Source organism: Lagenorhynchus albirostris, chromosome 5 (genome assembly GCF_949774975.1).
Source record: "Lagenorhynchus albirostris chromosome 5, mLagAlb1.1, whole genome shotgun sequence".
Taxonomy (NCBI): domain Eukaryota; kingdom Metazoa; phylum Chordata; class Mammalia; order Artiodactyla; family Delphinidae; genus Lagenorhynchus; species Lagenorhynchus albirostris.
In genome coordinates this window covers 65,147,773-65,218,603 of record NC_083099.1, presented here as the reverse complement: position 1 = coordinate 65,218,603, position 70,831 = coordinate 65,147,773, and the positions used below count along the sequence as shown (strand labels likewise).

General features: G+C 42.7%; 3 protein-coding genes and 4 non-coding genes across 12 annotated transcripts in view; 1 reads left to right on the top strand and 6 right to left on the bottom strand.

Moving 5' to 3' along the window:
* Positions 1-10,205, bottom strand: part of ADIPOQ (adiponectin, C1Q and collagen domain containing) — an 11,683-nt gene extending 1,478 nt beyond the window's left edge. The window contains exons 1-3 of one of the 3 annotated variants that reach the window (XM_060149265.1): positions 10,096-10,205; positions 1,850-2,065; positions 1-943 (exon numbers count right to left, since the gene is read on the bottom strand). The exon at positions 1-943 is cut by the window's left edge and continues 1,478 nt beyond it. In XM_060149265.1, the coding sequence (XP_060005248.1) occupies positions 423-943; positions 1,850-2,065; positions 10,096-10,180 (822 nt within the window). In that variant the 5' untranslated portion in view covers positions 10,181-10,205 and the 3' untranslated portion in view covers positions 1-422. Of the gene's footprint in view, positions 944-1,849; positions 2,084-10,095 lie in introns of all 3 variants that reach the window. The other 2 variants (XM_060149266.1, XM_060149267.1) reach the window with 2 other exon arrangements.
* A 26,465-nt stretch (positions 10,206-36,670) lies between these two features.
* On the top strand, positions 36,671-50,126 carry RFC4 (replication factor C subunit 4). Its single transcript, XM_060150254.1, has 11 exons — positions 36,671-36,950; positions 38,318-38,460; positions 40,197-40,275; positions 43,708-43,787; positions 45,680-45,799; positions 47,448-47,591; positions 47,880-48,000; positions 48,542-48,667; positions 49,619-49,699; positions 49,772-49,888; positions 49,970-50,126. Exons 2-11 carry the CDS (start codon positions 38,330-38,332, stop codon positions 50,063-50,065), a joined length of 1,095 nt encoding a protein of 364 aa, XP_060006237.1. The 5' UTR covers positions 36,671-36,950; positions 38,318-38,329; the 3' UTR covers positions 50,066-50,126.
* Positions 50,121-56,399, bottom strand: EIF4A2 (eukaryotic translation initiation factor 4A2). Of its 4 annotated transcripts, none has more exons than XR_009540711.1 (12): positions 56,300-56,358; positions 55,439-55,487; positions 55,222-55,354; positions 54,790-54,929; positions 53,881-54,049; positions 53,669-53,778; positions 53,275-53,418; positions 52,817-52,954; positions 52,482-52,571; positions 52,183-52,262; positions 51,621-51,731; positions 50,764-50,904 (listed from the first exon to the last, which is right to left on the bottom strand). XR_009540711.1 is itself a non-coding variant. In XM_060150253.1 (11 exons), exons 1-11 carry the CDS (start codon positions 56,326-56,328, stop codon positions 50,760-50,762), a joined length of 1,224 nt encoding a protein of 407 aa, XP_060006236.1. In that variant the 5' UTR covers positions 56,329-56,399; the 3' UTR covers positions 50,121-50,759. The 4 variants fall into 4 exon arrangements, 2 of the variants coding, with proteins under 2 accessions (XP_060006236.1, XP_060006235.1); XR_009540712.1 differs by having other exon boundaries at positions 51,625-51,731; XM_060150253.1 differs by lacking the exon at positions 51,621-51,731 and having other exon boundaries at positions 50,121-50,904; positions 55,439-55,484; positions 56,300-56,399.
* On the bottom strand, positions 52,316-52,455 carry LOC132521414 (small nucleolar RNA SNORA4). The gene has a single exon (XR_009540864.1). It is a non-coding gene; the product is annotated as a small nucleolar RNA SNORA4 (small nucleolar RNA).
* Positions 52,636-52,767, bottom strand: LOC132521478 (small nucleolar RNA SNORA63). Its single transcript, XR_009540915.1, has one exon. It is a non-coding gene; the product is annotated as a small nucleolar RNA SNORA63 (small nucleolar RNA).
* On the bottom strand, positions 53,046-53,224 carry LOC132521427 (small nucleolar RNA SNORA81). Its single transcript, XR_009540876.1, has one exon. It is a non-coding gene; the product is annotated as a small nucleolar RNA SNORA81 (small nucleolar RNA).
* On the bottom strand, positions 55,031-55,099 carry LOC132521432 (small nucleolar RNA SNORD2). Its single transcript, XR_009540880.1, has one exon. It is a non-coding gene; the product is annotated as a small nucleolar RNA SNORD2 (small nucleolar RNA).
* Positions 56,400-70,831: the final 14,432 nt, after the last annotated feature.

Here is a 70,831-nt window from a genome sequence, read left to right as displayed (position 1 = left end):
CACTTAACTCTCTCATCCTCAGGACCCCAAGTGTAAAAAGAGGAGAATAGTATCTTTCCTGTGTACTTCACAAGATTGGCATGAACATAAGGAAAAACAGTGGGCACAGAGTAGCACTGTCAAATATTTTCTTGTAGTTCGTTATCTTGTCACGTTTTGAAACTCCCCAGTAGATGTTACCATCCTTCTAGTATTACCACTACATGATAGATTTTTGAGGCCAAGGGATGTGTCTTCTTCAGGACTGTCTGGGAATACGGTATATGATTTTTTGAAAAGGTACTTGATGAATGAATGAATGAATAATGTTCAGAGTCCTCCAACTAGTTAATAAAGTCAGTCTCCTAACTACACTGAAGACCTGTGGACTGTTCTTTGACTCCAGGCTGCTTGGCCCAGTTGAGGCTCTGAGTTAGTGGTGCTCATTCAATGTCATGGTAGAGAAGGAAGCCTGTGAAGGTGGAGTCATGGACATTATCTGCATAGACCCCATTGTTCTCTCCATCCCCATACACCTGGAGCCAGACCTGGTCACCCTTCTCCAGATAGAGGAGCACAGAGCCAGAGGCCTGGTCCACGTTCTTGTCCTGGAACTGGTCATAGGTGAAGAGCACGGCCTTGTCCTTCTTGTAGAGGCTGACCTTCACATCCTTCAAGTAAACTGTGATGTGGTAGGAGAAGTAGTACAGCCCGGGAATGTTGCAGTAGAATTTGCCAGTGGTACCATCATAGTGGCTTTGCTGATTGTAGAAGATCTTGGTAAAGCGAATGGGAACGTTGGGAATGGTGACCCGGGTCTCCAGTCCCACACTGAATGCTGAGCGGTATACATAGGCACTTTCTCCAGGTTCTCCTTTTCTGCCTGGGATTCCTGGAAAGCCTCGGGGACCTTCAACCCCAGTCACTCCAGTTTCACCGGTGTCGCCCTTAGGACCAGCAAAACCTAGAGAACGAGAAGACCTTAGTGACCACAAAAACAGAACTCCCGTTTAGGTTGGTTCCAGCCTAAATCACTGTCCCTGTGGCCCCCTACCTACAAACTGCTTGACTGACAGAGCAAGGAACCAATGAGAGCTCCCAAAGGGGACAGCTGTCACTTCCCCCTCCACATCCCCTGCCCCACAGCAGGCTCCCATAAATTCATCTCCAACCTTATCTCCTATACATCTCCATCACTGATGCTCCACCCTGCCAACACTTTATGTGCCAGCTACACATCTGCTTTTCTCTGCCCTCCGTCTAGGCTGCCCTCCCTCCTTTATTCTGTCCACACATCCTTCAAGGCCTCGCTCAAGCCCCACCTCCTCCTGAAAGCTTTCATTGTTAACCCAGGTCTGCATTGAGGGCATTTTCTCTCTGTTCCACTGTTTAGGCACTTGTCCACATTCACGTCAGCACATTTGGAGTAGACTCTCTTGTAGTAACCTCTAACAGTCCTGTGCACCAGAGCAAGAGTTCTCCAAGAGAAGGACTGTGGCCCGCAGGAGGTACCAGGAAGTATGGTTGAATGCCACTAGATGGAACGGGAATTAAGGGAAAATTAAGGGAAACAGGAATATGAGCAGACTGGGAATAGGGATGGATGAGGGCGGGGATGGAAAGAGGATGCAGAAGGTGGTGTGGGTAGAGCAGAGTCAAGGGTACTTGGTTTTAAAGGTACCACGTGTGTTTACCTTTGAAAGGCCAATCCAAAATCCACTTCATGTTGCTTATGGGTCACATTAAAAAGCTTTGTTTCTTCCCTGTGTGTAGACCTTAAGTTAATAACTATTGCCCTCCTATAGTGCTAGAAGCCCTCTTCTACCCAGGAGAAGTCTGTAACAGAGGAGACTAAAGACCTTATTCTTACCTGGATCTCCTTTCTCACCCTTCTCGCCAGGGGTGCCATCTCTGCCATCACGGCCTGGAGTCCCGTTGTGGCCAGGATGCCCCGGGATGCCTGCCATCCAACCTGCGCAGGCCCCCTTGGGGATGGGAAGGACTTCAGGAGCTTCAATGTTTTCCTGGCCATGACTGGGCAGGGCTAGTAGCAGTAGAACAGCTCCCAGAAGCAGCATCCTGAGTCCTGGAACCCAGACCTGTGCTGTCAGACACAGAAGAGTGGACCCCACATGGCTCACCCAGTCAGGACCCAAGCAGGACTCTGGCCAGTTCCGCAGAGTCTGCCTCTGAGACCTGCTCTCTCAGTACTCACCTCTTCCAGGGAGACTCAGATTCTGACTCTTTCAGCCCACCTTGATTTCTCTCTGCCCTGAAATTTGCAGTATTTAGCATTATTCTTTGTGTGTGTGATCTCCTTTCTTCCACCATCGGTGATGGTGAGACAACACTCCTCCAATTCCTCATATCTGAGCACAGTACGAGGCACAGGGAAGGCTCCAAGAGTCAACTCGTCATGAGCCTATCCCTTGAATTGTCCAAGAATGATGATTCAGATCATCCCATTCAACTCTAACCAACTTCCCTCTCTCCGGCTCCTTCTTTTTCTTCTCTACTTCCCTTTTCCTCATTTTCTATGTCTGTTCCTCCTCCTTTCTTTCCCATTCTCTTTCTTCCTCTCCCCATTCCCTGGGCCACATGTTAGACCATTTGGTATATTATGTACGTGCACACACATGTGCTCACATATGCACATATACACATGTACACCCATACACACACATGCACAATGCACACGCGCACACACACACACACAGCCTTAGTCAGACAACCAGCGACACACTGTCGCATGAGAATATCCACTGACCGCTGCCTGGGCCACACTTAGCTGCACCTCGTCACCTGCCTGATCCCCACGCAGCCTTCAGGACACAGTGGGCTGTCCTCTCTTTTAGGAAGTCTTCCCGGTCCTCCTTCCCCAATCTGGTCTGCCGTTCCTCCTCTGTGCTCCCCCAGTGCCCTCGCTTATCTAGCATTGGCACATCTTGCACCATATACTATAATTCCTGACTTGCTTACCCATTTCAGCCATTAAACTACAAGCACCATGGGGCAAAGTCTAACCCACCACCAGCACAGAGTAGGGACTAAATAAATAGTTCTGTAGGAAAAAAAAAAAAAAAAAAGAGCAAGAGAGCCAGAGAGAAGGGAAGGAGGAAGGAAAAGAGAAAGAAAGGGGGAACGAGGGAAAGAGGATGGAGTACATTTAGAACATATATTCTGGGTACCCTAACAAAAAGCTCAAGGGACACAGATGGCCAAGGTGCCTCCAAACCATTAGAAGGAGTGAAAAGTCAGGTCTCTAGAGTTCTCTGGTTCCTCCTCCTCTTTTAAAAATAAATGTGCTCCCTGTCTCAGAACTGGCCCTCCATATCCCCTCCCAGAAGACAGTCCTTTACATGCACAGGGGCTCTGGTCCCCATCCATCCCTGCCTGTTATTAGGTGATCTTAGCCCCCCACCTCTGATTGCCAGGGTGTTAGTCTTCCCATCCCTCTCTCACCAGGGAGTGGAGAGAAAGCACCACAGAGGGGAACAGGGCATAGGATCCTGGATCACAGGCATCACTAAGACCCTCTGTGGAGTTTGAAAGGTAGCTAATCCCAAGAACTTGATTCTAAATAAAACATGGTCCATATGTATTTTTTTACCCTAAACACTCAATATTTTTCATCAGTTTGCTTGTCTCATAGATTTCACGAAGCCTCCAGAATTGAGTTTGGCTTCAGGAGGCGTTTCCTCTATGAAGGATGGAGAAAAGACCCTGATGAGAAATCTTACCCCAAAGACATGCATGGTGTCTGGAATCCCACCTCTATGGCCCATTGCCTGGGGCTCTATAATGCCCCCTCCATGTGACACAACCCACTCATCTTTCATATGTATATGTGAAACATCATATATATATGATAAGTTTATATATGTTATACATAAACTTATATATATATGTTTACTGTATATATATATATATATATGCTCATCTTTCATACACACACACGTGTGTATTCATTAAAAATAGTAAGAGAGGGAATTCCCTGGCAGTCCAGTGGTTAACGGACTCTGAGCTTCCACTGCAGGGGGCACGGGTTCAATCCCTGGTCGCGGAATCCCACAAGCCATGAGGCACAGCCAAGAAAGGAAAATAGTAAGATAAAAAAAAAAAAAAATAGTAAGATAAATACTTTGAAAACTACAGAAAACAAAACAACCCCCACTCCCAAGAATCCATCTGTTTATTTTTAAACATGGTGGAAATAATACTTTACATAGAAATTTTATTCCCCAATTTTTGCCTTGCAATTTTCTAATTTTTATAATCGTCATTTTAAATGTGTGTGTGCGCTAGTCCATCAAGTGGATATAGCCAAGATATATGTCAACGTTCCCATTTTACTGAACTTTGAACATATTTTCATTTTAAAACATTTTAAATCTGTAACAAACATCCTTAGGCACATAGTTTATCCTCAAATTATTGTTCTGCTATGACATATTCCCAGAAGTAAAATTTCTGGACCAAAAGGTATGAACATTTTTAAGGCTTATGATGGATATTCCCAAATTACAGTTTGTCATGCTGTTCCCCGGTAATACGTCAGTGTGTACATAGAGAGCCTATCTTAGCTACCCTCACCAGCTTTGGATATAACGATTACAAACATTTTTGTTGTTCTTAGTTTAGTGAGCATGATGATCATTAGTGAGTTGTACATTTTATTAAAGGCCTATTTCCTAATTTAATTTCCTCATTTTTGATATCTCTGTTAAGTGTTCTTTATCAGTTAATTTATTAGGGACACAATGTGCTTTTTGAATTAATTTGTGTGAGTTCTTTATGCCAACACTTTGTCATATGTGCTATGACTATTAACTCTAGTGTAAAGATTATTCTTTTGTCTTGCTTATCCTGAGTTTTAGGTGACAGAAGTTTTAGTTTTTATATAGCCAACTCTGTTGGGTTTTTTTTTTTTTTTTTGCTTCTGAGTGTTAAACGGTCCTTCTCCATACTAGAGTTTGGTGAGTACTTTATTTTCTTCTATTGTTTGGTGTATTTTAAATTTTACTCTTTAATCCATCTCTGATATTTTGTGTTGGTGTAAACTGTGATCTAAGATACTCAAATGATTTCTTCCTATTTGAAAACTGTTTAAAAGACATTTAATTAAATTAACCTTTTTTATCTCTGTTGGTCTGATGCATCAGTTATCAAATATCAAGTTCTAATATCATCTTAAGCAGGGTGAGAATTGAGAATGAGACCAGCAGACAGAGAGGAGGAGAGACAGGCAAGACAACTGAGACAGGTGCCGATAGGGATAGATGCTGCCCCCTGGTGGTCATGAGTCCCTAGTCAAGGTTTTCTTTTACCATTAACATGTACCTTTGTCCCCCTCTACTGGAATTGGAGGTCTCAAGGGGTGTTCTCAATAACAGCCGGAAATAAAATGAAAATGAGAGATCGTTTAAGCTTGGCTTTTCCCAAAATGAGAAGAAAGAGGGGAGTTAGACGAGAAGCCAAGGAGAAAAGACCAGCCAAGCCCCTTTTGTGTTTAAGGAGAATACTTGTTCTGAGGTTTTTAAGGCTTTATATGTCATCCAAACTTCCCACAATTTGTCATCTCCATCCTTTTCCTCTATGGGGTTAGCAGTAAAACTCCTAAGAAGACCACCGAGAGGCTCTGTGCTTGCTTCTTCCAGAAATGAGGAGGGCTATGCTCTTTTCCACAGGGAAACAGAAGGAGAGAATCCAGAATAAAGAACCAGGGAAGGCAGCTACAGAGGGCCCCAAAGAAGAAGGGTGACTGGGGGCTTCCTCCAAACCATTAGAAGGAGTGAAAAGTCAGGTCTCTAGAGTCCTCTGGCTCCTCCTCCTCTTTTAAAAATCAAGATTCTATTTTCCTAGGCTTCCTTGGTGGTGCAGTGGTAAAGAATCCACCTGCCAATGCAGGGGACACGGGTTCGAGCCCTGGTCCGGGAAGATACCACATGCCGCAGAGCAATTAAGCCCATGCACCACAACTACAGAGCCTGAGCTCTGGAGCCTGTGCTCCACAACAAGAGAAGCCACCACAACGAGAAGCCCGCGCACCACAACGAAGAGTAGCCCCCGCTGGCCCCAACTAGAGATAGCCCGTGTGCAGCAATGAAGACCCAACACAGCCAAAAATAAATAAAATAAAATAAAAAATAAATAAATTTGAAAAAAAAAAGATTCTATTTTCCCAGCCCAAGGGAAGGCATTCTGTGCTCAACACTACAGTGTTATGGACAGATCTCTCCATTCATAGGGGCAACCAATCTGGGTTCCATGACAGTAACATGGGGCGACAGTAATGGAAGGAGGGATTGGGGGCAGATGGGCACACAATCCTAGGATGTTTCTGATGCTAAGAAGCGATTCTGATTGAAGAAGAAGGTTGTCGTCTAACCAAGTTCTGGATGGAAAAATTAGCAATTGATAATAATTGAAGGTCAGTGCAGAGATGCCGAAATTTCAAACAATTTATTCCAAAATTATCTGTGCTCTCTGTTTAGATATAGCAATTTTTACATTTTGATTTTGAAAGACCTCTCTTTCTAAAGGGGAAAACATTATTAAATAAAACTGTAATCTAGAACTATATTCTAAGATTCAATCGTGCCTACAAAGAAATCATTTACATGGGTCATGAAGCTAATCCCAAGTACCACCTATAATTCCTTGTCTTTGTAGAATGCCTTTTGTAAAGTCCTCACCTCACTTAATATCCCACCTAATTCTCAGATTTTTGAGGGACAGGTTGAGGTAGAATACAGAGCACAGGTTCTATGACCTCAGTGGTTGGGTGAAAATAATTTGTTCTTCCTTGTAACATGTTTCAGTCATATGTCTGTTGGAGGATTAAAAGGCACAATCCACGTAAAATAATACTTCAAACAGTGCCAGGCATGTGTCAGCGCTCAATAAATGTCATCTATTGTATGAATGTACCCATTCTAGAGATGAGAAAAGTGGGTTTCAGGGTGGTTAAGTGACTCGTCCAAGATCCCAGAGCTAAATGTAGAGGAGCTGGAAATCAAATTCTGGTTTTCTGAAACCCAGCAATGGTCCCTGAGGCATATCCCAAGAAAGGAAAACAGCATCAAGGTCACACATCTGCCTTTTAATATTCCACTCCATAGGATGGGGGATAGAAGAGAAAATAATGTGAAGGAACCTCCAGACTATGATGCAGTGACCTGGCTTCTAGTCTGGGCTCCACCAGTGACTTACTGGGTGACTTACCCGTCCCCACCCACTTTCCAGACCTCATGCTCTTTGCAGGCAAAGGTGATTATTTCTTTTTTTTAACTTTTTTTTTTTTCTTGGCGGCACCATGTGCAGCTTGCGGGATCTTAGTTCCCCGACCAGGGATCGAACCCATCCATGCCCCCTTGCAGTGGAAGCTCAGAGTCCTAACCACTGGACCACTGGGGAATTCCCCAAAGGCGATTATTAATGAATTTATTCTTAGCTTATTTCATAATATTGTTGTGAGAACCAGTAGACTAAAATTATGAAGAAGTATTTTAAAAACTTATAAAGTGTTCCACACATATAAGTGAAGAGAAGCAAGCAAATATTTATGGACGACTCGCTGTGGATCCCCACTGTACACTCACCACCCCGTTAATCTCATTTAACCTCCACAGCTCCTGGGGGTTAGGACTCAGTTCCCACACGAGAAATCCGAGGACCAAAGAGGTTTAGTAATTTCTGCTCAAGGATCACAGGTAAAAGAGTGCAGAGGTGAAATTTGAAATCCAAAACCTGAGTTCTTTCTATCGTACTAACTTTCATGGTGCACTGTGTACAGGCATGGCTCTCCTTGCTTTCAAAATAATGCAAGGGGATGACCATGATGATCTCTGGATCCTAAAAGGCCATATTACAATCTCTCATTTTCATTTGTTAAGTGTATGAGAAATTCCACTTTGACCTGCTGGAATGCCAGTAACAACAGCAGAATCTTGTGAAATGCAAGGATGGGGTCTCCTCTGGGACAGGCAGGAGACAGAGTGGGATGGGGGAAAGAGGTCACCAGACCCGGTGCCAATTCCTCCAGCAGGAAAGGACATTAAAGCATAGATCACATAGTTCCAGAGAGCTGAAAGATACCCCAGAAATCATCTCACCCCTGCCCTGCTTTTACAAATGGGAGGCTAAGGGGGAGGAAAGGGATGCATTTATTGCATCCTCATAGAAACCAGCTCCCACACTAGGAACTTTTACACACTACTTATGCTATTTGTTATTTATTTTAATCTTTACAAGAACTCCATGAAGCAAAGAAAATAACCCCCACTGTAGAGATGGGGAAACTGAGAGATTAAGGAGAACATCCGTGAGAGATTCCCATCACATTACACTGCCTCGAAAAAGGCTTCTCAGGCTCACCTTCATAATCTGCTAAATGAGATCACGAGGAACATGAGAACACTTTGAAATTGGTAAGGGTTCTTTGCAGTATAAATTGCATAAGGCAGTTTCAGACTGTATTTTGTTTAATCCTTCTCATAGCCCTGCTTTTGACTCCACTCTCTAGAAGAATCTGAGACTCAAAGAGACCAAGATGCTGGCTTAAGATCATGCAACTCTTGGGTTGAATTCCATGAAATTGCCATTTTTAAAGGTCGAAAATGGTAGAATATTGGCAGTTTCACATGGTGCAACCTAATGATAAATGGCAGAACCAGGAATCAGCTAGGCTCTGCCTGGCTCCCAGGAGGATGACATGAAAGCTTTTATTCAGCATCCTTGTGCCCAACACACACACACACACACACACACACACACACACACACACACACACACATTTTGGCATCAGTCTCTCTCCACTTGAAGGAGTTCCTGACTGAAAGCTTCTAGTCTCCAAAGCTTCTACCTCCTGACCTCAGCAAAGTGTCTGGGGCCACAGGTCCCCAGCTTGACAAGGAGTAGGACGGAAGTCTGTCCCCACAGCCACCTTTGAAAGGACAAGAAGCAAGTCCTGTGGCCCTCTTTACAACTCCTCAGGAATGGAAGGAGGGAGGCAACAAGGACAGACAATTAAGCTGCAGGCTCCCTTTCCACTGCTCAGCTTCAGGAACAAAGCTGACACCCTCACGCTCCTTTGGACATACTCTGTCAGCGTCAAGGCCTCCCTGTTTCCAACCTTGTCAGGAGGAGGTGGCCTTACCCCCAACGGCAGGAGTCACCAGGAGTGAGGTAACTGCACCCCTCGTAAGGCTTGATCTGAAAACCAGAACCTCCCCAGACCAGGGACCTGCATCCTCAGAGAAGGGCTGGCCTGATCTCTAAAATCCCTCCCACTCAGGTCTCTGCATCAATGGCTGGAAACAACCAGGAGGCCGCACGTGCAGTGCTCACTGGGGCAAGCAGGATTGGGCTTGACCAAGACCAGGTAGATCCAGTTGTTTCTGTCAGAAGATGTCTGCTAAAACTAAGATTTTTCATAAGCTGCCAGTATATGCCAGGCCCCTTGCTCACTTTACCTCATTTGCACTTCTCAATCATCCTGTGAGATATCCCCACAGCGGGGTAGATATTCCCATATTTACAGATACCCCCAAATCTACACATACTGACCACGCCTCACCCATCTTTGTACATCACGGACACTACCCAGTGTCTGGCCCGTGGAATCTGCTCAATAAATATTGCTGAGTAGAATCCAGCGTTGGAGTTGGATTCCAAACTCAGGCTGAGATGGGAGCTCAGGCTTTCCCCAGGCTGCCTCTTCACGTGCTTCTTTCTCCGCCCTACCTGGTCAAGCTAAGTGATTTGTCCCCTTCTCCTCTTATCTAATTGGACTTTATCACTGGACCATCCCTCCAACTTCACTGACCCCAAACTTCTCTTTGGTTAGGCATCTAACCACAGAGTGAATTGGGCAAAATTCAGGATGGTCCCAGGCATTTTGACCAGAAGGAACAGTCCCTTTTCTCTTGGAGCCGTGGGAGAATCGAGGAAGAATCCCGAGGCCTGTCTGCATCCGTCAGTGCTACCCTGGCCAGGGTTTCGCCTGTATCCCTCCCTACCCTGCTAACAGGACAGTGTGGGCACACCCCAGTCAGGGGCTCCACGGCAGGGCAGCCACTTCCCCTCCAGCCTAGAACTTGAATCAGTTGTCCTTACCCTCAGGTGTGGAATCAGAGCCACAGACTTCGGTCAGGATGGAAGTGAGGAGGAGATGGCCCAGTCTCAGCAGCCTGGTACTCATGGGGGCAGGTGGTCCCCACCTCACAGTTGTCCTTTCCTATTGGCCAGCATGGTGAGGCCCAGAGACCAATCGGCAGGCATGCGCCCCTGGCAACTGCCTCAGGTCCACCCTGGGGAACCTGGTGCAACCAGCTTGGGCTTGGGAAGCCAAGTGGAGCTTCAGTCACCACAGTCTTGTCTCCAGACTTTGGCTCTTATTTTTGCCTCTTACAACGGCGACGGGGCCAAGGGTCAAGACCAGAAGCAGGAAAACAAGGTATTTCCTTATGTAAAATGAATTGCCCTGTGGTCCAGGAGACCTCCGTCTTCCCGGAGATTTGCCCTAATAAATCCGGGGCACCAATTACCACCATCACCTCCTGCTCACAATGCATGATAGGGAACTGCAGTATAACAAGGAATATAACACATCCTCTGTTCTCTGGCCTGAACCAGATCGGGGAAAGACTTTGCATGCCAATTTTGAGAACTGAGGTGAGGGGACGTTTCTGGGCTGGTGTAGGGCAGATTAAGACGATTAAAGGCCCTGAATCCCAAATGATTTTGAAGTCCCCACCTGTATGTGATTCAAATTCAGTATATCAGAAAACATATTAACTAGGAGAGAATACCATCTTTCAAGGATTTTGTGGTTTCAAAATTCTGGATAAGTTTTTGAAAACTAACTTTTCATGCGTGTGTGAGTCCCCATTTTGCCAGCACCTTAAACGTGTGCCTGTTCCACCTACTGGTGACCACTGCTCCGGGCTAGGAGTGGCCTGGAGCGGCTGTAACCCACAGAGGTGTTCCTAGAAGCCTTAGGCTAAAAGTGGCAATGCTCATCACCTTGGACTCTTTCTTGGCAAACCCACGTTTTGTTTTTGAAGGACAGGATCGGGGCCAGTTCCTGCTAGCCACAAATTCTGATGCGTTAAATCATGACCCCAGCAAGGGCTCAGGATCCCAGCAATAACTTCTGCAAGACATACAGAAACAGAATGTTCTCAGGCAGAGCCTGGGCAAGTATCTACCTGGCCCTAAATACCACCTCTCCTGGCCACAAAAAACCTAAAAGCCCACCAGCAAAGTAAAGTAAAAATCTGATCTAAGGTTTAACCTCTTACTAATATGCAAATATTTCTAGAGAAGTTACTTTAGGCCTTTGAGATTGGAGTCATGAGTCTCTTCCCAAGGGCCCACTGACTTAGGTAAGGGGCTTATGAAAATGAGGTTCTGGTTTACTAGATAGGTTGGACCGAGGAGAAAACACACAGAAACTACAGCAACCCTCAATTACTTCAGTATTTTATTTTTATTGTGGCATCTTTTATTGATTTGGGGTTTGTGTTACTATCTGTCTCTCCTTACTAGAATGTAAACTTCACGAGAGCAGGTGCCTTGCCTGTTCAATGTTTTATCCTCAAGCCCTTAGAATAAGATCTGGTATAAGGTGGGCAATGATAATTGCTGAATCAAAAATAAGGGAGTGATCATATTTAATCTTCCCCTTGGAGATAGCTCTGACTGTCTTCCAGTTTACAAATCAAGTATCTTCAGTTCAATGAGGTTAAGTGATTTGTCCAAGGCACAGATCCAAGATTTGAACCCAGTCTGTCTGGCTATCAAACCTGTTTGCTTTCTAGTACCTTACGTCTCTCACCCCTCCTGATGGACTATAATACCCTAAGATTCATGCGTGTACTTCATGCGTGTACTTCAAGCTATTCATGCGGGTAGCTTTGGGGTTGGCATGAAAAGTAGTTTCTTCCGATCTTATGGGAATACAGCTGGTTACAGCAGGCTTTAACTATTGCACAAGGTGGAATGACTTTAGCTCCAAAATCACACGAAGACTGTGCTGGTCTGGCTGTCTGCCAGTGACACTGCGAAAGCCTGTCATCTAGAGGCCATTCACCACAAAGTTCATCATGTGGAAAGAAGCAATTCTGTGGCATACGGTTTAGAGACTGCAACTGAAAAACATTCAGCCAGAGGTAACTTGAGGCTAGTTTTTTTTTTTCTCAGGATAGAACTGTTACTATCTAAAATAAAATAATCAAATAAACATCATCGTTTCCTCCAGGGTATCATGGCTACTGTTCAATCCCCTGTCAGCATGGGAACTGGGATATTGAAACAGCAGGTCACATGATTTCCTTCCCATAAATATGTTTAAGTATTGCCATATATTTCTGCTTTATTGTGATTTTTTAAAAAAAATCTTAATTGAAATAACTAAGTATAACCCGTGTGTTTTGAAAAATAATCTAGAAGATTAGAGCAAGACATAGAGGAAACACACCCGGCAGCCTTCCTTCCACTCCATCCTCAAATTCCTAGAAATGGCAAAAAAAAAGTTTTAATTCCTTTATCTCTTCCAAAGACTCGACTACAATTGCACTTTATCTAAGGCACCCTCAGATACAAATATAAGAATCTGTTTTGTCACTCATTCTTTGGACTAACAGCAATCCACTTCCACTGACAAGGAGGCCAGTTCAGATAAGCAACCCTAGATTCATATCTTTGAGAGCCCTATCGTTCGACCACTCCTCATACCAAAATACTGTATCAGTCAAAGAATTTCCCACAATCATTTTGGAAAGGCTGGAGAAACAAAGAGATGGAGATGGTGTTGCTCAGAGTTCAGGAAGTGGTTACTGCCCCTGGGCTCTAGCCTAAAAGCCTGCACTCACTGCCCTGAAAAGAAGCCTGGCTACTGACACTGCCAGGGGCACTGCCTGAAACACAATAGCTTCTCCCATCATCCCCCTTCAATCTTTTTTTTTTTTTTTTTTTTTTGCGGTATGCGGGCCTCTCACTGTTGTGGCCTCTCCCATTGCGGAGCACAGGCTCCAGACGCGCAAGCTCAGGGGCCATGGCTCACGGGCCTAGCCACTCTGCGGCATGTGGGATCCTCCTGGACCAGGGCACAAACCCATGTCCCCTGCATCGGCAGGTGGACTCTCAACCACTGCGCCACCAGGGAAGCCCCCCGCCCCTTCAATCTTGCACCATTGTCTCCCATTTGCAGAAGCTAATTGGAACTTATCCAGTAAGGGAGTCTAGGATATGTCATTTCAGACACCAGCTTCAGGAGTACAAAGGGGATTACAGAAAAGTGGATATAGGGCTAAGTATCGATAGACATGATCAGACATAGGCCACAACTTTAATAAATAGAAGAATTCACACCCAAGGAAGCAAAGCTAACAGAAAAAAGAGGGAGGGGGGAGCAAAACTTTAAAATAAGTATAATTATTATATTTAGAGAGATGACAGGAAAGAACATATGTGAAAATAATTAATGGATATCCTGCCACAGTAGGAGATGAAAATAATTTTCTCTTCTTTAAGTCATCAAGCTTGTGGTGATTTGTTATGGCAACCCTAGGAAACCAACATGGGGAATTAGAGCTAGGCAAATTCTTACACACAGCATCAAGGCAGGATCCATTAAAGAAAAAGCATGGTAAATAAGACCTCATCAAAATTAAAACTGTTGCTCTATGAAAGATCCTGTTTAGAGCTCCAGACTGGGAGAAAATATTTGCAAACCATACATCTGACAAAGGATTTGTATTTAGATTATATAACAAACTCTCAAAACTAAACAGTAAAACAAAGAACAAACAAACCCAAGTAGAAAGTGGGCAACAGACATGAAAGATATTTCATGAAATAGGATATATGGATGGCAAATAAACACATGAAAAAACGTTCAACATTATTAGCCGTTACAGAAATGCAAATTAAAACCACAATGAGGTATCACTACACATCTACTAGAATGGCTAAAATTAAAAACAGTAAGAAATACTAATAGAATAGTGGAAACACGTCATTATACATTTGTCAAAACCCATAGAATGTACAACACCAAGGGTGAACCCTAATATAAGCTATGGACTTTGGATGATATTTTTAAAGGTGGGGAAAATAGCACACAATTTTTTAAAAATCAAAAAAATAGTGAGAATACTAAATTTGGAAAAGACGAAAATGGATCACTCCTAATTTGCCAGTGGGAATGGAAAATGGTACAGCCACTCTGGAAAATAGTTTGGCAGTTCTTAAAAAATTAAGCAGCAGTCACACTCCTGAACATTTATCCCAAAGAAATGAAAACCATGTCCAAACAAAAACCTGAATATTCATGTACATATATACCTTTGCTCATTTGTGTGAGTAACTCTTAAGGGTAAATTTCTAGACATGGAATTGTAGGATCAAGGGGTATGCACATCTTAAATTTTGATAGTTGTAAATTGACTTTCAAAAATTCAACAATAATTTATAGTGCTCCAAAAATGGTATGAGAGTACCTGTTTCCCTATACCCTCACCAGTATTGGATACTGTCAAATATTTAAATATTTGGCTTTCTAATAGATTTTTTAAAGTTATCTCTTTGGTTATGTGTGAGGAGGATATCTTTTCAAATATTTATTGGTTGTTTGTATTTATGTTCCTGTGAATTGTGTGCTAATTTCTATTTGTCTATTTTTCCTACTTTGTCTTTTTTATTAATTTTTTAAAGTTCTTTGTATATCAAGGAAATTAATCCTTTTGAAATTTTATTTAGCTCTTGCCTTTTAAAAAACGTTTTATACAAAAATTTTTGCTTCCCATTTGGTTAGCCTAATTTTTTAACATTTTCATTTTGGCCTCTAGATTTTTCTGTGTTGCCTGAAAGATTCCTCCCATTTTAAAGGTATTCTTTAAAATATGTTTTCTTCTAGAATGTTCATGATTTTTTTTCCTTTTAATTCACTATTTGACCAATCTGTAATTATTTTGTCAAAAGGGCAAAGACCATATATAGAGTTAATCAAGGGCTGTTTATTCAAATCTTATTATTATAAGGGGGTCACTACCATCACTTTCATTCCAGTAGAGATTGGAAGGGGGTTGAAAGGAGAGTGAATTTTATAGGCTGAAAGAAGGAAGTCCTACGACAGTCTTTGGCGAGTGTTCTTTTAGGATGGGATTTTCTAATTCTAGCACGGTGGGATTTTTTGAAAGTGTGGGAAGCTTTCTGATTGGCTTTCAAGTACATTTGGCCGTCTTCAATTGGTCCACTATCTACCTGTATATAAATGGGGGCTTTCCAGGCTGGGTAGGGTCATATGGGTTATTCTGCTTCACCTGAAAGAAAATCTGGTCCCTGGCTTTGGAGTCTTACATTAGCAATTCATGTTTTAAAAAATAAGATAAAATCCTTTTTTTTTCTGTATTCTTACTGAACCCAGTACCCATTTTAATACACATTTATCTTTTAAATTCTAATTTTAAATGTCTTTCTCATATACTTTTCAAATGCATGGGGGGGGCAGTCTATTTCAGGATTCTCTACCCTGTTCATTGTGTGTGTTTATTCCTCATCAGGAGTAAGTATCCTCTTGGCCAACGAAAGCAGCATGATGCAAAGCTCTAAGATATAAGTATTAAAGTCATATCTGAAAGTTTATCCATTTATAAAGCTTGATACAAGAGTAAATATGTAATTGGGAGACTGTATTTAATAAAATTTTCCAACGTCATACTCTGACATGGAGCCTGGCATACAGGAGGTCTTCATATATGTTGGCTGAGTCCAGAAATGCTAGTGTGGCAATGAGGACTCTGGACCAGGAGTTGGAAGACCTGGATTCCAGTCTCTGCTTCACTGCAGGCTGGTTGGGTGACCATGCTACACTTTAATGGCCTGGTAGCTGGGAAATGGCCTCCAATGTCGGGGACTATAATTCCCATCACTCCTTAAAGCTAGGAGTTACCATATGACAAAGTTTTCACCTATAAAATATGAGAGACTCAGCTATTCCAGGCTGAGTCTTAAAATATTACACATGTGATCTTTCAATTTCTTCCCTGTGAACAAGAGTGCAGATATGCCTGTGACCCAGTTTTTTGGGGGAAGCGTTTTTCTTTTTAAGAACTTTTTAAGAACATATTACTTTTTTCCCCAAGTTTATTGAGGCATTATTGAAAAACATAATAGTATATATTTAAAGTATACAATGTGCTGATGTGATATATGTATATGTATACATTGTGAACTGATTACCAAGATCAAGATAATTAACACCTCCATCACCAGACATAGTTAACTCTTTGTGTGTGTGTGTGTGTGTGTGTGTGTGTGTGTGTGTGTGGTGAGAATGTTTAAGATCTACACTCAGTAACTTCCAAGTACACAATACATATTATTAACTATAGGCCTGTGACCCAGTTTTGATCATACAAAGATGATGTTCCAGAGGACGCTGGAAAAACCAGAGGAAAGAAACCTGGGAGTCCTGATGGCTGTGTGGAACAGAGTAGTCTTCCAACCTGCCCTGGACTGTTACTTGAGATAGAAATAAATCTATCAAGTCATTATATTGTTGGGTCTTCGTTGCAACAGCTTACTATTCTACTTGGCACAGGTATCCCACAAAGGAAACAGTTCTGCAAAGAGTCTGGGAAATAAAGGGTGTACTAAAAGTATGCAGGTTCTCTTCCTATAGGACTTCTCTGCACCTAGATAAATGTTTCCTTTTCTCATATATATCACAGCTTGAGGGAGAAAATTGCTGATCTCTTGTATTCTCTTACTGTTTCTGAAAAGCACATCTGGAAAATGCTGATTTAGATGATTTCTATTTTCTCTAAATATTGCATAATGCATGGCCAGTGTTAGTATGCATTCAGAACACCACCAAATTTTACAGAATCAAGGCTGCCTTTGGTCCAACTACTTCAGTCAGAGCATGTTATCTCTAGGCACAACAGGCAATATTATGAAACCATAGAGAATATGAATAATTCTTCCAAAAGTTTTAGGAAAAAAAGTTTTAGGAGATTTTGATCTCATTGTTTTGTATTCTTTCTCATCTAATCAAATGGAAAGATGACAAATGTTTTACCCACAGAGGAGTATGGGGTTTTTTTTCTTGGTTTTTTTTGTTCTTACTTTCAAAGGGCTTGAAAAAGGTACTGCAACCACAGTTCGTGGCTACTGTGTGTAAGGCCCTGGAAAAGCAGGCGCAGTGCCCACGGGGAACGGTGGAAGTACAGAATGGACCTGTCCCAGAACACCTGGGGACAGCATCCTCGAACATCGGCAGTGATGACTGGTATTGAAATGGCTCCTCTGGCAGCCCAGGAGATTTGTGGAGAGGTTCTTCCTGGGAGGCCTCGGAGGTTTGAGCACTTCGCATTCTGCCAGCACCATCAAGTGTGGCCATTTTTGTAGATTCATAAAATGAGGTGCAAAAGATTGAGGAAGTTTGGGGCTATTTCTGTAATGGGCAACTGGCCAGTCAATGATCAAGAGTATCTGAGGGGATCCAAGTGATGTGTTTCCTAAGGCTACTAGTCAGAATCCTGAAGATTCTTCTGTCCAGATGTAGTTCTTACATATTCTCATTGAGAAATGTATTATTGTGATTGATAAGATAACTGGAGAGACCAAAGGAGAGAAGTCCACTGGGAAATCTATACATTCAAGACTGACTATCTGAATGTGTATTATAAAAAGTGTGAAAACATGCCATCCTAGATTATGCAGGACTAACCTTCTTTTGACCTGGCAGATTGACTTAGTAGATTAGACATGTCCAGTGCTGTTAATGCAGCAAAGGGCTCTGCGTGCTTAGAAAATCCCAATCTGCTGATCCACAAGCTTGGATTGGATCTACGACAGGTTCCCCCCTTTGGGAAAGGACTCCACACAACCCTTCAAGGGTTTCTGAATGCAGGTGGAGGATGTTAGGATTGGTTCGCCAAGAGTCCACTCCCACCATCTTGGTCTGCAGAACTCCCCTGAGAGATCCCGCTGCAGGTCCCTCTGCTCTGCTCTGCCTCTTCTGCAGCTGCACTTCACAGCTGACTGGTCTCAACCCTCCTCCTTCCCCGCAGATGTTTAAGAAGCAGCAACCGAAAGATGGACGGGGAGGGACTCACCCCTCAAGAGTGAGTGGGAAGGAGTGAATGGACCAAGGAATGAGCTGGAGAATTCCAGACATGGCAAGTCAGAGGGTCTTGTAAACTGTGGTTGGAACAGTAAGGTCAGGAAGAGCACTGGCTGTGGGGTTGCCTCCTAGCCTCTTGCAGACTGGCTATGAGGACCAAAGGAGGCCATATCTGTCAAGCACTGGGGCCAGCCCTTAATGTTAGTGCCTTTCTGAACCCTGTGGCCCAGCAGCCTCTGCCAATGCATCCTCCCTGCTGTGCATCACTTCTCTGTGCCTGTGCACAGGATGTCCTTCTCCTTCCTCTCCACCTGGAGAAAATGCTTGCTCAGACATCACCCCTTCCTTGACTACATCAAGAAGAGTCAGTGGCACGGTGCTGTGTCCCCATAGTATATGTCATACCATGTTATCTGATGATCTGTTTCCACATTTCTCTCCCGCAATCGGACTGAGAGCTTCTCACTCATCTTTATACCTCCCTGGTCTCTCCTGGTGCCAGCACCTTCCTTAGGATGGGGGTGCCCAGGAAATAGATGTTGAATTAAATGAGTGAATACGTATGTAAATAAATAAATATTCTTATGGTCAAAATGGAACAATGTGGATTGGAAAATAATGTGGGTAGAAGGAAATAAAATTTCCCAAAGATTTGGGGAGAACTTTATTTTAGTGCGCAAATAATAAATATTTTATCCTACCAATTTGAAACACTCTACCAAGACAGATACTTTGTTCTTAAGAAAGGGGACATGAGAGCGTGGAACCACCACATAGCTTAGCTTTCTGAATAATTTCGAAGAAGAACACTCTGTTGGACAGTCGTGCCAAGGAGCCCCTCCCTGACGGTGTGTCCCTCAGTCTCTGCCCTTTTTTGGCCACACAAAGGGCTTCTTCGTGGACACACTATTTTGGTTTTCTTGAATTCTACAATTATGGTCCTGAGGTCTCATGGGAGACACTCCCCAGGTGCCTGCTGACCCACTCCATCCCAGGAACGAATCAGGGGACAGAAGACTCAGCCAGATCCCTGTCCAGTGAAAAGTTAAAATCAAATCATCTTAACAATTCCCAAACTAAGTAAATCCAAAACTACCTCTAAAACTAAACAACTCCAGAGTTCAGGGTGCTGGTTATTAGCCATGATCGCTCAGCTCCCTGCTCACCCTTCTGCTCTCTGCTTTGTGGTTGGGGCCATTCGCCTCCTTTACCAGCTGCTCCCTGTCAGCCTGGGCCAACAGGGCAGAGGAGCAGAGGCTGGCAGAGGGGAGAGGGCTTTGCTCCTCCCTGTGTGCCTGGGTCCCTCTCAGCATTGCCCTAGCAACTGGCCTTCACCTCAAGAGCCCCAGTGGGTTCCAGGAGCTGCAATTTACCATTTTCCCAACACTTCCACAACCAGCCTCATCATGCCCCTTCCTCTAGCACCAGCTGGCAGCACCCCCTCCCTAGAGTTCTGTATCCAGGTCCCGGGCTCGTCTTTGAGTTCCTGGGGCACCTGTCCCATTGGGCAGTGCCACCCACTCAGAGGGCTACCCCCAGCCATATGGGGCCACCAACCTCTTCCCTTTGTTCCCTCAGCTCTTGGGCTGGTAGCTGCTTCTTGCAGTTAAAATTTCCATTATACTCCAATATTGGAGGGTGGGTTTTTTGGGTTTTTTTGCCTTTTTCGTTCTCCAATAGCCAAGTAACAATTCTTTATTTAAATTTTTTTTTCTTTATTATCAGTATTGTGTCTCTAACAGTGTTTGGACCCTGACAGTAACTCTAAAACTAAGCAATTTTAAAAATAAATAAACTTGGTCTTCCCTGGTGGTGCAGTGGTTGAGAGTCCGCCTGCCAATGCAGGGGATGAGGGTTCGTGCCCCGGTCCGGGAAGATCCCACATGCCGCGGAGCGGCTCTGCCCGTGAGCCATGGCCGCTGAGCCTGCGCATCCGGAGCCTGTGCTCCGCAACGGGAGAGGCCACAACAGTGAGAGGCCCGCGTACCGCAAAAAAAAAAAAAAAAAAAAAAATCAAAAAAAAAAAAAAACTTTAAAACTAATTAAGTAAAAATAAAGAACAGAAAAAAATTTCATTAAAAAAGTTAAGAAATTGACAATAAATAGCTCTGAAGATAACTTAAAACTAAATATGACCAAATTTTGAGGAAATAAAAAAACTTAAGTCTGAAAATAATTCAAAAATAACAAAACTAAATCATTCAAATCTAAATAAATGTAAAACTATATAGCTAAAATTACAGTAACTAAACAAGTCACACTGAAAACTAACAAAATTAAATAAGTCAAAAGTTAAATAACACAAATAGATAAAAACAAAACTAAAAATAAATAACTCAAAATTACAACTGAAGAGTAACTGAAAAACTCACACACCAAGTCTAAAAATAAATAACATTAAGTAAATAATTCTCAAAGCTAATTCGAAAATAACTGAAGATAAGTAACTGAAAACAAACTGAAAAAAAATAACTTTGAAAATAAACTGAAAACTACAAAGTCAAATAACTGGAATACTAAACAGCTAAATAGAAATGAAAACACAGTCCGGCGGGATCGATCGCTTGCTGCCGCCCGGAACCACTTCGGGTTCCTCCCGGGCGCGGCCTCCGCGGGGTCTGCACCCGCGTCGCGTGCCCTGCGCAGGAGCGCGTCAATACCTCCGGGTTCCGCGCGACGTCTGCGCCGAGTCCCTGCGCTCGCGCTTGCGCAGGTAGGACAGCGCGAGGTTCGCCGCGGGGCTGTACCGGGAGGCGTGGGCTCCGCGGCGGACGTGGACCGAGCCTCAGGCCCCACTAGGACGGCCTAATCGCCCCCGGGCAGGGCAGCGGATCCCCAGGCTCCAAGGCCCCTTTGCTGCTTCTGCTTAAGGGCGGGCCGGCCTCCGCATGCACAGCAGTGGCTCCCCGGAATGCAGGCGAGTATCAGTTCTCTGCGCAGGGCGGCCTCAGGCCCCCTTCCCGCGCCCGCACTGCCTCTGCTCGAAAACCGGTTTCCCCACTGGGGGCGAGCAAGCCAGCGGACATCCCAAGGCTCTCCTCAGTTTTGTTTGTGGCCCTGAAATTCCAAGAAGAAAGAGGAGCAATGGCTAACAAGTTCGCTTACTTTTCTTTCCGCTTCTAAATCACGTGTCCTTCTCTTCGCTTCCCTCTTTCTCTCCCTGGATGCTCCCGTAGGCCTAGTCTTTATGGGTGAGAATCATGAAAAGGAGGGAGAGGGAAGGAGGAGAGGAAGAGAGGACAGGAGAAGCTGATGAACAGAAATGAGGGAAAATATGAAAAGAGGTAAGAAGGATTCATTGCAGCACTACTTACAATAGGCAGGACATGGAAGCAACCTAAATGACCATCTATGGATGAATGGATAAAGAAGATGTGGTACATATATGCAATGGACTATTACTCAGCCATAAAAAAGAATGAAATTATGACATTTGCAGCGACATGGATGGACCTAGAGATTGTCACACTGAGTGAAGGAAGTCAGACAAAGACAAATATATGATATCGCTTATATGTGGAATCTAAAAAAAATGGTAGAAATGAACTTATTTACAAAACAGAATTAGAATCACAGATGTAGAAAACAAACTTATGGTTACCAGGGGGGAAAAGGGGGAGGGATAAATTGGGAGATTGGGATTGACATATACACCCTACTATATATAAAATAGATAACTAATAATAACCTACCGTATAGCACAGGGAACTCTACTCAGTACTCTGTAATGACCTATATGAGAAAAGAATCTAAGAAAGAGTGGATATATGTGTATGTATAACTGGTTCAGTTTGCTGTACAGCAGAAACTAACAGAACATTGTAAATCAACTATACTCCAATAAAAATTAATTTAAAAAAAGAAGGGAAAAAAAGGGAAAAAAAAAAAGAAGGAAATAAATTTACACTCAGAGCACTGCTCTCCTTTTCCATATCTACTGCACCTTCTCTATCATCAAAGGTTTCCATGGAGATAAACTCCCTACTGGAGCAACCTTAGGGAAAGAAAGGGAAGAATTTGGCCGGCCGTGGGGGAGAGGGCGTGGGAGGACAGGCCACGCAGCCTATGGCAGGACGGAATGGGCAGCGCCGGTCTCCAGGAACCCATTCTCGCCATCTCTCCCTCCTCTTCCAGGACTGCACTGCTTCACCTGGGCCGGGAGGAGGGGGCCTGTGATCTCCAGGTTCCCTTTTCCAGCTCAAAATTTTGTAACTGTGAGAAGACATGTCCACATGGTGTTCACAGTCCTACCTCCTTGTCCTCCAAGAAAACAGTCATTGTCTTTGTGCTTGACGACCTTCCTGCCTTGCCTCCTTCCCGCCCTCCTTTCTTCCTTACCTCCTTCTCTCCCCTGATTACTGCCCATTTCCCATTTCCTTGGCAGCCTCTGCCCAAAGTCACTGCTCTCCCCGTGGGAAAATCAGAGGGATGAATACATCGTGCCTCTCTCGCCAATGAACTGATTAATTAACCAGCCACACCATTGTGCGCCTGTCACGTGCCAGGGCTGTTAAAGACACTGGGGGGGGGGGGGGTGGGAACAGCAACGCCCACCAAATTCCGACCCTGCTCTGTGCCTGCTAGGATGTCAGTTATTTGTCAAAAGTTAAGTCTCACCCAACTGTGTAAGGACCTTAGCCCCATTTTACAGATGAGAAACTCACATGAGGGAGGATTAATCACTTGGCCAAGTTCCCTTGGCCTGTAAACACCGCAGCTGGAATCTACCCCACACTAAAGGCGTGGTCTCCCAAGTCAGCTTAGGGAGGCGAGCATCTGCAGAAAGATTTTGATCTGAGGGAGCCCCAGGTTGAGCGTCAGCTGAATCCAATCCATCCCGCAGGAATCTGAGCACAGGAGAGTTTCAGTTCCGCTGAGAATTCAGGGGGAGGGGCCTTGTGGGGGCGCAGGAGCGGAGCGGAAGTAGCCTGAAGTTGGGGTGGGTGGGGCACAGTATCTCCGGGAGCAGGCATCCAGCAAGAGGGAGCTCCCGACCTGCCGCCCAGAGGGCCCCCCCCCCAGCTGCGTTCGGGGCCCGGGGTCCTCCCCGGAGCAGGGCCGTGAGGGCTGTGCGAGCACGACGGGGAGCCGCCGGGCAGCCGCTTCCTGGAGGCCTCCAGAAACGCCGCGGGACGACGCAGGGGCAAAGCCTGGTTTAACTCCTGCTCCTGGGACGTGGTGGGGCGAGCGGAGGGAGCGCGGAGGCGAAAGTGGCTCTGGGAGGCGCTTCCCACCGCCCTCCTCCAGGTGTGACTGCGGGGCACCCGCGGTAACCCCCAGAGACGCCTCTTTAGGGCGGCCATCCCGCGTGGGTCCCCTTGGACCAGGAGCAGACAGTGAGGACGGAGGGACGGCCGTCTTGCTGGAAAGCTCTTAGGGAGGGACAGAGCAGGAGCGGTTGCGCCCTTGACCAGCCCCTGCGTGGATAGAAGAGCTGCGTCTGCAGGGGCCGTGGCCTCAGTGCCCCAGGCAATGCCCGGTGCCAGGGGCCCCAGAGCCGCCCGCTGGGAGGAGCCCGGGGTGGTAGCGGGGCTGGGCGGCAACCTGGGAACTGAAAGACGCGAGGACGAGGTCCAGCCATTCCTCGAGGTACGTGAAATGATGACCTGGTGCCGGGGCTGCTTTCCCCTCTCTCCTGTGGACCCTGCGGGCTGGGGAGTGTGCGGGGGCCTCAGCCGGGCACAGGGCTGGCACAGAGGGGCCCTCGCACACTTGGCCACGCGTTGACTGCATTATTTCAGGGTCATCCAGGCCATCATCCCCTGCCTCCAGGTACGGATTTGCCTGAGCTGGCAAGAGGACCAATCCTCCGAGCACAGTCAAGACCCAGACGCCACCTCCCTGCTGGGGCCGGCGGTGCACATGGGCTCCTCACTGGAGAGGCCACAGCTGGGGGTGGGGCCCCCATTTTACTCTAGAGCAGGGTTTTCCTAATGTGGTAAAATAAGATGTAAAGTTTACATCTTGATACAGTGTACACGCATGCGCAGACACGTTAAAACGAGTTTTACGCACTATTACCCTCACTGTGATTGATACTCTAACAGTTTGTATTGTGTCCATTCATTTTTATTAATGCTGGTCCAGACGCACTGAGTTGATTTTATGATCTACTAATGAGTTAAAACCCACAGTGAGAAAAGCACCTTTCTAGGGCAAAGCGGAGGGAGAAAGAAAGAGGAGCAGAAAGGAAATGGAAGGGACACGGGAAAGAAAGAACAGAGAAAGAAGACAGGACAGAATGAAGAAGGGGGTGTGTGAGAGGTGGTGGGAGGTCACACAGCTGCCTGCCATGATGTCCTTTTGAGGCCATCTGCTCTTACACAACGTCCCACTCTGTGTGTGCCCTCAGCGCTTCATTGGACCCTGGGCTGCTTGGTGGCAGGGACAAAATCTTTTCACTTCTGAAAACCTCACAGCTCCTAGCAGAGGAATTCTTTAGAATCAGGCAAAACCTGAGAGAACGTCTCTTAGTCAAATCTTCTCATTTTCCAGGGGAGGAAGCTGACCTGGAAGGGTCAGCCAGCCAGTCAGTGATTATTCACTCCAGTCAGGCCCTGGGCACAGTCAGGATTTGCTCCTGGTGGGTCACAAGCATCAGTTTTTCATCCAAAGTGAAGATAACAGTATTTACTTTAGAGGTTTAGTGGGAGGATTAACATTATGTATATCCATCAAGAATGGTGCCTGACACATCATAGAAGCTTAATAAATAGCACCTGCTATTATTGTTAGTAACAGGAGTGAAAAACAGTCTCGGAACAGCATTGGCCACTTCAGGTATGCTGCTGTCACTAAATTTGGGGGGGCAGTTTGGCTGCCAACGTCTTCATCCCAGACAAAATAGAAATCCTCATAGACACCTAAGGAAATGACTTTAGAAATAAAAACAGGAAATTTGTGCATACATACACCAGCAAAAAACTAATTCAAACACACGGGCCTTAACAAATACTCATCTTGGTTACACCAACATTTTATGTTAGTGTACATTTTTTACGTGAATGGAGCTATTTTATTTCCCCACTGATTTCACCGAGTATTTTGGGGAGGACATAAACCTCAGAGGCTCTGGGCTACTCCCAGTCTGTGTGCCAAAATCAATTCAGAGTGCTTTGCAGAAATGGGTCTGATAAATGGGAACGGTGGCCAGAAAAATTCACGATGATAAGAATTTGAGAGCATTCTCTTCCTTCCACAGACAATAGTTGAAACTCACACTTTGTAAATATAAACATTTGGGGGAACTCAGTTTTAATTCTTAATGTTTAGAACACTGGGTTGTTATTTTGCTTTTAAAAAGTTGAATCTATTAATAAGTGAACTCAGAAGAGAGTTTAAGTTACACTATTCAGAAAACACTTTTTTATTCTTCCACTTCTTACCTGTATAATATGGGGCAAGTTCCTTCACCTCTCTGTTCCTCTCTTACCTAATTTCCAAAATAAGAATTAAATATGGGACCTATCAGTATTTCATGGGGTTAATGTAGTGATAAGGGAAATACCTATAAAGATTTCAGCATGCCTCTGGCAGACTGTAAGCCTTTAAAAAATGCTAACTATTATGTTTTATAGTTAAAAAAAGAAGAAAGAAAATACTTTTTTGGTAAATTACGGATGTTCACAACAAAAATCTAAGAGCAATTATTTTGTTTGAAATTTCTCTTTTCCCTTCCTGTCCTCTAGATGGCAGAACGAAACCACTCTGGATCCTGCTGGTTGGGAGGCAGCTCTTCCTGCACAGATTTTAAATGGTTAAACTATGTTTTGGTTCCTTCCAGATTTTTCTTTCGTCTAATGGAAAAGAAAGGTAAGCATTGTATATGCAAAATTTAGGACCGTTTCTAGCATATCAACAGAGTCATTTTGACTAGGGGGCTGGAGTTGCCTTAAAGAAGCCTGGGACCTTGCTTCCTTGCCTTTGGAGAAATATTGGACAGTACCATTGTGATAATGTGAAGGTAAGTACTACCTGAGCCAGGTGCTGTGCTAAGAGCTCCATCTACCTGAATCTTCATAGGGAGACTACGAGGTGTCACCCCCATTTTGTAAAATTAAAGATTAAGAATTTAAGGCACATTGAGATTAGTTAACTTGACCAAAGGAACAGAGCTGGCTTGAGCACTTGCACTTAACCCTGTGCTACTGCCACCTAAGTGACTGCTGCCTGGTGGGTGTTAAATCACAGGGCTAATTTCTGCCTAATCTGCCCTAATAGTAACCTAGATCTCAGGAAAGAAGGAGTCTCAGGATTAGTGTAGGTTACTAGGCTAGATTAGGACCTTTTGCAGAGTTTTGCTCTGCAAACCAGAGTTTAAGCTTGTGCATTTAGACCAGTATATCTCTGAAGTGTGTATTTCCTTTTCAAACCAGTCTAGAACCAAGAGGAATCAGAGTTACTAATAATCACTGAGAGGGCATTGGTATCGTTCTTATAAACATCGAAAATTCCTTGCAGTAAGCTAAGAAAATCAGTAATCAACATGAACTCTCAAAATATGATACTTCTTTTAAAGATAAAAATAGTATTTACCCAAGCCAGCAATTTTTTGCATACTTCATACAGAAGCTGATTTCAGGCTGAAAGAAAAAAAAAATCGGCACTCAAATTGAAGCCAGTTTTGGGGTTTTTTTTTAACATCTTTATTGGAGTATAATTGCTTTACAATGGTGTGTTAGTTTCTGCTTTATAACAAAGTGAATCAACTATACATATACATATATCCCCATATCTCCTCCCTCTTGCATCTCCCTCTCACCCCCTCTATCCCATCCCTCTAGGTGGTCACAAAGCACTGAGCTGATCTCCCTGTGCTATGCGGTGAAGCCAGTTTTCATTTATTTTACACACACACACACACACACACACACACGCACAGGTAAGCAAGTATTAAAGGAACAAGGCCACCACACACACAAAACATTATAACCACATACTTAAATGTATATGAATGCATGCATTTGATCTTTTCTTCCTCTCATACATTCAGAAGACATTTCTACAGTCCTGGCTCACTTGGTCCTGGCATCCTCTCCCACTTCTCAGCCCATCCTGCTGTGTTCCCTGCATGCCTTGATTCTCGGCCCATCCAAGTTGTGATAGTTAGCTCTGTTAATAATGAATAAATAATAGCAGAGCTCCCACCATTCTCCATTCTTCCCTATGTGTACCAAAAGAGAATATAGATGAGCCCAAACTGTATAAGTTGGTGGGGCAAACTTACACATCCCTGGGTCAGTGATCACATTCTCTGTTCAGGTGTTGTCCACCTCAGCCTGATGCTCGAGGCTTACCTCCTTCTTGCTCAACCTCATTTCCTTCCACTCTACCCATGAACCTCTCAAGCCAGGCTCCAAGTCGTCACTGAACATGCTCCCTTGGCGGCAGCTCGGCGATTTCAAAGGTTCGTGGGTCCACCTTTATTACCCATGTGACGGCACGAGTTGCCCAGTTGCTAGGATGGGCCTGCGGCCTGGAGCACGATGCCTTGTACCACAAAGGGGCTTTGCCTTGTACCACGCACCGTGCTGCCCCTGCGAAGCCGCCTGCCGCCAGAGCCCCTGCCCAGTGAGCCTGATTTCCCAGTGTCCCTAGGCCTCCCTGTCACACAGGGTCAGGCCACACGGGAGGAGGTTGTCCCAGGCCCCCCACAGGGCCAGCCGCCCTCCTTGACTTGCGCCGCCGCGGACGCGTCGGGTTACGCTCTTCTCTTCCCAGCCCAGAGCCTCTCTGACTCTGTAACTCCCTCTGGACACAGGCCCCTTCTGCCTGGCTGTCTCCAGAGGCCCTGTCTCCACACCCTCAGCGGCTCCCAGGGCCCGTCCTGTCGCCTTAGAGGCCCTCGTCGCTGGGGGCCCGGAGGCCTTGCCCAGAGGGCACGGAGTTATCGTGCCCAGCAGTCCCGGTGGTTGAAGGTGGGGTAGGGCGGTGTAGGAATGAACTGGGGTGATGATGCGTAGGTGTCAGAGCCGTGTGAGTGCTGGGCAGGGGTGAGGTCCTGATGTTCCTGATCTGGCAACCTCTGAAACCTCCCTCCCCTGTTGCCTGATGCCCCTGAGTCTGTGTTCGGCCCTGGAGTCTCATCTCTCGGGGACCAGCCCAAGGCCCCACTCCTGCTCACTCACCCACAGGGCGCGGAGGCCCCTCTGAATTCCTAGAGCCCTTGCTGTGGGCATCACTCGCAGTGACATTTCATCAGACCCTGCTTGGTGAGCCAGGCTCAGGAGACCTGGTCCTGCTGCAGGAAGGCTGTGTGAAATTGACCCTCAGTTGGCCTGCCTGTGAAAGGAAGGGGCTGGGACCACACCTCTGGGGCTGTCCTCCAATTCTGAGGTTTTATGTGTGTAGACGTTTTCCTTCTTATCTGAACTTTATGCTCTTCGTTCCCACCACAACCTAGAGCACAGTTCCAGGCTCACAGGGACCCTATAAATGTGTTTCTAAATTGGCGACTGAATAACGGGTTTGTCCTACTAATATGGTGATTTTTCAATTTGACACTCCTAAGTTTGTATTTTCTTTCCCCATCTCATAACAACTGGATTGTTTTCTGGGAGAAATTTAGCTAGGATACTGAATTGTAGTCAAAGGCCACTGACTAAACCCTCCATATTCCACAAATGCAGATTCCCAGGCACCCAATCTAGAGATTCTGTTTCAGTAGGTTGGGTGGGGTCTGGAAATCCACAGTAGTGACAAGCGCAAGTAATTCTGAAGCTATGGTCCTGAGAAACATTACTCTAGGGAGAAAGGATCTCTAGGACAATCTAAAGAGTAGAAATTTGTTTCTGTGATGTTTTCTTTCTTTATGAGGAACAGGGTTGTAGGTCTCCTTGAGAGCTGGTGCTTGAGGGGAGAGGAGTGCGCGTTGGTTTCTGTAAACGGCAGGCTGGCCTTTAAGCAGTGCAGAAGCTAGAACAGCCCATGCTGTTGGACGCATGCATAGCCTCCATCTCTGCCACCGTGTCCTCTCTGTTCATGAAATTATTGTGCCAACGCTAGGGTGGCCAAGGGCAGAGGCTGGCTCAGGACCCTTGGAAGTCACTCTGTTTGGTTGATTAGTGCCTCTCCCATGGGAGATGCTCCCTGCTGGGTGTTAGCATATATTACATAGATGTTCACATTCCAAGCCCACTGCTTTGGTCCGCATGCCACACACCTCTTCCCCAGACACCTTCATCCCCAGTCTTCCCGTCTTTCTCCTTTCAAGTCTCTGGCCAACCAGCCAGCATGACCACTGCCCATGAGTCTCTGGGCATCCTTGCCCCAGGCGTCTTCTCTTTCTTCACCAGGTGGATGACCAGATGTACTGCCTGTAGCTGTCGTTAGGAGGAAACTCTCTCCTGCAGGCCAAAGGAGCCACCCCAAGTGAGGCTGCAGAGCAGCTGTGGTCCATTTTTGTCTTGCACCCACATACCAACTGACCCGTCCATGAACCAAGCTTAGCTTTTCCTTCTCTGTCAGCTTGTCTTCAGAACCCTTCACGCAGTCTGAGGCAGGCAGATTCTAGAGCGGCCCCCAGGACCCCTGCCTCCTGGTGTTCACTCTCTTAGGTAATCCCCTCCTCTTCAGTGTGGGAAAGTTCTCGGACTTGCTTCTCATCAGTGGAATATGGCAAAGGTGATGGGATGAGCATGAGAATGTGTACATGATACAGGACATAAGATGGTAAGGCCCATCTCACAAGGGCACTCCCCGTGACTTGTTTGCTTTGAAGGAGCAAGTGACTGTGTTATGAGCTGCCATATGGAAAGGAACCGGGAACCAGGAGCTGAAGGGGGCATCTCTCCAACAGCCAACAAGAAACTAAACCCCTCATTGTGGCCATGGGCAAGGAACTGGATTCTGACTATAAGCACGTGAGGCTGGGAGTGAATAGCTCCCCAGCTGATCCTCAGATAATATCACAGCCCCAGTCAATGTCTCAATTGCAGCTTTGTGAGAACCTGAAGAAGAGGAGACGACTAAGTCATGCCCAAGTCCTGACCCACAAAAACTGGGAAGTAGTAAGTATGTACTAATGTAAGCTGCTAAGTTTATAAAGTTGCTATGCAGCAATAGAAAACCAATACACAATCAAACATGAGCTGAGAGAGAGGCACTGGTACAAAGTGTAGGTGACATGGGAGCCTGGGCCACCTGCTCATGCAGCTAGCTTGTATTCTCTGGTCCTATGCATGGCTGTTCCCAGACCTCCACCTCCACCTTATGGTGGAATGCTGCAGACTCCTCCCGGGCCTTAAAGCTTGGTGAATGTGACAGAACCCAGCTCCTGATGGCAAATCTGGACACTCGGTCCCTTCATGTCCCATGGTTAGGTGCATAATCTCTACCAGGGTCCATTAGCAGAGGAGCATCTCTTTCCTGAATGATTCTCCACAGCAGATGGCATAGATTTGCGTCAGGACCCCAGGGCCCTATGCTGTGATTCTGCTCTCCTCCACGTGGCATCTTTTCTCACCCCAGATAACTCTAATCCCATAGAGTCTACCTGGTTGTGTAGCCCACTGGTTGTATTCCCCAGGAGCAGGGATGCTTGCACCTCAGCCTAGATCTGCTACACAACCCGTTCCTGTTGGCAGTTTTCCTTGTCACTAAGGAAATAAGTGAGAGCAGTATTTCTAAATATGGAACATGCTGCCTCCAGAATCCAGAAGGCCTGCCAGGCATCGTGCTTTCTTCTTAGTTGTGTGAGATATGAGATAATGATTTGTCCTAATGCAGTGGAGATGGGAGGATATGTTCCAGCTCCCCCCAAACCACTGGATCTCTAAAAACTTCACTGAAGTAGTGACCCCTGAATCTTCATCTAGTCTTTATTCTGCCCTCCGGAATGCACGTGTCTTATCTAGTCTTCCAATGCATTTGTCACTTCTTACTCATTTGACCATTTAATATAGTAAACAATGTGGTCTTCTGCAGAGTGTCCAGATGGCCCAGGTCCTTAAGACTATATTAGGGCAAAGGGCAGATTTAGCTTCCAGGCAACACTGTGAGTTGATACTGTGTCCTGTCCTATGAGGATGTGAACTGCTTTGGTCCTCTGATAAGGATGGAAAATAATACATTTATCAGACTGATGGCCATATGCTATATATTTAAGGCCATTTTAACCTGATCTAGCAAAGATACCATATCTAGCTCACAGCTGTAATTGGGAGACTACTACTTGGTTGACTTTATGGTAACCCACTGCTATCCTCCAGGATATATCTAGTTTTTATAGCGGCCATACTGATGAATAGAAAAGGTGTGTGATGAGAACCACCACTCCTGCCGACTCTGGTGTTTAAGTGGGAGTGGGGTGGCACTTATATTAGCCATATACTTCATATGGTATTGTTTTTGATTTACCATCTTGGCTGGGGAGGGTAAGGGAATTTCAAAGGCTTCTACTTGGTTTTCGCTACTAGCCCGTACTGCACAGGACAAGGAACCAATGTGGTTATTGCCAGTACCTAAGTATGGCTAGTCCAGTTATTCCTTTGAGAACCAAGGAAATGATCAGTGAGTGAGTCCGTGGAGCCAGTGACCTACCATGAGCCAGACCTGAGTCCAAACTCCATTTACTACCTGACCCCTTATCCACCCATTCCAACAAGGGAGTTATGAGGATGCTTTGGGACCCTGCATTCCTCAACTCACACCTTGTATCCAACTGTCCTTGAAAGGATTTTGTATCCTTCTTCCCCCCCCCCGCCCCCAGTGTATAGTCTCATGAATAAATGGCTTTGGGCAAGGACTGAAGAAATCTCTACTCAGGTTGCTGAAATTCGGCCTCCGTACGCAAGTGGTGTATCAAATCTCGGAGACAGAGTTTTGGGTGAAGTAGAAAGAAATAGCTTTATTGCTTTGCCAGGCAAAGGGGGCCACAATGGACTAATGCCCTCAGAACTGTGTGTCCCACCCTGGAGGGGATAGTGAGGAGTCTCATAGTGTTCAAGAAGCAGGGCGTGATCAGCTCGTGGACATTCTGCTGATTGGTTGGAGGTGAAGTATTTGGGAGTCAACGTCAACCTCTCTCCAACCGGTGTGGGGTCTACATGCTTGTGGGCAGCATACAGTTAACTTCTTCCACCTGATAGGGGTTTCAGTATCTGCAAAACAGCTCAAAGGACATGGCTCAGAATATTATCTATAGTCCTTAAGGAAGAACTAAAGGTCCTTGACTTTGTTTAATGGCTAAAGTATTATTATTTTGTCTTGCTTGACTGTTTTCCTTTCTTTCTGCATTTCCTCACTTCTCTGATTAAATTTATTCTTTAACTAAAGTTTTTCTGCAGGCAAAATGCAGGCGGAGGACACGAGTGGGGGTCTATTCTGGGAAGGCCTCATACGGTCCCGCTCAGTTACATGCATGCCATGATTCATAAGGACCTAGTTTCTCCATCAGTCAGTGGAATTTGGGTCAGAGAACTGGCTCAGGTCTGGAAACTTAGAAAGTGATCATGACTTTTTATTATCGTGGCTGCATTCAGCCTCCTTGCTTTGGTTGTATAGACTGAGCAATAGTCTCATTTGCTGCCCATCTGTCATGTCCCTTGGGATGTGGTGCTGTATCAACCACCTCCCGAGCTCTCTGTGAGTCAGACCTCCGTGACTGCCTCTGACCTCGCCACTCATGATGACAATTGCACCTATCTTGTTTTTGAGAGTTAAGCATTGCCATCTGGCCTCTGTTATTTTGGAAGTCTGTTGTCTCCATTGCTATCAGAAAATCCTGCTCTGTCCCAGCATCTGCTACCAGCAGCCTTGGCCTACAGAGGACAGCCCACCACTGAGCTGGAGGCCTCCTCATCAGCACGATCCTTATCGCTTTGGACAAGAACACTGTATCCCAAGAACTGAGCTGGCTAGTGGTTTTTTGGCCTTACGTAGTATATCCTACTTCTGTGAGTCTTTTGACTTCTTCCGCCAGTGTTTACCACTGTAGTTCTGGCATTTCTACCTATTTAGTGTGGGCTATTTCTTTTTCCAAGCTTCCAAGGGCCCACCAAATACTATTACCTGGGGTCTTTGCCAAGCTATTAAATCCTGTGTTGTAGGTTTATCCCCCTTTTCCAACTGTGTATTCTGTTCCTCTTCATCCAGCGCAGTCCCATATATGCTCTCCTGCTTTGCCAGTTCACGCTGCAGTCCTGCAGCTCTTCCATATAGTCCTCTTCTACCTTGAGCCATCACAGCATTTCCCCAGGTGGGCTACCTTGTGACTTAATCCTGGCTATTATTCTGGTGGTTGCGAGTGGAAAGTGGAATAGATGGTTGGGGGTAAGGGCAGACGTGTACAAGGCGGAAGCCTCTACGTCATCAAGCATATACATACATCCCCAAGAGCCTAGCATCAGCCTCTAACAGGGAAGAAGGAGCTACTTCTGTAGATCAAAAACATTCAGGGAAATAGGGAAATTTAAGATTTTCAAATACATCAACCCAGGTGACTTCATTTCAGGTATCAGCATCCCATTTTTCTCCCAGTCAGGGCCTTGACCTTAGTGTGGCAGACTTGGTGAGGCTGAGAATTTAAACTTCTCTGGAACTCTGATACTCCTAAAATTTAGTTTTTTGGTCCAGCCCCAGATTTTTTTGCCCTCTGGCTGCAGGATATGTGAATCATTTTATAAGCTGTCAAATAGATCCTCTGGCTTTCACACTTGGGCTGAAATTGGCAATTAATCACTGTCAGTCTTTCATTTAATAAATTAACGAGCCCCGCCTCCCCCAGTGGCCATCCAACTCCAAAGTTCTTATAATTGCTTTTCCCTAAAACATCTGGGATTTTGCATCTGTTAGTACATTCCCTTCCACTGGCATCCCATTTTGCCATACCATTCCAGGGGCTATCAGTCCCCACTGTCACCGGAGATGGGGTTCTCATTACCAGAAGGCTGGTAGGTGATCCAACTTCAAAATTTCGTCTTAGAATCTTTTTCTAGGCCTACTTTTTGTAGCAACCATATGGGTTGAATTCCTTAGGAAAACAGATTCTGAGATTTTGAGATTCGCATGTAGGTTTTTAATTAAGTGGTACTCTAGAGACCAACACCTGAGAGGGGTCAGGGAAGCAGGACTGGGCAGAGGTTGTACTGTGATGCAAGTGCACAGAGATCTGGGACAATCCATGAGTTGTGCCACATAAGGCGAAATGGCTTAGCCTTTATAACTCTCCTAGATTTGTCCTTGGAGGTGGACTGCCCCAAGGAGGAAGAGTGACTTTGGGCAAAGTGGCTCTGTTTGGCTGAGGACAGTTGCTAGAGAGGACTCAGCTGAGAGCTGTCAGCTGTTGACACTCAAAGCAGCTATGGGAGTGAGTGTCTCAGTCCTGAAAGGTGGCACACCATAGCATCCACTACACCTGCATTTCCTGATTTTAAAAATGACACGGCCATCCACTGTCTAGTTCTTCCCACTCCTGACAGCAATCTTAATTTCCATCCAAGTCTTTTCCTTTTCTAATGGACCCATAAATCATAATCCAGGTACAGTACTGTCTTGGCAACATACTAAGTAGAGTTGTACTCAACTTTTGAAAGCCCTCTTTTAACACTGAAAAACGTCACAAATTTCCACATTATCGTACCATAATAGTAACTAAATGAATATCCATTAAAAAATAATAAAAGCTATTATAAATTTAGTAACTGGTGAGCACCCATGTATAATACAAAAAAACGTTATGTATTTATATAATGACATTTCTTGTTCTGGTGACAGAGACAGTACTTGGTGCACACATAAACTCACGAAATACCTGGATTAGGATGCTACTATAGTTGTGTTCCAGAATGGAACGGCCAGCTGAATGGAACGGCAGGTGGAGGCTGAAATCCAGCCCAACCTCTAATCACCAAGACTTTCACCCCATCATAGGGCTGACTGTACTGAAGGAACGTGGGACTTTTTCTAAACCAGTTGCCCTAACAGGCTACCATTCAGGTCTCTTTTTTTCTACTTAGGATAAAGGCACCTCTGTGCCAGCCTTGGACCTGCCTCGTGACGAAGTACAAGCCTCCACTCCAGAGCCAGACAGTCCTAGATGTGGATTCTGGCTTTGCTGCTTACTTGCTGTTAACCTTATCCATCTAAGGCTGAGTCTCCTTTGTAAAATGGGATTATATCTCCCTCTGTGTGGTTGTGGTGTTCAGGTAGCAAATGAATGCCACCTACCTTCACAGATCTTTGTTTTTATCAACCTTATTTAGGTATAATTTATATAAAATGTACAAACATTAAATGTACGTTGTGATGAGTTTTGACAATGTAAACCAGTGACCAGATAGGTAAACTGTGTGCTTTTTATACTGTCCAGAGATTGTACCAGGCCCTGCCTGTGGGAGTTACAAAGTAAAACAAAGCACCCTTAATCTGGTTAACCCCTGGATTAGGTTAGGCCTGGGATGTATATATTCAGAGCCCCTACTTCCTCTGCATAACAAGTCACACTGTCACTCTCCTGAGGGCAAGACCTTCCAGCTTGTTCTCTGCCGTATCCCCAGCACCTCGCAGTGTAGGTATGGGCACTCCATAAGCATTTGTTGAAAGACAAATGAACATGTAAAGTTAACAGTGAGTGTCATGATGAGTATGTGCCAAATAAAAGTCATTCATCCGGAGAAGACCCAGATCAACCCTGTGGGTTAGGGTAATTAGTAAAGGTCTGCAGCGAAGGCAGCATTTCAAAAGGCTCAGATTTCAATAACATTTAGGAAAACTCCAGAGTTAAGACAAGCAGTGGGTAAAGATTAAAAGGGTGGCCTCAAACACTTGCCTAGAGCACACATTGCATGTACCCTGGTGGCGTTAACATTATCAATCTTGTAACTTTTATTGAGCGTCTGCACCACCAAATTTCTGGGCAGGGCCCTGGGATTAGCTGACCATAGCTGCGCGGCAAGGCCCTCCCTCTCACCAACGGGCAGACACTAATAGAGATATAAGCCACATGCACCCAAAAGGGCAAGGAAAGGCATCTTCTTCCGACGTCTCCGCCCTTAAAGCACACACGGTTTGCTCCGCGACGACCAAGCCGGAGGGAGAGGGCGGGGATCTTCACGGCGCCCTCTTCTGGCGAAGGATAGACTCCACCCTCCCCAATCCCCGCCCTTCTTTGGGGTGAAGCAGGTTGCAGGCCGAATTGTGTCGCCGCAGAAATGTCAGTGACATGCCCATGACTGCCAATGAATTACAGGTTCTGCAGGCTCGTACCTACAAAAGAGAGTGGACCTCCACGATTCGAGGCCCACAAGCCCCTCCTCAACCGCCCTAGCGGGTCAGGGCTCCCGGAGCCCTCCCCGCCCCCGTCCGCTGAGCAGGCGGGTCTTCGGCCCCAGCCTCTCCTACAGACGGCAGCTCTCAAGTTCCCTTGCCCCGCAGCCTCTAGTCGGAGGGCTACGTCGGGACAGGATGGAGCTTTATTTACACCTCCGGACTCATTCCCATCCAGCCCCAGCATCCCCGAGAGTCCGCGTGTCTCAGCTTAAACACCACAGAATAGGAGGATACGGCTCCCTTAAGGTGGAGCGCGCGCAGCAGGCCGGAAGTGACGTTTGACGTGCGGCGTGTTCCCGCCCTGCCTTTCGCAGCTGTTCGGTGGCGGGAACTCAGGCTGCTTGCTGACGGCGGCTACCGTAAGGGTTTCCCCCCGCCATTCTGGCGGCTCGGGGCTTCCTGGGCCTGAGAGTCTCCGCTTGGGGAACGGGGCTAAGACTTCGGGACCACCTCGTCCTTTCCCTGCTGCGGAAACCTCAGGAACGAGCCGGTGGCGTCCTAGCTCTCAAGACGTGCAGCTAAAAGGCCCAGGCAGTGCCGGGGGACACACGCGGGGAGCCGGGGAGAACAGGTGACCAGCCGGAGAAATTGCGAGGACTGCCTTCGCTTTCCTCTACTCCTGTGCCCTCGATGCCCCTGTGATGTCTTCCACCTCTTGCGCACTCCTTGGTCTACGGGTGGCTCAGTCTAGCATCGTTCAGAGCCCTGCTTTGGGCGGTATTACTGTTTGGCAGCCTGTGGCAGGGACTGAGTAATCCAATAACGTTAAAAACCTTAGTTGTTTACAGATGTTAACAATTTATTTTATTTATTGATTATACCCATATGCCAAGCACAGAGCTGTGTGTTTGCACGATTCTTTTATTTGACCCAGTTGCCTTATGAAATGGGCCTTAGCTCATTTACAGAAGGCGAAACTGAGTCTGATAAGTGGTAATTCAGTCACCAAATCTTATGGAGCATCTATTCTGTGCCAGGCACTGGAGACACAGCAGTGAAAAAAATAGAATTGCCATTAATGCTGGGGATTTTCAGACAAACTATCCCTAAAAACAGCCTTTTGCTGCCTGCAGAACGTTTACCTGAATGTTAATAGTGCTTATCTTCTGGGTGAGATTTTGAATTTTTAAAACTCCTCATGCTTTTCCAAATTGTTTTGGTTTCTTCAAATGAGCATGCTATGAGAAAAACAGCTGTTTCCATTTTAACAACAGTGTCTCGCCTCCCCCCCCCCCCCCCCCCGCCTTCCCCTCCCCACAAAAGCTTCTGTCTGAAGGCAGGCACGGGCTCTGCCCATAAAATAGGCTCTCCAGTGGCGCTTTAGGCCCAGGAGAAGTGGAGGTTCTCATTTTTGGTCCCAGTACTCCTCCTAATTGCTGAGTTCATTCCAGGGTCTGAGCTAGAGTTAGGCCCATGACGGAAGAGACTGTTGAGACCCATGTACAGTTTGGCCATTAATGCCATCATAGTTATCAAAAAGTTTGTTAAAGTTATAGAACTTTGTTCTATAAGTCTCTCACTATAAGTAGATTTGTAAAAAATATTTATTTATAGATTTTGGCTGTGCCGGGTCTTAGTTGCGGCACACAGGATCTTCGTTGCAGCACACAGGATCTTTAGCTTGTGGCATGCATGTGGGATCGAATTCCCCGACCAGGGTTCAAACCCGGGCCCCCTGCATTGGGAGCTCTGAGTCTTACCCACTGTGCCATCAGGTAAGTCCCTATAAGTAGATTTTAAGTTCCTTCAGCACTTTGGCCTTTTTTCTGTCCCTGTAGTCCTCAGTAGAATGCATTCAAAGGATGCTAGGTCATGGGGTGATGTCCTTCATTTAATATTTTTTGAATGTCTTTGCACAAGGTTAAGTGTGCTTTCAGGCTGTACTTCCTCATGATGGTTTCAAAAGAGCTTTTCCTTTTCTGTCTTGCACCTGGTCAGGGTGAAGTAACCATGCAGGCATTTCTAAAAGGCACATCTATCAGCAGTAAACCACCATTGACTAAGGATCGAGGAGTAGCTGCCACTGCCAGAAGTAGTGGAGAGAACAAGAAAGCTAAACCTGTTCCGTGGGTGGAAAAATAGTAAGAACGCTTTTGTTTTTGTTGAAATAGTTAATAAATTATCTCTCTGACCAGTTTTGATCACTTTTTTTTTTAATTTAAGAGGAGGATGATTTGCCTTGTTTAAATGTTGCCTTAAAAATCACCCAATTATATAAGTCATAGAACCTTGGAACTGAAATGTACCTTAGAATAATCTAGTTGAATTCACGTATTTTCTGAATGAACTACAGCCTTCTCTGTAACTCAGGTCTACGGTTTTTGGGGCTGGGATACAGCAGTGAAGAAAACAGTTTCTATAAGCTCTTAGGAGTTCGACTTAAGTCCAAATAATCTGTTCCTCTTTTCATTACTGATAGCTGAAAATTGTTGAGTTTTTGTTTATACATTTTTGGCAAAAACAGCACCTGAAGTGGCTCTTTTTTTTTTTTTTTTTTTCGGTACGCGGGCCTCTCACTGCTGTGGCCTCTCCCATTGCGGAGCACAGGCTCCGGACACGCAGGCTCAGCGGCCATGGCTCACGGGCCCAGCCGCTCCGTGGCACGTGGGATCTTCCCGGACCGGGGCACGAACCCATGTCCCCTGCATCGGCAGGCGGACTCCCAACCACTGCACCACCAGGGAAGCCCCTGAAGTGGCTCTTAAATTTCAGTCAGCTAAGTGATATTATAACAAGTAGTTGGAACCCCTGGTGTACCCTCAGTTATTACCAAAGGATTACAGATTACTTATAAGGCAAGTAAGGCCCTCATAAGTTTTGTTTGGCACCAACAATGCTTTTAAAAATTGGAAATTTCACATAAAAGTCTAGAAACTTTTCATTAAATAAATTAGATAAGGGGAAAAATCTAGATTTTCAGACTCAGGAGACTAGGCAGCACTAGATGCAAGTTCTCACCTGAAAACACTTAGATGGATGTGTGTACTACTCATTTTGGAAAGGTCATATATTCCTCACTTCACCATAGTCCCTACTAGTGTCTCTTGTCTTACACTCGAATTCTTCACTCTTGTTATCTGCCTGGACTCTGCAGGTATTTTAATATGAAACCCTGGTTTATAATATACACTGGTTTTCCAAGATAACATTATCTGACATAAAATATCTGCCCAGCGTTGGCCTGATTAGTTAGAAAAGTATAAATCAAAGAAAAACTTTTGTTTAGTTAGCTAAGCACAGAGCCTGACTTAGGGTTGGGAGTATAACTTCGTTTAACATCATTAGTTAACAATGTAAGACAAAAATTACACTCCATATTGGTTAAGCTTGTTATTTTGTTAACCCTCAATGAAGTGAATAGGTATGCATTTTTTGTGCAGTTAGGTGATAGGAGAAATTGGTATTAACCCATTAACAACATAGTAACATATATGTAACTTTGTTACCTATCTTGAGGTTGCTAAATAGGTCTCCCTTTTCAGTTTAGGGGCACGTTGTCAAAACATAATATTACTTTCTAGGTAAATGTTCATTTTACATTTTGAACCAGTTGGCATTTGTGATGTTGTAAAATCCTTTTGCATAGTTTTTATAAGCACAACAGATATAAGCAATGCACCTGGAAAAGTGAAAAATTACTTCATTCCTCAGTATATATTTGCATAAAGTAAATATAGATGGGGTTTCCACATCCAATTATGAAAGTTTCTCATTTCATACTGATATGAGAGAGTTATCATTGATATTTTAGCAAAAGGAGAGACTTCTGTGGCTACTATAATACACTGAATAACTTCTCTCTCTCTTTTTTCTCCAGTCGCCCAAAATATGTGGATGAAGTTGCTTTCCAGGAAGAAGTGGTTGCAGTGCTAAAAAAGTCTTTAGAAGGAGCTGATGTGAGTAGCAGATGCTGTCTAAAGTCATTGGGAGATTTAATTTATTCACCCTCTTCCTTTATAGCCTCCGGCCCCCTTTAAATACTATCCTGTATATACAGTAGGCCCTTGATTACTGTTTGTACAATGGATGATTAGTTCAACATATATTTGTTGAGCATCTCCTTTTCTGTTCTATGGCATTGTTATATGGTACTCAAGTGGAGATCATTGAGCAAGACAGGCTAGGTCCCTTTGCTCGTGAGCTTTTATTTTGGTGGGGAGAGACACAGAAGAATAAACACGTAAGCAAAATAAATTATAGAATTATAGATAATGATATAGGCACTATAAGGGAGAGTCAAAGATTCTTTGACCGTATGATTGCTCACCTAATTTTAGGATTTGGTTTGAACTACAATACAAAAAAAATTGAGTCTTTAGTTCTGCTTATGGCATCATGTCCCCTGCTGTGATATGTGGGATAAAATGTCATTGAGTGACTTGCATTTTAGATTAATTCAGAGACAAACCATATGAAGAATTAGCAATTTAAAATTATATATGATAAAGTGTTTTAAGAACTTAGTGGAAGAAGGGAAACAGTTGCAGGTGAAAGTGGGATGTGGTTTTTACTTTATTCCCAAGATTTTCTTCCCTCCTCTCAACCTGGCTGCTTTGAATTAGAGGTTCCTTGGTTTTTGCTGCCATTGGTCTCTTCCTGGAATTACACTGCAACAGTATATATTTTGAAAGAAGTTATATTTATAAAACTGTTGAAAATCTTTTTCTTTACCAGTATTTTTTTGATTTGATCCAAATATCTTTAGCTTTTAATTTTATAATAGTATATAATTTAAATTGCATGGTAATATTTACACAGATTGCAGGACATGATGTTTTTTTTTTTTTTTCGGTATGCGTGCCTCTCACTGTGTGGCCTCTCCCGTTGCGGAGCACAGGCTCCGGACGCGCAGGCTCAGCGGCCATGGCTCACGGGCCCAGCCGCTCCGCGGCATGTGGGACCTTCCCGGACCGGGGCACGAACCCGTGTCCCCTGCATCGGCAGGTGGACTCTCAACCACTGCGCCACCAGGGAAGCCCCATGATGTATTTTAATTGCTGGGATTCTCAACTCTTTTGGCAAATGTAGTGGGATTATGATCCAGTTCTTTATACCATCTAATTTATGAGGCTGAACTAAGAACTTTCTTCTTTATCCACTTGTTTAATGATTTGTTTCTTTTCAGACTTAAGTTTTTTGAAACTTAAAGTTGAAGTAATTTTTTTAACTAAAGAGTAAAGGAAAAAATTCATTCCTTCATTTATATTAAAGGGTTTTACAGTAGAATTATAAGAGATTTTTCAGAAATCAATTTTTAGAACTGCTAGTCCATGTACAGTTCTTAAATGCATATATATATATATATATATACACATCAGACTGTTACATAATATAGGGTTTAGTAATTTAACCATGTTTTAAAGGATTTAAATTATTGTAATAGTTGACTGGATGAATCATTACAACTACTGAGGTAGTTGGATCAAAATAACAGTTACAACCTTAAAAATGAAGACGCCTAGGAGGTTTAGCTTTTGCTTTTGTTTTTAAATAGTGAATCTCATAGTTTGTATCTTAAGCTGTATGTTACCAGTGTAACAGTAATAGTCTTTTAACTAATACATTTATATGTTGGTTTATTTACTTGGTGCATACTGAGTACTGTAGGAGATGCTGAGAATATAGATGTGAATAGAACAAATAAGGTTCTTGACCTTCTCAAGCTTCTCATATAGTGAGGTGAATGGGTATTTTGCAATTAAACCTAACAGTTACATAAATAACAATAAATAATTGCAAATTACATCAAGTGCAACAAAGACCAGTGAGAGAATAACAGAGGAAACCCTCTTTAGATTGGGAGGTCAGGGAAGGCTTCTGACTTGTAATGCAGTAGGAGTTGCCAGACAGAAGAATGGAATCAGACCCCAGCTCATGGGGGACAGCATATGTGCAGGCCAGAAAGTGCTTAGCTGTTGAAGGCCATTGTAAGTTGGAACTTAGAAAGTGTGAGAGGTGGTGAGCAGATCATGGACATCCTTGTAGGTTATGGTAAGCAGGGTGATTTTTTTTGTCTGTTTTGTTTTTCTAAGTGGAGTATGAATACAGTGAATAGCTTTAAGTAGCAAGCAGAGTGGCATCTGATTTGGGTGAAGAATGAATGGCTGGGAGCGGGGAAGGTTAGGCAAGAGTGGAAGCAAATAAACTATACTGCTTAGTTTCCTATGTGCAGTGATTTCCGTACATGAAAGAAATGTATAGTTTCATGGAGAAAGACAAATATATATCACTTATATTCGGAATCTAAAAGAAAATGATACAAATGAACTTATTTACAAAACAGAATTAGTGAACAAACTTAATTGTTACCGGGGGGAAGCAGTGGTGGGGGGATAGATTGGGAGTTTAGGGTTGACATGTACACATTGCTATATTTAAAATAGATAACCAACAAGGACCTGCTATATAGCATAGGGAACTCTGCTCAATACTCTGTAATAACCTAAATGGGAAAAGAATTTGAAAAAGAATAGATATATGTATAACTGAATCACTCTGCTGTACACCTGAAACACACAACATTGTAAATCAGCTGTACTCCAATATGAAATAAAATTAAAAGAAAAAAAGAATGTACAGTTTAATTACAGTGCTCATTAGAATTTAGTACATTTGTTAATCTGTACCACAGATCAGCTGCCTATTTGATAGGCGCCAAGCCAGCTAGACTTAAGGTATAAAAGAAGATAACTAGTTATTTAATCTTATCCTGTCTTCCACTGATGAAATCTCCCTGATACATGCGGGTATCCCTACAGGCAGGGTATGTAATCATGATGTGGACCATGGCCTGGCACTTAAAAGATGCTTGTTTTGTTTTAATATTTCTGTTCTTGGAACTTTAGCTCATGCAAAGCCCCAGTATGCCATTTTCATTCCTTTTTCCGCAGTATTGGCCAAATCCAATTTGGTCTGTGTTCCTTTTGAAGCAACTGACATCTTTATAAAATATAACATCTTGCCCAGTCCTGAGCCTAGGTGTGGGACAGGGAACTGACAGAAGCCTAGTACTCCCTTCAGAAATAAGAGGTTTTTAATTCCAGCTTTGAAAATCCCACCTAAGTATTAGATTAGGTGTAGAACAATCATAAATATTGATTCAGCTTAAGATATTAGAAAGATCTCTTAGGGAAAAATGTTGGTGTTTGTGAAAAAGCAAGATTTAGTACTGTTATTACTATGATACCAGTTATATTAAGAAATCCTTGTATTCAGATATATATGCCCTATTAGGGAAGTCATTGCACTGTTCCATAGACATTTTCAGTCACTTTCACCTATTTGTGCCAGAATACAATTTTTAAAAAAATAAAATTTAACTTCTACAGCTCCCTAATCTCTTGTTTTACGGCCCACCTGGAACTGGAAAAACATCCACTATTTTGGCAGCAGCTAGGGAACTCTTTGGGTAAGTTGAAATCTCTCTCTCTCTCTCTCTTTTTTAAAGACTTGACGCTAAGAATCTCTGGTACTGCTTTTCATTCTCTAAAACTTTGCATTTGGTTTTTCTGAGGTTGTTGGGTTTATTTTTGTTCTGAATTTTTTAATAATCCAGCTGGCCCATTTCCAGTTCCTCCCCTCCAATAAATTAGCTTGCCTGTATCTTTTGTAACCTTTATTCTGAACCGTGTTCAAATGTTTGAGTGTACTACAAGGAGCCTTGTGATTTTTTTCATCACTTTAGCTCTTTCATTATGATTTTGGAAACCAGAAGACCCTATGTCCAGTCATGCTGATAGTTTCATGACTTTTAGTGGTCGTGTTCACATCTGTCATAGAATTTGCTATTTGATGCTACTGATGCGCACCACCCCTTCTTGAGTTCCTTCTTGCTCTGGACTTGCCAGGGCCTGCCTCTCGAGTGGCTGGGCCAGCTCCTTGCCCTCAAGTATCCTGAGTATAAGAGTGTGTGGTAGTTGAGGCAGTATGATTCCAGGTACAGCAGAAAATCTCTATGAGCCACCTTCTTATTCAGTCCTAGACTGACTGTCTCAGCTTAGCCAACTGTTGTAGTAGCGGAGCCCTTTACCTAAGGTTAAAAGACACGTATCAGCCATGTCTGATATCTATGCAACATGCACCAACATAACAAAGCCTATCTTTAATTAATCCAGAATTTAATATCAGGCATATGGCCTAAGGGTACATCTGAAATCCTACACATGAAGATAATTAGATGCCTCTGAAACCACCAAATATATAAGGATAATCAGTTCTGTTGAAATGTGAAGGAGGACAAAAGGGGAAGCTGCTCTGAACTGAGGATTTTATTTGACAGCAACTTTCATTTTCCCAAGGAAATTTTAAGAGAGCTTTTTTGATTATTCTACAACTCAGTCAGTTAGATCCAGTCTGAATCATTCTTAGCGATGTAGTCATCATGAAACTGTTAAGTATAGTTTATTATTGGTTGTTCTACAGTAGGTTAGTCCAAATTATATAACTTGTAAAATATATTTTTTTAAATGTTTGTCTTGATAGACCTAAAAGGACTTAACTATAAATTCCACATTTAATAGTATATGTGGTTTTAAAATAGAAAATACATGCACAGAGCTTTCTAGATGTTTATGCCCATAGAAAAATGTGTAGGGTATCATGCTATTTAGGAAAAATAAAGACAAAATCCCAACTCTTTTTTTTCTATTAAAAAAAATATACACATATATATAGAAAAATAACTAGAAGGAAGTCTTCAAAACAGGGTTTGGCAGTGTGTGCCAGGTATTTTTATTTTCTTTTGTGTTCTCAGATTTTCCTACAGTTACTTTTAATAATTTTTAAAAAAAAACTCACTTAAAAATTAACTGTTCATTTTTGATCCAGTAATTTTCCTTACAGCAAACTACTTTATGGAAATAATTCAAAATATGCTACACTGCAGCATTATTTAAAATTGTAACGTATTTAGAACTATCTAAATGTCTAATAACAGAAGTATGTTAAGTAAATTAAATGGTGGTACAATCTTAGGTTAGAAAGTTATATAGCTATTAAAGTGGTTTTTACAGTGTTTATCATGACATGGCAAGATGCTTATGATACAGTCCAAAGTGGAAAATTGACTTAAAATTTAGTACATTATCATCTATTTTTTTAAATGCATGGAAAAAAGCCAGAATGTTAACTGTATGCCTTTGCAAAAGAGAAAATACAGAATGAATTGTATACCTTCTATTCATATTGTTTACTAGGTGTATTTTAAACTACTGAAAAATGTACAAATGTTAAAATATGGTATAAACTTGGGTTACTTATATGCTCTATGATGTTTCATAATTTTTTTTCATTTTGACATAGACCTGAACTTTTTCGATTAAGAGTTCTTGAGTTAAATGCATCTGATGAACGTGGAATACAAGTAGTTAGAGAGAAAGTGAAGAATTTTGCCCAATTAACTGTGACAGGAAGCCGTTCAGAGTAAGTAAGCTCACCTTCCCTTCTCTACGCCATGTCATTGTATTTGTTTAAAAAACATGTTTCTGCCAGATTTTCAACTTCTTTTTCATATTAGATTGTATTTTTATCTAAATTATTTAAACCTAGAAATGACCTTTCCATTATAGTAACTAATTTTAAGTTATTTAGCTGTCAAGGGGTTTTAATCGATATTTGTCTAAGGAGTATTTATTAATCAAATGTGATGGTTTGGTTGTACACTCATAATAAAAATCCTGATTTTTGCTATTATGTTATTTTTTTAAAGTCCTATCATATATCTTAAGCTTCAGTGTATATTTCATAGTTGGTGACAATGTAAAACCTTGTCCAAACTGGGACACATTGAGTGAAAAAGGAGTTGTTACTAATAATAATTCAATAGGGGTGTTTACGCAACTGTGTATATTCCTTAGGTTGCAAAGTTCCAAGGTTAAATTTTTGGTACCTGGCATATATTTAAATTTATATCAGAGCACACTTAGGAATTTGTAGAAAGTGAATAACACAATTTTTGATCTCCACCTTGGATTGACAATGTATATAAATCACATACATGATAAGGGACTTAGATCAAGAATAAAGAACCCTTACGGGGCTTCCCTGGTGGCGCAGTGGTTGAGAGTCCGTCTGCTGATGCAGGGGACACGGGTTCGTGCCCCGGTCCGGGAGGATCCCACATGCCGCGGAGCGGCTGGGCCCGTGAGCCATGGCCGCTGAGCCTGCGCGTCCGGAGCCTGTGCTCCGCAACGGGAGAGGCCACGACAGTGAGAGGCCCGCGTACCGCAAAAAATAAAATAAAAGAACCCTTACAACTCAATAATAAAAAGACAACCCAATTTAAAAATGGGCAAAGGATCTGAATAGACATTACTCTAAGGAAAATACACAAATGGTCAATAAGCATATCAAAACATGCTCATCAACATCATGAGCTATTAGAGAAATGCAAATCAAACCCATGATGAAATACCACTTTACACCCACTAGGATGGCTGTAATCAAAAAGACAGAAAATAACAAGTATTAGCAAGGATGTGGAGAAATTGGAGCCCTTATACATTGCTGGTTGGAATGTAAAATGGTGCAGCCATCTTGAAAACAGTTTGGCAGTTCTCCTATGAGTTACCATATGACCCAGCAATTCCAGTCCTAGAATATATACTGACAAGAAATGAAAACATATACACATATACACAAATGTTCATATCAGCATTATTCACAGTAGTCAAAACATGGAAACAACCCAGTATCCATCAACTAAAGAATGGATGAATGAAACGTAGTATATCCATCCATTTGCCATAGTATTTGACAATAAAAAGAAATGAAGTAATGATATACAACAACATGGATGAACCTCGAAAACATTAAGCGAAAGAAGCCAATCACAAAAGACAATGTATTAAGTTGACAACATGTGGTTCCATTTATATGAAGTGTCCAGAATAGACAAATCTGTGGAAACAGAAAGTAGAGATTCCTGATTGCCTATGGCTGGGACAGTTGGGAGAGAAAAAAATGACTCCTAAGGGTCACAGGGTTTCCTTTTGGGGTGATGAGAATGTTCCAAAATTAGATTGTGATAATGATGTGTGAATTATAACTCCTTTGTGTTTCTCTGAATCAGTGGGAAGCCATGTCCTCCTTTTAAAATTGTGATTCTGGATGAAGCAGATTCTATGACCTCAGCTGCTCAGGCAGCTTTAAGACGTACCATGGAGAAAGAGTCTAAAACCACCCGATTCTGTCTCATCTGTAACTATGTCAGTCGGTATGTGTAATGCCCTCAAGGTGGATGCAAGGCAGCCTTATTTTGATAGACCCAAATAGGGAGAGAAAAAATTTAAATGTTTCAAGGCTACATTAGTTTCTCCATCACATTTTTTTTTTAAAACATCTTTATTGGGGTAAAATTGCTTTACAAAGGTGTGTTAGTTTTTGCTTTGTAACAAAGTGAATCAGTTATCTCCATCAAATCTTGATTTGTTCTTGACAAAAATGAGTTCTTCTGGGGAGTTTCTTCTTTAGCCGCTGATTTGTTTTTTCCAATATTTTACAGAATAATTGAACCTCTGACCTCTAGATGTTCTAAATTCCGCTTCAAACCTCTGTCAGATAAAATTCAAGAGCAGCGATTACTAGACATCGCTGATAAAGAACATATCAAAATTAGCAATGAGGTAATCACTGTTATTACTATTGTAAATTACTAATTCCTTTGATGAATGCCTATGAAGAGGCACTTCCTGAAAGTCAAATTTGTGTTGCTTCAATTTCTGATGCCGATTCTTCAGGCAAAGTTAAGCTAAATAACAATGTCTAGGAATTACTGGTTCAGCCTTTCTGTTGCTACTAGAAGTTTATTATCTGTCAATACTTCAGAGACCGAAAGCTGAGGCAGATTTCATGTTAGGATGCAAATTCTGCGACAGCCAATCTCTGCATGACAGCGTACTCCACTTGTCATTATACCCATACTCCACTGCAAGGACTAATTTGGTATGATGAAATTCTGGCAGTAATAGAATGTATAGGCCCTTATTCATTATAACAGAACTTAACTGTAATTTGAATTCTCCTTGCTGTATGTAATCATGGCTGTCTCCATGAATTCTGCCGCTATAGAACTGACATTTCTTCAAAAATGGAAATAGATTTTGTTTTTCCCCCAGTACATCCTTAATTGGCCATTAACAGGTTAAAGAACTTTTTTCTCTTCAGGGACTAGCTCATCTTGTTAAAGTGTCAGAAGGAGACTTAAGGAAAGCCATTACATTTCTTCAAAGTGCTACTCGATTAACAGGTGGAAAGGAGGTCACAGAAAAGGTGATCACAGACATTGCTGGGGTAAGAGCACTGGATATTCTGAAATTTTTAGTTTGCTTTTTTGTGGCTTTTAGAAAATTTTTAATTTTTATATATATATGGAGTGCTTATTATGTGCTTAGTCCCATTCAGGCTGCTGTAACAAATGCCATAGGCTGAGTGGCTTATAAACAAAAATCAGTTCCAGAGGCTGGGAATCCAAGATCAAGGTGCCCACAGATTGAGTGCCTGAGGACACACTTCCTAGTTGAGTAGACTCCTAGTTCACAGATGGCCTTAACCTCTCTGCACCATCCTGTGGCAAAAAGCAGCCTTCTGAGCTTTTTAGGAGCACTAATCCCATTCATGAGGGTTCCACTCTCCTATCACCTGCCAAAGGTGCCACCTCCAAATACATTAGGGATTTTTAACATGAATTTTGAATATAAGCATTTGTACCATTCTGGGAGTTAGAATGCTGCAGGCAGGCAGGGATGTGGCAGATATCAGATATCTAACATCTAACAGATGTCAGATATGTTAACAGATATCCCTTTTCTTATAAAGGAAAAAGGGTCATATCCAACTTATAATTAAATCATTAAAGCAATTCTCTTGTGCCACACCCTTGTCTTCAGGTTTCATTTTGTATTGTAATGAAACATAAACCAACCCATCTCTGCATTTTGTTAGTGGCATCTTAGAAACAGGATGTTTCCAGAGTTTGTTTCAGGTCCAGTAGCTTTCTCCATCACCTGTCTGGAGACCAGATGAGCATAAGGGTTGAAGCTGACCCTTTGTCAGTTCTTTGCCCTCCCAACTCCGTATGTATGGATTCAGTTTATCAGGTAGCAGTTCCACGCTTGAAGTGGCACATGTCCTAGCATAGAAAACCAGGGAGTTTGCACAGGCTTGGCAGAGAAACAAGTCAACCATCTTCACCCAGAAACTTTATGCTTTATTTTTAATTAATTCATTCTTTAATTATTTTAGGTAATACCAGCTGAAACAATTGATGGAGTATTTGCTGCATGTCAGAGTGGCTCTTTTGACAAACTAGAAGCTGTGGTAAAGGTAAAGACACTTTACTAAACTGGTGGGGAGGGATGGAAATCATACCAAAATCATTTTCTTTTTCTGCTACAGGACTTAATAGATGAGGGTCATGCAGCAACTCAGCTTGTAAATCAACTTCATGATGGGGTTGTAGAAAATGATAACCTTTCTGATAAACAGAAATCTGTTATTACAGAAAAACTTGCTGTAAGTAGGCATCTTCTACATTTCAGCACAGCATACACACCTGAAAGGGAAATTACTTACTCATCTTTCATTTTCTTGTAGGAAGTTGATAAATGTTTAGCAGATGGTGCTGATGAACATCTACAGCTGATCGGCCTCTGCGCAACTGTCATGCAGCAGTTAACTCAGAATTGTTAAAACATATTCAGCATGTATTTTTGTGAACAATTTAAAATAAAATGACTAAAGCACCTTTAAAGTGAATATACAATTTATTTAACATTCAAACTTCATTAAGACATGTGCAATATGGCAATTTTACTGGGGTAAACGTTTAACCCTATCTAGGATGATTGCTTGCTGGGGCTTAGCAACAGGGTCCAGTTCACACTTAGCACTAATTAAATACTTTATTGAATAAATATAATACCAAACAAAATGCATTCAAATGCTTTCTAAAAAAATCAATTTTAAGGGCCTTTCTATTCAGGCTAATGACAAACACAATAAAGGTAGATATGCTAGTTTAACATAATTGGCTGATTTTATACAGCACTTATATCTTTTAGTCCACAAGTATATTATTAAATGATAGAGAACATCTAATACAACCATTTCTACAGAACTAGGAAATAAATTTCTAAGAAAGAAAGATTTTACAGACCCCATCTTTTATACCCACCCCAACAGTCTAACTCTAAAGAGGATAAAGCCAACGACTTTCCTCACAAGAGCTCACGACTAATGTCGCTTTGCTATCAAAATCTGTATTTCTGATCCGTTATGAGCATTGAGACAAGATTCAAATATTCCCAAAGAAAGCACAATGCACGTTGTGATCGCCTATTCAGCAACAGCGAGCACTGCATTCCAAACTATCTCATCCCAGGAATTAAATAAGGTCAGCCACATTCATTGGCATTTCCTCCACTGTAGTATTGTAGAAAGTCTCAATGTCACGAAGAATCCTCTTGTCTTCTTCAGTAACAAAGTTTATAGCCACACCTTTCCTCCCAAATCGACCCCCTCTGCCAATTCTGTGTAAGAAAAAGAAATCAGCAATTAGAATATACTACTTCACATGCTGCATGAACTACTGAACATGATGATCCACTTGTTAACCAGCAGCTGCTGTTTACTTATCAAGGTTATAGTTCGTGCTTCTAATTGGAGCACTAGCTGCTAATCAATATCTAGAGAAAAAAATCTTCCTTTGCAGTTAGTGCCAAAAGGATTCAAGGCTTGTCTGGCTGCAAAATGAGATTTTATCAAGTATCTTGAGCATTATTTATTTATTTTTTTAAAGCAGATGACAGTATTGTGTTTGGGGTAGTGAATTTAAAGCCCATACCAAAGTGGGCCAGCCAAGAGCAGATGTCAGCCTGGGACAGATGTAAAACACCAGGGATAAAACAAAAAGAACAGTTATGTAATCCATTTCGACGCACTTCTGGAACTGTAAACTGCAAATACAAATGCTGCAAGGTTAACTATTGTCTAAAACTTACAACTTTTTCCAGTGGGAAAACAAATATTTGGTATGGTGACCCAAACTTATCACTGCTTTTTTGCTCAGTTTCACACGTTATAACTGAAATTACTCAAACGTGTTTACCTCCAAAAACAGCTTTCTAACCTTCCTGATAGAAACCAGACAATACAAACCACCTAATAGGCTAGTATACAAAATGCCTTGGCTGGAGCATCTTAAAATATCAAATAATCATGACAAAAGAAAAACAAATATAAATACCGACTCGCTCTTTATTCAAACAGTGTGCTGTTTCGCTTATGATTCCACGTCCTAAATTACGTCAACGCCGTTTCTGAGCGCCATCTCGTCATCAACTGCTGCTATCGACCCCTGTATTTTTTAAAAAGTCTTTTTTTACATCATATAACAAAGTACAATTCAATTTATTTAGGGATAAAGCCACTATAACTAAACCAGGGACTGCTCAAATTGCTACCAGATGACACCAAGAAAATCCCAACTATAGAGGAATCACCAAGAAAGCGCATGGACACGGACACGAGCATCACTAAAAAATACAGCTCAAAAATAAGCTAAGACCAACCGATCTAAAACAACCTTATCTGTATGTACAGAGTCCACAATTTGGGCAACATTCACAACTGTTTTCCCACTGTGTATGACCAATCTTCCCAAGTACAATTTTAATTACACCCTACCAAGCTACTATGTCATATTACTCAATTCCCTGATTTGAGGTTACCTTTCAGACAAATCAGTCAGTAGAAAAGCAAAATATGAATTTTACCAGTACAGTAAAGTCAAGATGCCATCTACTTACCTGTGAATATAGTTTTCACGATTGGTAGGTAGATCATAGTTTATAACCAATGACACTTGTTGCACATCAATCCCACGAGCCTGAAATACAATGACGATGTTCAAATTCTAATTGAAATACTAGACACCTATGTAATGTAGGCCACAAAATAGTAATGAACTATACTAAGTGGTATAGCTCACTGTGGAGTGTGGTCTTTTCTTTATTCTCCCAAATAGCCTAGAATTGGTAAAGGTTATTAAAAAACCTTCCCCCCAAACAAACTTTTGGTGAATTAAAAAGAGCAGTGAAAGACTTACCAACAAGTCAGTAGTGATCAGAACACGGCTTGACCCTGATCGGAATTCCCTCATGATAACATCTCTTTCCTTCTGGTCCATGTCACCATGCTGCAAAGGAACAAACCTATTAATTCAAGAATCACCAATCAAATCAACATTTAACCTTATCAACATGTATGAGACCAAGCGTCCCTGGCTGCTACAGGGGTACAGCAGACAGGTATAGTTAAGAAACAACTTTATTTTGAGCAGGGGGAACGACAACACAGCACTTAGCAGCTATATTGTAGTCTAAATCCTGCTTTAATGAAGGTAGACTTAAGTTACCATTACTAGGTTAGAATACCTCTTACCAGAGCAGAAACTGTGAAATCCCTGGCATGCATTTTCTCAGTGAGCCAGTCCACCTTACGCCTTGTATTGAGAAAAATAACAGCCTGTGTAATCGTCAGTGTCTCATACAAGTCACAAAGTGTATCCAACTTCCATTCCTACAGTATTTCAAAGAAAAAGTTAACAGTAATTAACATGATTGTTTCCAACTTACATTCATTAGAAACTCATTATTAGATTGGTCTAAAGACATATTGCACCAAATCTTAAGACAAAGGACATTGGACATTAAGAAAGAGGTCCACCCCAGTCTTTTACAACCTAGTGCAGTTACTCTTCTTCTTGTGTGTACTCTGCTAGCATTATTACAAAAACCAAGATGTGATCCTAGTTTCTGTAATTTTAGCACAGTGCTTATTCAAGAAGGTAAAAAAAAAAACCTGGCTACATTTTTATGTTTGACAATTAGACAAATTACCTCTCTTTCAACATTAATATAAAACTGTTTAATTCCTTCAAGGGTCAATTCTTCCTTTTTCACCAGAATTCGAATGGGATCTCTCATGAATTTTTTGGTCACTTCCAACACATCCGTTGGCATTGTGGCAGAAAGCAACACCACCTTAAAAAAAAAAATTCATTATGCTGTCACACGTCACACAAGTAGTTAGCACAACCTGGCACAATACTCAATGAAAAAAATCTTTGAGACCAAGCATCTCTGTCTGAGCATGGAATTGTGAGAGCGTTATGCATCAGTTGCTTTTGCTTTCAGGGGGAATGACAACAGAACACTTCAGTTATGTTGTAATAATACCTGCATTAAACCTAACCTCCAGCTATTTTAAGAGTGGGAGTGAAATAAAGCTCACCTGAATACTTGTATTTAATTTTTGGAAAATCTCATAGATTTGATCCTTAAACCCTCGGCTCAGCATTTCATCTGCTTCATCCAAAACAAACATTTTGATCCATTTTGGAGCTGTTTAAAATAAAGTCATACTATCATCTCTAGGTTTTCAGGCATGCTATTTACTTTATTTATAATAGTAAAACCAAACTATATTCGACAAGCAATACTTACAAAGGTATCTTCTGTTTAACATATCAAACACTCTCCCTGGTGTACCAACAACAATATGCGGTGCTTCAGCCTGAAGTTTTTGCATTTCATTTCGAACATTGGTTCCACCAATGCAGGCATGACAAGTTGCTCCCATATAGTCTCCAAGTGCCAGAATTACCTTTTGGATCTGAAAGCCAAAAGCCTGATTATTATCCAGCAGAATTACTAGTTCTGTGACTTAACTTCCAAAGCATAATGGCAAATATCTGGTCTACAAACAGCTTTAATGCATGCAGAGCACTTAACTACTTCCGAGCTTAAAATGCAGACCAATCTAAATGCCTCAAGATAAACTTCCCTGAAAACATCTTGTGCCTTGTCAAACTTGAGATCCTGCTGCCCCAGGTACCAGCTACGTAACTAAAAACATTTCCTACTGTTATTCTTCATTGTGTATTGAAGTGTAAACCATGGTAAAACAATAATTTTTCCCGTAGCACTGCGACGTAATCTTGGCTTTAATAAACCCTACAGATGTATTAGCAAGGTTTTACTTCAAACCAATATGGCAGTGAGCTCTGAAAACACAGCATGCAACAGATACATCACAAACTACTAAGACAGTCAAATAACATGTCACTGTAGTTTTCATGTTGCACAACTGCATTCAAACTTGAAAATGAGAACAGCTCTAGTCCACCCTGAACAAAAACTTGTTTCTCAATCTGTTACACAACCCTGCAAACCATACCTGCACACCCAGTTCCCGTTTGACTGTTTAGCTTTCAACAGAAACTCCCTGCATGCACACAGTTAAAAGAAGGGCTCTGTAGGACAAATTTATACTAAGCTTTAAATTCTTCACAATTGTGAAACCTGAAACCTGTACAACACGCAAGCAGTTTTTTTGAACTACACTATCAATACCTGTTGAGCCAGTTCTCTGGTGGGGGCCAATACTAGTGCTTGGGTCTCCTTGAACTCAATCTCCAACTGTTGCAGGATGGAAATAGCAAATGTGGCTGTCTTGCCAGTACCTGACTGAGCTTGAGCAATCACATCATACCCTAAAAAAAGTAGGATACACATTTACCGATCCCACATCAAACCGCCACTTCTAGTTTACACCACGTATTCCATTTGGAACACGAATTATGCCCAAATAATCAAGTGATCAGCAATGAGTATTCTCTTCATTTCAGGTCAGTCCCGAAAGATGATTGCCATCATTTCACTTTAAGGAATACAAATAGGTGCTAGTCCCCCAGAAGGTAATTTTCCCATATTAAAGAGAAAAAGGTGCAGGTCCTATGCAGAACAGGGAATTCATTTTTAAGAAGCGCCAACGAGTTCTTTTACCTTTAATACACGGGATAATAGCTCTCTGCTGAATAGCTGATGGCTTCTCAAAACCATAAGCATAGATGCCTCGAAGAAGAGACTCCTTTAAATTCATATCATCAAAGTTATCAACAATCTCATTCCAGTTACTCTGAAAAGTTAAAAAAAAAAAAAGGAATAAACGGATGAACAAACTCACCTTTCCAAAGTTCCCAATTCCACACCCATTTCTTACCTCGATGACACCATCGGGCTCCATTCCCTCGGGGCCGCCATGTTCTCTGCTGACAAAAATACTGCTGTTAGGAGAACGTCCCTTCCCCAAACCCCTGCAACTGCACACTGAGGGAAAGAGAAGCCCTTTCTCATCCTGTCGCTCTCCCCCGCACGTGTACACTTCCCAAACGAGCAAAGGCAGCTGGTGCCGCAGGGCACACGATGTACTGCGCGGCCGCTCAAAGGTTAGGAACCGGGGACGCCCGGAAAGGCCCCACGGACGCCGGCCCTTCCCCCCAGGCCTGAGCGCCAGGCGCTCCCCTCTCGGCAGTGCACCGTCTCGCGAGAGCTCCACGCGCCGAGCTCCGCCCCTAACAATGCGCAAGCCGTAGTGATTGACGCGGGCCTAGGCCCGGCGAGGCCTCGCCAACGGCTCGCCGGGGCCCCTTTGCCGGCCCGGCCCCATCCGGCCTCCGGCCGCCGCTGCCGTCCTGCCCCCACCCAACCTACTGCCTAGCGCTCCCAAACCGCGCCGCTGGCCGCGAATAGAGCTTTAGACAGCCCAGTTACACCGTACCGACTGCGGACTGCGCCACGGCTGCCAATAAATGCCGGGCTCCGTATGGGCAGGGGAAACGGCTGCGATTTCAAGGCGTCTTCGGGAAAACACACTCTTTCACCACCTCGTTTTCTTACCCGTCTCCCCACAATCCGGGCCCTACCTATCATGGAAGCTTCTCGACAAAACACAGGAATACTGTACCCCAAAGCCACGCCTATGAACCCGGGATTCCCTGCCTCCTCTCCATCTATTACAACCTCCTCCAGCGCTTTAGGACCTGTGCCACAGAGCACCACCACCACCGAGGAAGCGGCATACCTGTTATAATCCGCGGAGCTACCAGACATGATCCGAAGAACCACTCAGTGCCTGACTGGAAAGGCAGAAGAGCCGCACCGCCCGTTTTTTATAGGCTCGCGGCCGGGACCCGTTTTCTGCGGAGGAATTTTCCCGTCGTTCTTCGACCAGCCACAAAATTGTGATCCTGGGGTGCTTATCTCAGAAAATATCCTAAGCAAATCGGTGGGAAAACCCAAATTTAGTTATTTGCCGATCTTACGGCGTTGCTGAACATCCCAAGACCCTGGCGGGGGATGTTGGGACTCTTTGCTCTGCGGCGGAAGAATATTGCAGCAAGCAGTAGAAGACCCGCTTTCCCCGCCCGCCCTGCTCCTACGGGGTTTCCGCGTCCCCGAAGCAGAGGCGGCCGGGCCGCCGGGCTGGACCGGGAGGCGGAAGGCTGGGGCGCGCCAGACGGTTGGCAGCTCCGGCTTTCCCGCCGGACAGTGGGACCAGGCTCGCCGGTTCCGCAGTGCTCGGTGCCGGAGGGGCAGGCACGTCCATACTCTGCACTGGAGGGGAATCGGGCTGTTCCGCTCGTTCCCACCGCTACTTAACTTGACGGTAAAGAGTCGCCTGGCCTTTGGCCCGAGCGTTTAACATCCTTCAGACCTTGACAGTGAAACTCCTGCTACGGAAAATGTCGGCTGCCCAGCAAGCCCCAGAAGATCCGGTTTACCGTCCAGCGTGCAGGGCGAGAAGAAATATGTAGTGTCTTCTGCAGATGTCTCTGGAGCAGCCAACTCCATTCTTCTCATGTTGCCTCTGCTCTTTTCTCGCTCTCTTTTTAAAATAATGCTTATAATTTTAACAGGTGTGAGAAATGCCTGATAAAATCACTGTAAACTTTTGCTTATGTAGGGGTGATGTTCCTTGTAACTCAGGAATTTAAATGGATGCTTCCGGCCTGTACAGCTCCATGCTGCTTTGGGACTACACAGGTTTTGGTTATGGTCTTTTTTTTTTTTTTAAGACTTTTTGCGCTTTAAGTGTTTATACATAATGAATGTTGATTTAGTGAAATTGAGAGCAATACAACCCTTGCTGCTTAAATAAACTGCATGATTTGTAAAGATCCAGAGGTTTTCAACTGTAGCCCTAACCCAGGCTCGTTAATAAAAACCAAAAATAGTATTTTTAGTCATTTAACTTTAAAATACAGTCCTACCCACCCTGCAAGATAACACAAATACTCAAGAAAACATTTTCTCATTAATTCAGAAGGCCAACCTAAAGTCTTATAACGGGGAAAAAATGACTTAATTTTCTATATTTGTGTATTCAACATGATACCTGGTTGTAAATACATTTTTTTCCAAAAATCATTTATTTGAAAATTATCATGCTAGGAACTGTGACAAAAACTAATACCAAGATGACAAAGTGTACTTGACCCTCAGTCTAGTGATGATGCTCCCTATCCACCCTCTGTAATGGTCAAATCCAGATTTGAGGTGATGCCAGACATTTTCTGAGAATGGAGGTCAGAAATCCTTGTTGGCTCATCCAAAACCTACTAAAAATCTCCTGGGATCCAGGAAACTGAAGAAAATACTAAATGAGAAAAATGGCGAACAATTTAGTCTCACTTGAGTCTACAGGGTGAAATCAATCAAACATAGGGTGAAATCAATCAACGACACCTAATTGTTGAGTGTTTTCTTTAGGTTTAGCACTACTGTTACATGCTGTGGAAGATTTCCAGAGTCCCTTAACAGGAAATAATCAAGGGCTAAACTCTGGTTTAAGTCACAATTGCTCAAGGGGTTTCAAGGTAAGAAAGTTTCCTAATCCAAAATTCAGCAAAAATCCAGACCCACATTGCCAGCAACTCTACCATGTATTTCTAATAAATGCTGTGCTTGCCACATTCTCAAGTGCTTACTAAATAGCATTAGTAAGTAAAAAATAAGATAAAGATCCAAACAAAACATACACATTAACAAAGTTTTGCATATCAACACAGAGTATACTGTGAAACTTTTCCACTTACCTGAGATCTAAAATTGGATGGCTATCTCTAAGTCAACTACAATGCTTCTTTGCTAACCTGGAACATGTGAGGCCATTTATATGGCAAGTGATGCTAAAACTCGGCTTCTTTCCCTGTGTGACCACCTAGTTTAATCTTACTCTCCAGTAGCCTCCGCTGACAATTGTAAAGCCCTCTAGCGATTGTAAGCCAACCTATTTGGGGGGAACATTATTCTGCCTGCCACAGCAACCAACTTTGCTGAATAGTGTATAAAATAAGAACCAAGAAGAGACAGTAAAGGCATTGTTAGCATAGAGTTGATCCAGAATAGCTTCTAGGAAGTTGTGAATTTTAATCCAAAAATGGCAAAATGATGTTTTTGCTTCTTTTATTCTTAGGTCAAACAAACTGATGAGGAAAAGAATTTTTTCACTGCTGGCAGTAATTCCTTAGACATATAGTAAGCCCTTAAATGTTTTTGAATGAATGAGTGAATAACTAGAAGAATAAATAGTAGAACTACAAAGATGAAGGGATATTATCTATTTCCTACAGTGAGTTGTACTGTTGATATGCTGTTTTAATTTCTTTTAAAGAGTAGAACTACTCCTGCTATTCGTATTCGAAAAAGGACACATCCTGATGTCCCCTTTAGCTTATGTGACCATTTTTATCCCCTGAACTTGTAGGCCTGCATTTACTTGCTGAAATGGTGACGATTTACATAAAGGTACTTTTAAGAAGAAGCTGTTTTAAACTGTCTGGACTGTAAAACAAAATGAGTTCTACTTGCAAGTTTTTATGTTTTTTGTTGCACAAACAATCCTTTAAGAACAATACAGGGCATTTTAAAAATAAAATTTCTCCTAACCCTACTACATTAAGGAAAAAAGCTCAGCATTTTCCTCCTCTTCACTGCTCCGTCAGTTGCTTTGGTATTGTTACTTCTGCTGATGCCGTCTGTGAATTTTGTATGGTGAATTTGCCCCCATTTGAAAGTGGGCCTGGAGCATAGGCTGGGTGGTGGTGGTCCTTAGGTCCACTCCTTGCATCAGAAACGGGTGCAGTAGACGTAGAAGTGAAGTGGCAGTTTATAGACCTCATTTCCTTGGAATAAATCCAGCCATTCTTCAACTATTCAGGCTTCCTGATTTTTGCCATACTTGAGTACCACCTGAATTATTTACCTAATTTTTAAGTCAATTTGCATTTACTTCGCTTGAGTGAAATCATTGGTTTAATTTCTTGTATTTTCTAATACTGATTAAAGTAATTACCAAAAAATAATCAAAATAAATACTGTGTGTCAATATAGCTCATCTGAACGTTTCTGTTTGGGATACACTGTTTCAGATGGATTGCAGGCCTACTAAATCTGTAGTCGTTAGCCAGACCAGGGCAGAGGCAAGTTAGATCTTGGTTTCCAGTTCTGAATTCTGAATGATAGGCCAACTAAAGTCTGAAAATAACCGACTAAATATTGTCAGTTGTTTCTGATGAAAACTTTTTTTAAATTATATTAATAGGACTTCGAAAAATAAAGGGGGTGGGCACTCTGTCATCTTCCTGACTCCCGTAGAAAGGCTGAGGTGATGCGTAACTAGCTGGTATTCCCTGAGACTGTCTCTGGGAAGGCCTTCGCCTCTGAAAAGAGAAGATGGTCAAGGCATAGTGCCCCTTTGCTTGCTAGAGGCTTCTATTTTTATTTTCCTTTAAAATTCCTTTGAAAAGTAACTTTAAAATTTTATACTCACAATTGACTCAAATAAAAGAAATTATATGGGCTATAATGTCATTTTTTGGCGGGGGGTGGTGGTCAAGAAACCTATTACGTTAAATACTTGAAATTTTCAAAGTATTAGGCTGATCATTATCCTCCACAGTAAGCTCAGAAGTCAAGAGCCAGGAATATGTACACTCTGGTGATATCAGGAATAAGCAGCCCAGCCCAGTGGAGGAGAAGTCTTATTTAATTATAATTTGTAAGGCTCTGTCTCTTGCGATGTTCAGTAGAAACACTGAAAATTTTCCTGAGATGTCCACTGCTACTAGCTGTTTTCCCTGAGCTGATCATTCATGTTTAAACTCCCTTCTACTGCAAAGCAAATATAACTTTGCAGTGTTTCTTTAATCTGCAGAATGAGTTTGCAGTAGAAAATGTAATTTGTTCACTTAAATTGTAGTTGACTTAATAGCTTTGACTTTATATGACCTATCTTTCTCTATAAGCTGATGTCTGTTAGTTGATGAAAAAACCCCAGACCCTGTGTTTAGCTGCCTTTCTGCTGGCTCTGCAAGTAAAAAAACAAAAACACAAAAGATGATTCTAATAGATTTAACTCTAAGCACACCTCAAAACTTGGTTCCTGGACAAGGTGGTGCTGTGGTAGAGTCAGCTGGCAAACTCCTTCCAGCAGGCAAGGAGACGCTTGGGACTGAACTCCCTGGCTTGCCAAGGAGGGGAAAGGCAGAAGACCCTTTGGGACCTTGAATGGGAAGCTTCTTATTTTTCCTGCTCTCTCTAATTTGAAATAAGCTGTTCAATCTGTTAGACTCAACTTGAAGTAGACAAAGAAAGGAAAATCTATCAAACGAACTAAATGAAGTTCTGAGGCTAAAAAGTAGAGTCGGAGTGCATTTCTATATGAGTTTAGATTAATCAGCCAGCTCAAAGGCTGTCTGATAAGATAGCCGATACTTGTGGACAGTGGGAATCTCTGAGGGGATAGACTCTCAACAGAAAACTGAGGAATAGGTACTAAATTTTCCTTTGGGGCACCTATTTTCCAGTTTGGGTTGCCCTCCTTCTTTGCAGTGACCCTGGTTCCTAGAGGTAAAAAACTGTGGAGGGATTATACAGAGATTTGTACAGAGTGTACAGAGATTGTATAGAGATTAAATGATTTACTTCAAAATGCTTGCGTTTGAATGCATTCCTTGAGAGAACTGTGATGAGAATTCCCCCTGGGCTAACTAGTGTGAACTGAGATTTCAAAGCTTCCCAGGCAACTCTGAATAGTTTGTGGATCTAGGTGGATTGTTAGGTTCCTAAGGGTATCAGTGGCCCTGCCTTTGCTCCATCCCACCCTCCTCCTTCAAATGGGGACCTTTGTCCCTATGTATTAAAGTCTTGATTTTGGTTAAAGTTAGAAGGTTGATATTTAACCTCTGCCGTCTCTTGAAAGCTCACCAAAATAATAGTAAAAAGTCTTGCTGAAAAGACTTAAACACTCAAGAAAATTGGAAAAGAGACAACAGCTCACAAAACTTGAATTGGAAAGCAAATGAGAAAATGATGAGAAAATTAGCAGATGGGAGAAAGCCCTAAATTCAGAGTGTGGAAAGCTGATAAGCAACCTCATTTGTATTGCAGAACAACCAAAAGACTCAGAAATTGGTAGGACCATGTTTTTTTGGATATAGGGATGTGAGATTAAAACATGAACACTGGTTGAAAGTCTGTTGAAAAAGCAGCTAGAAACGGCCAGAGCAGAGAGGAGCAAACAGTCTGCTGAATTCCAGCATGCCAGAGTAAGTGCCTGTGCTGCCGAACCCAGGTTCATGTACGCAATGCACAGTGAAGCCGCACAAACTGAAACATTGGGCTTTGGAGCAGAGAAAGGTTTACTGCAAGGGCCAAGCAAGGAGTACAGGCAGTGGCCCATGCTCAAAAGACCCTGGACACCAGCTCTTTGCTGACCCTGGATTAGAACCCTGTGGCTGCTGAGAAAATAGACATTTTTATCAGGAATTAAAATAGACACTTCAGGCTGAAATCATTGGCAACCCCCCAGGAAGTAAAGGAGGAAAAATAAACCCAGGGATCAGAAAAGCCAACAGGCCAGTTAATTAAACCTTAGAGTGACCAGGAAATCGGGAGTTTCCTACAAGAATGGGAATTCCTTGAATGTGAAGTGGTGAGAAGACTCATGTACAGCCAAAAGCAATTGCCCAGGGTCGCAAGCACAGGGGCATAAAGAAGAGTGGCAACAATGTCTCCAAATGCTTATAAATTTGCATGACTTATGCTCCGCTATTCATGAGGCCAACCAGAGGTCAAGGAGCAAGCCCTGGCCTTGTCCTTATGGAGAGGCCCCTTCACAGGATCCTGGGATACAGATGGTTGGACAATGTCTTCTCAGGTCCTCCCTGTGCACATGTGGCCAGCCTCCCACCTCCTGAATACCAGTCCCAGGCCTGTGCCAGTCATATTCCCTTTGGGGAGCTGCTGTGCCCACCGCCCCAACATGTGATCTACATGAAGGATCCTCAGGTACCTGGATGGGAGCCCTGGAACAGGAATTCTCCAAGGTCAAGTACATTCCTGTTCCTTGCCTTTTTCCTAGCAGCCCCCAGCCTCCAGCTGCAGTCAACCTCCTCTGACTCTGATTCAGATCCTGAACTCAAAGGAAGTTAGAACCTGGATCCCAATTCTGTCTGAAAGACAGTGCAATAGTGCAATTCTATACACTCACAACTCCTTCCTTTCCCAGCCCAGTGCAATGAGAATAAATGTGAAATTAAATGAGAAAAAAAGAAAAAGCAGACTTCAGGAATTCCTCCCCTACTCCATGTAGTTAGGCAACTTTCTCTCCTTTACTCCTGCTAGTCTAGAAGTTTACTCTCCAAAGATAGTATTGATAAAATAGTAGATCTCTGGATTGAAGGCCCTCATGAAGGTATTCTTGAAATTTGGTGGTCAATGTAGAGAACTGTGGTTTTACCATGTCATACTATTATTGGGGAAGGGCCATGTTCCCACTCAAAGGTCTCCCTACTACTCCATAAAGAGGTTTTCCTTTTGCGGCATGAGGGATCTTAGTTCCCTGACCAGGGATCGAACACATGCCCCTGCATTGGGAGCATGGAGTCTTAAACAGTGGACCGCCAGGAAGTCCCCATAAAGAGGTTTTGCTATGCCACAGTGATTTACTTTTCTATTTGCTGCTACATCGCCAGACCTGGTCAAGGCCTACCACAGGCATATACTGAACAACATATCTGTTATTTTTGGCGCCAGATGGAGAGTTCTGTTTGGGCTTTATTAAATTTGACATTAAGCAGAGATATTGAGTAGGCAGTTGTATAAATGAGTCTGGGGACCTGAAGCAGGGGGGCAGGGGTAGGAGAAAAAGTCAGGTCATCAGGTCCTAAGATCTCAATTTGGGAGTCGTGGCATATGAATATTTAAAATCACTGTACTGAATAATATCACCCATGGAATAAGTGCAGAATTATAAGAGACTGGGTGGAAGACTGAGTCCAGAGGCACTCAACATCTGAAGGTCAGCAAAGGAGAGAGACCACAAAAAAGTCTGAGGAGAGGCCACTGAAGTACAAGAAATAAGAGGAAGGTCTGACAAACCAAGAGAATAAAGGGTTTCAAGGAAGGCATGCTCAACTGTTCAAATGCTAACAAAGGACTGAGTATCTGACTACTAAGAATTTACCACTGCGTTTGCAAGATGAATGTTATTGGTAAGGTTGACTGGACCAGTTTCACTGGTGGGGATAAAAGCCTGATTTGTGTGGATTAAAGAGAAAATAGGAAATTAAGTTCCATGTGTAGTGGACTGATATGATCTGAAAATCTACCTGTAATAACTCTCAGATGTGCTAGATGAATTACAACAAAATTTATTTTAAATTCATAGCTGAACTTGCAAGGCAAAAGGGATATTGCAGATACACAAAATGAAGACGTAAATGAGCACAGGACCAGGATGCATGCAAGCTGACTCCATGGCTACCTAAGGGTCTAACCTAGGGGCTTCCCTTTTGAAAAATCACCTTTTTATTTTGGAATAATTTTAGGTTTGCAGAAAAGTTGTAAAGATAGTACACAGAGTTCCTCCATATACCCCTTACCCAGTTTCCCCCATTGTTAACATCTTAGAGTCCAGTTTCTCATAGAGGTTTGGAGATTGAATTTCTTTTACCAATGAAGTCCCCCAACCCCAAGGTGGGAATTTAATATAAAAATGTGTCCAAGTCCAAGTGACATCCCAAGACTCTTGTCGGAAGTCAACAGAGAATGGATCTGCCAGGACTCTTCTTCACCCAGGGCACAACGGGTTCTCTCAGGAAAAAGAAAGCCCTGCTACAGATCATACGTTTTGATCATAATCGAAACATACGTGGAAACAACTCACCCTGTTAAGAGTCAGCACTTACAACAAGCAGTAGGACGCAGTGGCCGTGAACTTCTGGTATTAGAAAGACTATCTGAAAGAGAACACAAAATAGAACAATTTAAAATGACTAAGACATTGAATAACTGAATACCTAAGAAAAAGATAAAACACCATAAAAGAATAATCTGGAAGGGGGATGGATGGGTGGGTGAACAGAGCACCTCTTCTTCTCCAGTCTCCCCCTCTCTCCCTTCCCTTGTCCTCTCCTTTTTCTCCTCCCCTTTCTTCTTTTTAACCACCATAAATGTGGGAGAAGAGCCCAAAATCCTATTCTAGCTTACTAAAGAAAATTCACAAGTATTTATATCTTTCAGAAAAAAAATAGACAATAATTTAATTATTACCAGACCAGTAACTTACTGAGAATGACAACCAGAAAGAAATCAAACTTTAGATGATAAAGGTGATGAGGAAAAATCATAAATTTTCTATGACAAGAGAATCAAACTAAGATGGAAAGAAAAAAGAAAAACGCCCCTCTTTGTGGTGGGTCTTTCCCAATGCGCAATGTGCATCAGCATGATACATTAACCAGACCTCCTCAAAGCAGGACGATATAATCAACTGTTGAGAAAAATGGTCCCTTTCTTCAGACACCAGCATGGTAATTTTAAGATTAATATTTCTTTTTCATCCCATACAGGGGGTCACATTGACCAAAGGCTTACTCTGTACACACATAACTGACCAAAACATCTCTGATGAACTTGAGGTACAATGCTAACCTGTAAATGTGATACATAAATTCTGTCTCAGGAATGTATAAAACTGCACCTCTAACTCTTGACCAGTGGAACAGTTGTCAGAGCTTCTAAGAATCTGTGTCGGGTTATAATCCTCTTCTTAGCTTGATTGTGACTTGATTTTCTGTCAGCAAAGGTAACATACGAGATACAACAACAATCTCTGAACTAAAATATTTCCAACTTACTGCACAATTTTTCAGCTCCTAATTCCCTGAAAGTCCACCAATCCATTTATATAGCTCCCCCCTCTCAGGGGAGTACAATTTGACAACTTATTTTTGCTTCCAAGATTATACCTTTTGTGATTTCTATGTTACGAAATCTGAGGATTCTTCAACATGAAGGATTTTGCAGACATCACTTCCACTGGCACATCTTCATCCTTGGTGTCACAACCACTTTCCTCATTTATGTCGCTAAGTTCACCTTTACAAAGTTCCCCTGGCTGCATGCCTGGAGTCTCAAGAATGGCAGCGGTGTCAACATTCCCCTGGCGGTATCATCTAATCACTTTCAATTTCACTTCACTTCTAGTGATATCACTTTTCCTTTTTTTTTTTTTTTGGGTGGGGGGGCTGCACTTTAATCTTTCTTGGACAATTCTTTCAGTCATTCATTTTTGTAAAATGTCAGGTGGGCTTTATCACTGGAAGACAAAGCAGCAACTGCATACTGAATAACAAATGCACGGTGACTAGTCGTCAACAGACTTTGAAAGAATTGATGTGATTGGCTACAGATCATGATACACATCTCTTATTTCCCTAGTGCTTTGAGGACAGTGAAGTTTTTCCTATGTCATTACTCACAGGTATTGGGGGACTGGTCTTAATTTAGACCGCTGTGACTGAAATGTGTGCATATCAGAACTGTGCAAAGTGAGGAGTTATTATACTCATTTCCCAATGAGAAAGTGATCAAATCGGTTTCTGGCAGAAGAGGTTATCAATGCAGAGGTTCTACATTAATCATTTTGTAGTCTTTGGAACCAGTTCACTCAGGTCAAAGGTGAAACCTTGATGTATAGAAAAGGTAAGTCTGTATTTAAGAGAAATGAAGTACAATCTATTTCTTGGAAACAAACAAGTAAAGTTTGAACCAAGACCTTCCTGTTAACAAGCAGGCAGGCTGAATGTTCCATTGAGAATTTCCTGTTCTCTATTAGTTCCTCCCTTCTCCTTCTCCCCTCCTTTTAGTCATTGAAACACTTATAATCAGAGATTTTTTAAGTTTAGCCTTCAGAATCACCCAGGGCTTGCTAAAACACAGATGACTGGAAATTCACATATTCTGACAATCTCCCAGCTGATGCTGATGCTGCTGGTCTGGGGACCACACTTTGAGAACCACTGCGTTTGTTGGTAGACTCAGGAATGGAATTGAAATCTCTTCAATTAAGTGGCTAATTCACAAATTTTTTGACTAGCAAAAGCTTGTGATCAATTGATGAAACATGAATACTTCTCTCAGGCCATAATTTAAGTCCCTTAAGCCAAATCCACAATTCTACAGATGCCACTTTTTCCAACATGAATTCAGTTTGCCTTATTGTACACCTATACAAACATTTAAAAATCTTCAGAATACTGTCTAGCTATTTTGAACATTTACAAAAAATATTTGTGACAAAAATTAAAATGTAAAGACAAAAAATACAATTTGTTTTGCTGTGTAACAAAGAAATAATGTTTATGTTCTTAATGGCTTGCTTTTTGAATCAAGTAGGTTTATTTTTATTTATTTTTTTATTTTTGACTGCGTTGGGTCTTTGTTGCTGTGCGCTGGCTTTCTCTAGTTGAGGCGAGCAGGGGCTGCTCTTTGTTGTGGTGCACAGTCTTCTCATTGCGGTGGCTTCTCTTGTGGAGCACAGGCTCTCGGCGCGTGGACTTCAGTAGTTGCAGCATGCAGGCTCCGTAGTTGCAGCATGCAGGCTCAGTAGTTGTGGCAGGCGGGCCCTAGAGGGTGCGGGCTTCAGTAGTTGTGGCTCGCAGGCTCTAGAGCACAGGCTCAGTAGTGGTGGCTCATGGGCTTAGTTGCTCCATGGCATGTGGGATCTTCCCGGACCAGGGTTCGAATCCATGTCCCCTGCATTAGCAGACAGATTCTTTTTTTTTTTTTTTTTTTTTTTTTTTTTTGCGGTATGCGGGCCTCTCACTGTTGTGGCCTCTCCCGTTGCGGAGCAACAGGCTCCGGACGCGCAGGCTCAGCGGCCATGGCTCACGGGCCCAGCCGCTCCGCGGCATGTGGGATCTTCCCGGACCGGGGCACGAACCCGTGTCCCCTGCATTGGCATGCGGACTCTCAACCACTGCGCCACCAGGGAAGCCCAGCAGACAGATTCTTAACCACTGCGCCACCAGGGAAGTCCGCCTGAATCAAGTAGGTTTTGAAACATAATTTAAAATCTCACAGGAAGTTGGAATGAAGTCTGTGGTGTAGTAATACACCAATGCTAATTTCTTATCTTTGATAATTGTACTATGATTATGCAAGATGTTAACATTAGGGGAAGCTGGGTGAAAGGTGGTGTACAAGAACTATCTGTATTAGTTTTGCAATTCTTCTGTAAGTCTAAAATTATATCACAATTTTAAAAGTTTTAAAAAACTCATAGCAAGAAGAGCACTCTGATATATGTATACTTATATATTGAAAAAAGTTTTCATCTGCAGAAAATGACTTGGGTTTCCTCATTTATCTCTACAGAATAATTCAGTTGCCATGTTCTTTCTATTTCTTATAGTCTCAGGATAATTTCAGAGATAGTCTAAATGGATTTTATTGGGATACCAATTGAACTTTGGTGGAGGTGTAGAAAATGCCTGTGGATGAGGTTTTCTGAAATTGGTAACATTTACTATTATCCCCTTCAAAAAATGCTTATTTTTATTTTTTGAATAGGTAATATATTTATAAGACCTAAAGTTTAAAAGGTACAAAAGTGTATATAGTGAAGAGCCATCCTCTTACTCTTGTCTTACTGCCACCTAATTTTCTCCCCAGATTCAACCAGTAATATTATTCCTCTGTATCCTTTAGGTAGAGTTGTTAATACGTAAGCAAGGAAATGCATGTCTATTTTACAGAGAGTGATAGCATAGTTTACTTCTGTATCTTTTTCTTTTATTAATTTATTTTTTTTTACGTAATATATTTTGGAAATACAGATTCTGTATCAGTGCATAATAGGCTTCTTGATCCTTTCTTGGGTCTGCATTTTATCCTGTTGTATGGATGGACACAGTTCCTTTCACTCATCCCCTTCATGGATATTTAGCTGCCTCCCATCTTTTGCTATTACACATGATGCTGCCATGAACAGGTTTCCCCCATCATTATTTGCACATGTGCAGTTATATCTGCAAGAAATGTAATTCAAGGGTCATGTATGTGACATTGTAATTTGGAAGAGTGTTATTATATGAACTTTTTGATAAGCAATTATAAACTTTGTACAAAATGCAAAAGAACAAAAGGGTAAATGGTGAAAAAGAAGTCTTCCTCATACCCTTTCCCTCTAGCTCCTCTCCCCAGAGGTAACCTCTGCTACTTGCTTCTTGGCTATAGACAATATTTCTGGCCACTTTAATCCAGTTTTTCAAAATCTTTAGCCAGTGGGTTGGTCCTTCCTTCTTCCCTGCCTTCTCCTTCTCCTTCTCCTCTCTTTCTCCTCCTCCTTCTCCTTTTACTTCTTCTTTAAGATTTCTATTTTAACATTACCCTTGATTAATTTAAGATGGAAAAATCAATGAAGGCATTGCTATATACATGTAGGGCCTTAAAACAAAATTCTTTTACAATCTCTCCTGCGAAGTGTATCCAAGTATTGTTACCAGACAAGGGTATTCCAAACCTGGGAATAAACTGTCTCTTAGAAGTCTTTTGCAGATAGTCATTGTGTCTACCTCTCTTTGTGGCTGTTTCCACTCATTCTAAATAGATGCTTGCAATCACGAGAGCACACTCATATCAACAACTCTTCAACATTGAGGGGCTGGCAAAAAAAAAAAAAAAGGGCAGCTTTTACAAGACTCCAGGGCAATTCTGGAAAAAAACTGCAGCATACAGATCATGCCCATTCACTCCTGGACTCTCTTCCTTGTTGGCAAGTGCTGAACTGGACAAGGCGAGGGAGCAAATCTTTGTTAGTCTGGGGAGCAGCAAAGACAGTTTAGGTGAAAATGACATCCTGTGAGTGTCCAAAGCTTCTGAATTTTGGGTCAAGTTGTAGAAATGGGTAATATATGAAAAAGTATCCCTAAGAGACTGGAGAGTTGATACAAATAATAGCAAAGGTGACTAAAAATTAGAAGTGGATATTTTATAACAGCCATAGAGAGATAACAGTGGAAATCATAATAATTCTTTTAGCAGTCAGGAACTTGGGTACAATCATGAAGCCCTCAAAAGCATCACAAGGATCAGTATAAATATCGGCACACTTGCAAAAAAGGAGAGGGCACACACAGAGGTTTGACAATCTTTGCTCCCATGTCAGAATATAATTTAGGCAAAGAACTTTTACCTGCTTCATGTTGACAATAGATGACATACCCAGAGACCAATTTTCTTTTCCCAAACTGCAAGTCATCTCTCCTCTCTTATATATAATTTTTTTAAATTATTAACCTTAATATAACTTTGATATGCGCATATGCACTCACACACATATATAGTCCTGTAAGTTTAAATGACAATACTTAAATCTTTAAAACGCCAGCTCTTAAAACAACTTTATCGAGTATATCATAATTTGATGCTTATATGCTTTTTAATCTTAATTTGAGTATTCTGAAGGAAAAAAGTGTTCACGCATAAATAAGAATACATATATAAAACCATGCATAGGTGTTGTGTAGGAGCTATGCATTTTATTTTTTATTTCTCTCTGTGTTGGGAGACCATTCTCCATGGGGTTCTCATGATTCTGCACATCATAAGAGCAGAAGCAATGATTAACTTTGCTCTGGACTCTCTTTCAAAGATGTTTGTACAGTGAGCAACCCGGAGATAGAGATTGTGTTTTCCTCCAGAGCAAAGGATGTTTTTATTTATTGCCCATCATAGTGATGTCTCCCTCCAGTACAAAGTTCAGGTGGGCTTACTGCTCATTATAAAATATTTGTGTTCTTCAAATTCAGGGTTCCTCTCCTGTAATGCAATCCACTGTGTGGGCAATGCGGGTATCCCCTGACCCTCTCTGTGTCACTCTGTGGGAAATGGCACTTAGGGGACTGGTGAAATGCTGGGATTGCTGGGAGTAATACTATCTCTGACCCAGGTGTACTGTGTCTTCTGCCACCGTCCATGAAACTGTGGAAGGCTAGCTTGTTGGCTGAAATTAGAGTAAAATCTTAGATTCTTCACAGTTCTTGGCACTCTGAATTTTATTTTATTTTATTATTTTATTGTTTGGCCATGCTGCACGGCATGTAGGATCTTAGTTCCTGGAACCAGGGATCGAACCCAGGCCCCCTGCAGTGGAAGCACAGAGTCTTAACCACTGGACCTCCAAGGAAGTCCATTGGCACTCTGAATTTTAATATTTTTCTAAGTCCCAGATAAATATTGATTCTTAACTAGGTTTCTCAATAAA

Excerpts from the sequence above, each read along its gene's own strand:
- RFC4 (XM_060150254.1), top strand. The coding sequence starts at position 38,330 with ATGCAGGCATTTCTAAAAGGCACATCTATCAGCAGTAAACCACCATTG. Across the intron at positions 40,276-43,707 it reads AGTCTTTAGAAGGAGCTGAT|CTCCCTAATCTCTTGTTTTA; the intron begins GTGAGTAGCAGA and ends TAACTTCTACAG. Across the intron at positions 49,700-49,771 it reads AACTAGAAGCTGTGGTAAAG|GACTTAATAGATGAGGGTCA; the intron begins GTAAAGACACTT and ends TTTCTGCTACAG.
- EIF4A2 (XM_060150252.1), bottom strand. The coding sequence starts at position 56,328 with ATGTCTGGTAGCTCCGCGGATTATAACAG. Across the intron at positions 55,355-55,438 it reads AGCCCGATGGTGTCATCGAG|AGTAACTGGAATGAGATTGT; the intron begins GTAAGAAATGGG and ends TTAACTTTTCAG. Across the intron at positions 52,263-52,481 it reads TGATCACTACTGACTTGTTG|GCTCGTGGGATTGATGTGCA; the intron begins GTAAGTCTTTCA and ends ATTGTATTTCAG.